Source organism: Glycine soja, chromosome 4 (assembly GCF_004193775.1).
Source record: "Glycine soja cultivar W05 chromosome 4, ASM419377v2, whole genome shotgun sequence".
Lineage (NCBI taxonomy): Eukaryota > Viridiplantae > Streptophyta > Magnoliopsida > Fabales > Fabaceae > Glycine > Glycine soja.
The window spans coordinates 8,420,524-8,487,102 of NC_041005.1; the positions used below are offsets into that span (position 1 = coordinate 8,420,524).

General features: G+C 34.3%; 5 protein-coding genes, 1 long non-coding RNA gene and 1 pseudogene across 7 annotated transcripts; 3 read left to right on the top strand and 4 right to left on the bottom strand.

Moving 5' to 3' along the window:
* The first annotated feature begins 405 nt into the window (after nucleotides 1-405).
* Nucleotides 406-1,334, top strand: LOC114408098. Its single transcript, XR_003665809.1, has 2 exons — nucleotides 406-640; nucleotides 1,095-1,334. It is a non-coding gene; the product is annotated as an uncharacterized LOC114408098 (long non-coding RNA).
* A 4,266-nt stretch (nucleotides 1,335-5,600) lies between these two features.
* On the bottom strand, nucleotides 5,601-16,060 carry LOC114409225 (NADPH--cytochrome P450 reductase-like). The gene is made up of 18 exons (XM_028372600.1): nucleotides 15,767-16,060; nucleotides 14,783-14,842; nucleotides 14,500-14,576; nucleotides 14,363-14,420; nucleotides 14,159-14,245; nucleotides 14,047-14,083; nucleotides 10,405-10,474; nucleotides 10,056-10,250; nucleotides 9,887-9,979; nucleotides 8,950-9,175; nucleotides 8,697-8,780; nucleotides 8,436-8,587; nucleotides 8,250-8,346; nucleotides 7,933-8,082; nucleotides 7,171-7,248; nucleotides 6,967-7,089; nucleotides 6,773-6,886; nucleotides 5,601-6,096 (listed from the first exon to the last, which is right to left on the bottom strand). The coding sequence occupies exons 1-18, from the start codon at nucleotides 16,058-16,060 to the stop codon at nucleotides 6,016-6,018; spliced, it is 2,076 nt and encodes a 691-aa protein (XP_028228401.1). The 3' UTR covers nucleotides 5,601-6,015.
* A 3,374-nt stretch (nucleotides 16,061-19,434) lies between these two features.
* LOC114408353 lies at nucleotides 19,435-28,189 on the bottom strand (annotated as a pseudogene).
* Nucleotides 27,525-32,153, top strand: LOC114409226 (double-stranded RNA-binding protein 1-like). Its single transcript, XM_028372601.1, has 3 exons — nucleotides 27,525-28,642; nucleotides 29,058-29,320; nucleotides 31,044-32,153. The coding sequence occupies exons 1-3, from the start codon at nucleotides 28,618-28,620 to the stop codon at nucleotides 31,833-31,835; spliced, it is 1,080 nt and encodes a 359-aa protein (XP_028228402.1). The 5' UTR covers nucleotides 27,525-28,617; the 3' UTR covers nucleotides 31,836-32,153.
* Nucleotides 32,154-37,685: 5,532 nt separating this feature from the next.
* Nucleotides 37,686-43,231, top strand: LOC114409227 (geranylgeranyl transferase type-2 subunit alpha 1-like). Its single transcript, XM_028372603.1, has 8 exons — nucleotides 37,686-37,847; nucleotides 37,933-38,086; nucleotides 38,217-38,377; nucleotides 38,556-38,660; nucleotides 40,077-40,862; nucleotides 40,982-41,162; nucleotides 41,733-41,916; nucleotides 42,516-43,231. Exons 1-8 carry the CDS (start codon nucleotides 37,732-37,734, stop codon nucleotides 42,902-42,904), a joined length of 2,076 nt encoding a protein of 691 aa, XP_028228404.1. The 5' UTR covers nucleotides 37,686-37,731; the 3' UTR covers nucleotides 42,905-43,231.
* A 785-nt stretch (nucleotides 43,232-44,016) lies between these two features.
* LOC114409228 lies at nucleotides 44,017-45,168 on the bottom strand. The gene has a single exon (XM_028372604.1). It carries the CDS (start codon nucleotides 45,005-45,007, stop codon nucleotides 44,342-44,344), a length of 666 nt encoding a protein of 221 aa, XP_028228405.1. The 5' UTR covers nucleotides 45,008-45,168; the 3' UTR covers nucleotides 44,017-44,341.
* A 1,173-nt stretch (nucleotides 45,169-46,341) lies between these two features.
* LOC114409229 (serine/threonine-protein kinase CTR1-like) lies at nucleotides 46,342-54,149 on the bottom strand. 2 transcript variants are annotated; one of them, XM_028372605.1, is made up of 15 exons: nucleotides 52,818-54,146; nucleotides 52,237-52,535; nucleotides 51,983-52,127; nucleotides 51,615-51,730; nucleotides 51,046-51,248; nucleotides 49,794-50,297; nucleotides 49,641-49,681; nucleotides 49,332-49,400; nucleotides 48,559-48,659; nucleotides 48,379-48,463; nucleotides 48,207-48,305; nucleotides 48,051-48,119; nucleotides 47,508-47,639; nucleotides 47,179-47,273; nucleotides 46,342-46,733 (listed from the first exon to the last, which is right to left on the bottom strand). In XM_028372605.1, the coding sequence occupies exons 1-15, from the start codon at nucleotides 53,544-53,546 to the stop codon at nucleotides 46,637-46,639; spliced, it is 2,784 nt and encodes a 927-aa protein (XP_028228406.1). In that variant the 5' UTR covers nucleotides 53,547-54,146; the 3' UTR covers nucleotides 46,342-46,636. The 2 variants fall into 2 exon arrangements, 1 of the variants encoding a protein (XP_028228406.1); XR_003666011.1 differs by lacking the exon at nucleotides 46,342-46,733 and adding an exon at nucleotides 47,374-47,428 and having other exon boundaries at nucleotides 52,818-54,149.
* Nucleotides 54,150-66,579: the final 12,430 nt, after the last annotated feature.

Below are 66,579 nucleotides of genomic sequence, written 5' to 3' on the forward strand. Positions count from 1 at the left end.
CGGCTTATAGATAATAGTTGGTAGCTTGTAGATAATGTTATAGATAACATGTAGATTAAAGATAATTGCTAACAGATAAATGTATCGTATAGATAATGTGTAACTTTATAGAAAATTGAATACATAATATTCAAATAATAAGATATTAGAGATAATTTGTCACTTAAAGAGCTCGACTGCTAAAGACTGAGTGTACTGCTTGGTTGATATGGAAGGTTGACACATGTCGAAGTGTCATGTAGAATGTCAAATATATTTTGTGGACCTTAAAAGTATATCTCCTTTTGGTATCTACTTTTATTTAGTCGATTTTATTCCTAATTCTTAATATAACCTACTCATCCTTTCTTTCTCGTTCCATTTATTGTAACTTCCATTTTCAAATATATTATCCATTGAAGTTTTATTCACTCCCCATGTTTCTTTTGTCGGTATTGTCCCATCTCTTCCATAGATAATAACTTTTGAGTGGTGGTGAGTGGTAGGTTACTGAATGAATAATGTACTTATTGTAGTGTGGAGTGAGGCTGCAATTGCAACGATGAAAAACCTGCAAAGGACAATGCATGACAAGTGACTAGAGACGAGGACAACAGGTTGGTATCATATCTCCACTCCAAGACTTCCCCTTCGTTTGCAGGTAAGTAAAATGGTCAAGAATTTCTCTTGCTCTCACTTTATCTTCTATTTTTTCTTCTACTTTGACTGATTTTTTCGTCAACACCAAAGCATAGTTACTAAAGTTTTATCATCTTATTGTAAACATTTTTCTATCAATAAAATTTATATTTATTTGCATAAGCATTCTCTTCTACATGTTTTTTTTCTGTGTAGATATATATTCTTTTACATTCTCTTTTGTTTTCTCTACTCGTGTACCATCCATATTTAATGTTCAAAGGCACTGCTCTCTTTGAAATTAAATAATCGTCCTTATCTTTGAAATGCATTTTCATTTAAGAAAACCATCATTTACCAGCCATTGTTATGCGTAGAACTGACCTTAGCTTGAAATTGAAACCTGGTTACATTATGCTTTCTCAATTGTTGTTGGTGAATATGTCCTGAAATTTAAATTGATTGATTTTTTGCAGCAAAGTGGCGTGCATGTAGAGCAAAGATGGAAAGAGTACGGAGCACAACTACAACTGCTTAATTTTGATTTAAATGTAATTTATGCACCTTTTTTCTCTTCCTCTTTTTGTTTTTAACTTCCCCATTACTCTTTAGATATATATCAGAATGTATGCTGTACATAGAACTAGCACCTATATGTAGTGTTTGTAGTCATATTATTAACTACTATATCTCATCTCATCTAGCTTTGACTGACATATTATTTTGTATTTTCATTTAATTTATTAGTTATATTCTTTTTTTATGATTCCAGCTTCTTAGGTTTTATATCAAATCCCCGATTAAAAAAAAGTAAAAGATTTTTTATTAATTTTTTAGACTATTGAAAGTTTCCTACTTTTATTTAATTTTTATCTTATAAAATACAAAATAGAAAGTTAAAGTTTAGCATTAGTCTTACAACTTTTCATTTGAGTAATATTTATTATTAAGAAAAAATGTAACTACATCAAACCGAAAATCTTATTTAAAAATTACAAAATGCAAACACACAGATTATACAGATATAAAATAAATTATTAGATTAAAAATAATATACACATCAATTTTAACACAATAAAACATGATAGCACGATAAAAATACCGACATATAGACTCAGACACCCTTTTGGAAATAACAATAAACCACAATATTTATGTATCAATCGGGTAACCCACTAAAACCTGCCAACTTAATTTTTAGAATTTTACAAATCCGATTCAAACTACCCCACTATTTTAAACTAGCCACTCTTTTTAAAACTTTGAATTTTATAATTTTAAAAATAAAAACTACCCCAATATATGTTCTCTCTTTAGATTCTTTTTAGCTTTTCTAAGTAGTGCTTATCAAGGATCCTTTATCTGGTGTTGTTTCAAAAATAAATTATGACCTATGAGATAAATTAGAAAAAGAGTAGGAAGCATTGCACTGCGCATGTTCAAGACATAAAGGTTATATTCAAAACAGAAACACAAATGGAGGTCCAGTGCACTATCTACAGAATATAAAATGTGGTTAGATTTTAGAAAAGCGTCAACATTTTCGTAGGCTTAAAATAAGGTGCTCTTAAGATTTAATCAACCAAACCACCATGGAGACTTCAGTTGGTTATATATTATCCGGGTGAAAGAACATGTTCGTTCTCAATAAGGTCCCAAACATGCCACTGAACTGTTCGTAGCAGTCATATATATTTTATCTATACTTTATTTTATTGTATTTTTCTTTCAAGGGGCATATTATTATTGAAGTGGATAAGAACATCTATTATGCTAACAATAATGCAATTTAACTTGGTTGCTTACACCTGCGTTTGGTGTTATTTTTTGTTCCTTTGTCTTCATTCTACCTTCTCCAAAATGGTTCTTTATAGTCATTCTTGAAAGTAAGACCATAAAAAGTATATTGTTAAATAATTTTATGTGTTTCTAAAAACAATTAATTTTTTTCACTTATAATTCAACATATTTATTTAGTAAGATCATAAGAAGGAGTTAAACTTATTTTAGTTAAATTTTATTTTAATCATTATTTTTAAACTATAATTACCAGGCACTCCACGAAAAACTAACCCTTTATAAATGTTAAGAGTTTATGGCCTTTCAAATGATCTATAAAGCGATAAACTTAAATTTATATCATTCTGTATCAATATAACTTACTAAATTCTTCAGTAAAAGACATTATAATTTTAACTTATTAAATTGTTAAATGATATAATATGTTTTTAAAAGGTGTTGACCTTTAGTAAAAACAATAAATTAAATTCAGTAATTTTAATTAAAATCAAACGTAAAAATTAAAATTGCTTTAATTAAATTTAATTTTAATAATTATTTTTAAATGTACGCTACTAGAAAAGCGTTTTTTTAAGTTGATTAGTTTCAACTTTTTAAGATAATTATGAACTGTCGAAGTGTTTGTCGTAAATCGTTGAAGACTTTACGACGAGGGCTCTATAACCGTCTTAGAAAGTCAATGATTGTAAGACGATTTTGTATCATAATCATCTTAAAAAGTTATGCATACTAAGTTATACTATGTCACCACTCATCTCTAGCTATCAGCCTAGCCTTTCTATATTAATATTTACAATTATTAAAATTTTGTTGTCAATATGAAGAGGTTAGTTATTAAGACTAAACAACATCTTCATATTTTATGAAATTCTTTATTCTTTTCAAAGAAACATTTTTTTTCTTTTTAAGAAAGAATGTTGAAATTAGATATTGGTTGCATTTATATAGCTAAACCTTCTCCACGAGGTTAAAAAATGTTGCACCTTCTCGTAATAGAGGTGCCTCTATAGAAATAATTTAATTTATATTTTATTATATTATATTATATGACAAAATCAATTAAATAAAAAAAATGTGATAGAATTACAAATATATAGTTGTGACAGCTCATGTGTTTCCGTTAATAACTAATAAAATTTATTTAATACCTTGCATCACATGTTGCAAAAACAATTTAGTAAGATCTAGTTCAGAAATATTGACACACACAAAATTTATAGGAGTATCAACAAATTTACAACAACAAAAAAAATTGTTAGTGAAATCTCCTTAAATCAATTAGATCATAATTTCAAAGTGAAATATTTATTTTACTAACGGGATAAGTATCAACTAATTTTCCTTATTGCATAATTTTAAACTAATATTACATTATTTTTAACAATAAATAAAATTTAAGAAGTTGCCAGCATATTTTCGTGTATATATAAATTTACACTCCTTACAATTCTCATGTGCATCGCACCTCAAACTTTTATTTATTTATTTAGTAACATTTACTATTCACACCAGTCATTTTGCTTATCTTCCATGGTTTATATGTAATCATACAGACTTTAGAACCATTACTCACCTCTATTTGTGTGTGTTATATGACAACCGAATGAGACACGGATTTACATGTAAATCTAAGCAACTAACAAAAACGACCAGTGCAACAATGTTTTCGTACTGATGTGTTGTATGAAAGGAACCTCCTATTTTCTTTCTCAATCATGTAGATTTCTACACCTACCATTTTTTTGAATTTTTCAAAATTATCCCTACTAATAAATATACAGATTGTAAATCTGTATCAACTCAATTTTTTCAAAAAAATTAAAAAATATATATATTTTTAATGTTTTTAAATAAATTTAATTATAATTTTTTTTATAATTATTACATTAAGTAAATTTCTATTTTTGGTCTTATTACAATTAATTTTGATTTAATAATTAATTTTTTTACATATATAATAAAAATTTATATATGTAAAAAAATTAATTATTAGATCAAAATTAATTGTCACAAAAATTTATTATATAAACTTACTTGTACATTAAATACATATTAGAAATTTTAGTATTATATATAGCAATATTAATTATTTTATAACATAATTGGTTCATTAGCTCATTTGATTAGAGTGTCATGTTAATAACGCGGAAGTCATAGGCTCAGGGATTGTCAATCTATATGTTTATTAGCATGGATAATTTTGGAAAATTCAAAAAAAAATGTTGGGCGTAAAAGAAATCTACACGATGCAGGAAGAAAAGCCAAGGAACATGCATTGAGATTTCACCAATTTTTTTGAGTCAAAACTTAAAACATTATCTTCACCAAAAAAAGTCCAAGGAAGGTTTGGCATTTTAACCAAAAATATGTTTTACGAAATAATTTGAAATTAATGATTTGTGCAAGTCTCTAACATGTGACTTTTGTGTTATTAGCACAACGCTTTAACCAACCAAGCTAATATGTCAATTATATTAAAAAATAATTAATGTCACTATATATAATATTAAAATTTCTAATATATATTTAATACATATACAAGTTTACATAATAAATTTTGATACTACATAGATATGGATCCATTCGGATTACCAATTCGCATGAGTATGGGTCCATATGGATTGACCTTATGAATTGTCATTTCGTACGCTATATTACGAAAAGAAAAAAGGAAGGAATGAAAAAAAAATAAAAAATAAATAAAGTTGAATTTTTTTAAAATATGTTGGGTATAGAATAAATTTGAATAGTGTAAGAATAACCCGAAAGGCTTGAAAACTGAAACACGGCAAATGGCACAAGCTATTAGCGGGTTTAAATTCCCATTTGAAACTTCAACGTCATAATTTAGACATAAGTTACCAGATATAAACTTTTTTTGTTATGTTTCGCTTTGGTTAAGTACATGATTTGACTATAACTCTTAAGATTTCCAGTCTTGTTTCCTTGAGTTAGTTTTTGAAGTTCTATTTCTAAGATGTCCACATCATAATTTGAAGCTTTCCAATACAGTAAATCTTGTAACAAGTTTGAACCAAGGACTTTGGCAGAACCCAAGATTCAGCCCCTCAACATCAAAAGCAAAAAAGTTAACATCTTAGAACAATATGCACGTGTAAGATCAAGATTATGAGGTATTACGTTCAGACTATTTTAAATAAATGTGATCAACACAGACGAAGTTACAGTGTAGAACATCCACAGTATTTTTAAAAAAATACATGTTTCATTAATAAAATAATTATTCGTTACCAATTCCTACACTTAATAATACATGACCATCCACTGTAACCTGTATGTGTTGTTGACCGATTTCTGAGACTAACTATCACAGAGCCCCCCTATAAATAATCCTAGTTCAGAGGGATCCAGCCTATCTTTATAAGAGAATATAAAGATAACAGAAAATAAAAGAAAAAAGGGTAAATGTCCAGAAAAGCATTTCTTCTCAAGGAAACCTGTTTAGCCTCCACTGTTGGTGTCCTAAATTTCCGGAAAGGCAGTGACTAATCTAAAAAATATTCTTCAGCCAATCTTGAATTTAGCATATCAAATAGCAATGATACCACAATCTGAGCAGATGAATGATCAGAAAAATCACCATACGTCCCTTAGGTAACGTCCATCCATCTGAAGTTTTTTCACTATAGCCTCAGCCTTTGTCGAGTCCACATTTTCCTGAAATTGAATGCAGAAACAAGGTCTTTAAGTCAGTTTCATTCCATAGGTTATAGGTATGGAGTGTATATTGGAATGGTGAATCAGAAAAACTAAACACAACATAAATGCAGTCAGAGAGAGCATAAGCACCTATGACTATGTCTCACCCACTCAAGTGGTAAAGGCTAAAGTCAAGTCTAAAGAGGAAAGAAGAAAGAACTAATGATACCCATACACGCATCTGTAACATGCATAAGGATTGAAACGAACTTAATAATGTTTTTTTTCCATATTAATTTTTTAAAACACTTTCTGGTTGGAAGAGAGAATTCCTCCAAATGGCACTGAAAAACAAAAATTGATGCATAAAGTAGGGGAGTCATACTAAGCAATTCAAAAGCTCAAATACAGTTAAATAATTTAGTGTTGAGATTTTCAACAAACACAGCAAATTCTGTGTTTGTACTCCAAAAAGAGAAGGCTTAAAAATCAGTCACACACCTCTTTGATCACATAAATATACTATTATACTTGCTGCTTAGCAATATTATTATATGGCATCTGTTCCTGGTGAGGAGACTAATGCAGAAGATAGAAAAGCTTCTCTTATTTTCTCATACTAATTGGGTTCAGATTTTGAAAATCAATAATTAAGTATTATGCAAAAGGGAGGGTGATGAAAAACAATCAGCACCTGCTGCTGGACAATGGTATGAAGAATTCGATGAACATCTCTGGCCATACCCTTGGCATCACCACAGACGTAAAGATAACCTCCTTGAGAAATCAAACTCCACAGATGTGCAGCCTGCACATAAAAAAAAATTAATGCAGGAAATAATTTATCCGGTTACATTTGATCCCTACTAGGCTGCTATTCGCACTTACTTGATCCATCATCTTGTGTTGAACATATTCCTTTTCAGCCCCCTCTCTAGAGAATGCAACTATCAATTCTGAAAGAGAACCTTGTTCCACAAAATTCTTTAGCTCATCCTCATAAATAAAATCCTATACAAACAACATAATGGAAAATCAGAAATTGCTCGGAAAACCCATTTGGATCTAAAGCACAAAGAGTGATTAATTTACCATTCGACGATTCCTACATCCAAAGAAGAGTATTGCAGGGCCAAGTTGAACACCATCCTCTTTGAGCGCAAATCTTTCCTGGGTAAATCAAAGATAAAGCAAGAATTAAGAACAAGCAGTAATTATCACCACCTGAACTATGCCATGCATGATTGGGCTAACCATTTTGAAATTTTTGGTCTATTAGTTATTTAAGTAAAATGTTTTTACAATAAACTAGATACCTGTTTAACAAGGATGTGCTATTTGTGATTAAAAAAAGTACTTCTTAAAAAACACTTCTTATAAAAGCACTATGAAAAAGAAACAATTGGGATTTAGAAAAAAGAATCAGCTTCCATTTTTGCTTCCTTGGACAAGCACCAATTTCCTGCCGCTTGTTAATAGCAGATTTTCACCTTTTGTCACTTGAAAGCAATTTTAGCCAAGCATCTTGAAAAACTAAAATAAATTCTTGTTTTAGCACTTATAAGTAGGCTTTAGTTGACTCCACAACACAGCAAACAGGCTCAAAAGACGGCAAACTGGAGCTCTCTAATAGTAACAGAATCAAAATTAGGTGCTTTGAATTTTGGTTCATAAATGTAATTGATTATTATATTATTATATAATTATCTATTTGATTCCAATATTTCTCTTCTATATCTTTTTATATTCAACGGTTCAACCACCATCCTATCTTTATTCTATATAGTTGTTATCTAACAAACTAACTTTCATGACAATTTTAAACATACAAACATCTATAACATATTCACATACCTGTAAAAATCCCCTGAAAGGTGCAAGACCAGTACCAGGTCCAACCATAATAATAGGAATTGAATGATCAACTGGTAGCTTGAAATTCGATGGCCTAATAAAAATAGGAGCCCAGCAACAGTCGGGACTTTTTTCTAAGGGAATAGCATTCTGGTCATAAGAGAGATTTAAGTTAGAAACAACATAAAATGATTAGGTATTGCACCCCTCGGGGAGAGATGAAAATCACAAGCATGACAAGTTGAAAAAAGAGAGTCAAGGATTTTGAAACAGGAGCATAAGATTGCAAGTGAAGTGTATCAATTGCATATTGCTACCTTCATCCAGGTTGAACATACTCCTTTGTGAATTCTACCAGTGGGAGTTGGACCATACACCAAGGCACAAGTAACATGTACCCTTTGCGGAGCAAACCTTGACAATCAAGTAATGCGATATTATTTCTTCGTCCATTATCTTATAAAAACTTCATTTGGATACTTTAAATAAGATAAGATAACCACCTAGGAGAGGATGAAATAGAATAATAACGAGGCTGTAAACGAGGGGCTACTGCAGCAAAAAAAACACCAAGGGGAGGTTTGGCTGATGGGAACTCAGCCATCACCTCAAGGAGACTTCTCTGGCTTCCAACCACCCATTTGGAGTACTCATCCTTGAAACCAAAAATTGAAAATCGTCACCAAAAGAGGAAGAGAAAAAAGGAAGAAGAAAATTTCATACTTGCAAACAAAAGACAGAAACAGGACTAAGAATTTTGTTACCTTTCCCTGAGGAGATGAAAGGAACTTTAATCTTTCTGCTTCACTAAGTTCAGAAGCATGAGCAGCTAAAGCAACTAAAGCAGCCTGAAAGAGAAGGAAGTGTAACTATATTTATTCCTTCTGATTAATATAAAACAAACACAAATCCCTATTGAAATGCACTCTTATAATCATTAACCAGTACAACCATATAAGAACATAATACAAAAAACAAAAAAATGGTAAGCACATAAAGCGAAGACAATATAAAAACCTTTCGTGGGGGGTTCAAGAGATCAGCATAGCGTGCTAATGCAGTACGCAGAGTGCAAGGGCCAGGGAAAGGAGGCAGGAGAGAACCGCCTAGGGAAGTGCCATCCTCCTTATCAGTGTGAAGAGAAAACAATAGATCTAAATTCTGACCCAACAACTTCCCAGCTTCTTCAACAGTTTCATTGCAGTTATCAGCATAGACACCGACATGGTCTCCAGTTTCGTATCTGGGAAAAATCAGATGAAAGCCATCAACAGATTTATTGAATACTATCACATAATTGGGGAAGGATATTCTAGTTGCCGTCTGATAAAGTATGACAAAACATAAATCTATAAAGACATATGCTAACAACACACTCTTTCTAGAACACCCTACTATTGGCTAAAATTCGTTAGATATCACAAAATTGTGCGAATACATTCCTTATTTAATGAATCTCACTCATGAATTTGTAGTTTTCAATAAATTTTAACCAATAAGAGAGTGTTGAAAGGAATATGATAGAGATTGTGTTGCTGGCATTCCTCATCCATAAATAACAGCTGATAACTTCACAAATGTTTATGAGTCATACTTTAAGATTGCATATTTTTAAATTTATGAGAAGCTTAAAATTGAATATCTAACAAGCTTCATACTTAAAACCTTTTTGTATCTATTAAACCAACATTTAATCATTTCCTTGGAATTACAATTGAAAACCCTAATGGAAAAACTCTGTAAAACATTATATTCCACCAGGACTCAAATATCGAATAATAATTAAATAATATCCTTAAAGTATAAAATCTATAAAAATAATTATTAGCAAAAAGTATTTCAAGTTAATATAAATAAAACAATTATAATTGACCAATGCGTGTTCTTTGTTTTCTTGTTTACCAAGAAAAAATGATAGGGTGGATTATTTTTCAGGAAGCATAGTCAAACTTACGTTATGCCAGTCCCTGATATATCAAATTCCAAATGTATGCAAGAACGGTCAGACTCAGGTTTGTGAAGCTCCCTCTGTATAGCAACATTCGCCCTTCAAAAACAACAGGTTTAATTTTATAGCCTTGTTTAGTAAGAAAAACAGTATCAGTATGTACAATTCCAAGCACCTGCAAGGATGATGAATATCAAACACAGCATTCCCATTTGCCACGTTTATGTGATTATCATAGGATGATGTGACAGTTGGGTCATGAATCACTACTCGATATTCAAGAATAGCAGCTGTATAGGGGGTAGAGACAGTATTTGCATCATCCTCATTTCGGAGCAACTTATCCAACTCAGGCCACAAAGTTTCTTTCCTGCAAAGCCAAAGAAAATTCATGATGTTTGAAATGCCAAAAAAGTAGAAGACACCTTTCACAAAATTTTATGTACAGCCAAGTGCATATTGTGACAACAATATAATTGGTAGATAAATAGCAGTGGTGAGAGGAATCAGAGGATTATATTTACCAGGCAGAAAAATCATCTTCAATGGATTGATCATCATCACCTAATCCAAGTGTAACAAGACGCTTTGCTCCTGCAGCAAACACAACTCCGTGAAGAAGATATCTATGAAAAGTCAATAACTACTTTAATACCATTCTCAAGTCTTAATGTACAAACTTCAGAACTTATATTAGAACATATTTTTATTAAATATACATCTCACTTCAAAGCATTAATAAAAATCTGCAGAAATATAAAACTTAACAAGACAGTATGCTCCTAGATAGTAAACAAACTGCAATCATGTAATATAATTCCAACAGCACAATGTAAGTGCAGGATGGAGTCTGTGCTTCATATATCTGAAATCCAGAAATTATAATAAGATTGCCTTACAAATGACTTATAGTACTTTCTGAAAGTTTGATTCAAGTATTATACACCCATTAGACTTTTTGGAAGGCTTAATAAATATATTGAATCTAACAATGCCAGGCACCATTCCACTAAGCAAACAAAAAATGAAAGTTGCACTTGTAGATTAACTTTGATGGGGTGGGCAAAATGAACTAAAACAAAAATCAAAAGCACCATTCAAGAAGATTGAGGAACAATTAAACAGATTGGAAGAGACCTCAATAGATAGACAATTGTCCCCCCAAGAGGTGCTAATCAGGAAACAGTTCCAGGAAGACCTATGGGTAGCGGCTCAAGCAAATGAGTCCCTACTAAGACAGAAGGCAAGATCTAAATGGATAAGAGAGGGTGATTGCAATTCTCGCTATTTCCACATGCTGATGAATGCAAGCCGCAGGAGAAATTGCCTATCAGGAATGATTATCAACGAATCTTGGATTGAGGAACCATCCAGAGTTAAAGAGGCAACCAGACATTACTTCTTGCAGCATTTCCAAGAATCAGATCATCAAAGGCCTCGACTGGATGGCATTAGTTTCCGTACCTTGGACAACCCCCAAAATGAATTGTTGGTGAAGCGATTTCAAGAGGATGAGGTTAGGAGAGCTGTATGGAGCTGCGGGAGTGAAAAGAGCCCAGGTCCAGATGGCCTTAATTTCAAATTTATTAAGCAATTTTGGCACATCATTAAACCTGACGTTCTTCGGTTCCAGGATGAATTCTATGTTAGTGGAATTTTTCCTCGGGGTAGCAATGTTTCTTTCATAACCCTTATTCCTAAGGTGACGGATCCTCAATTGCTAAAGGAATACAGACCTATCTCATTAATAGGCTATATGTATAAGATAGTGGTTAAGATCTTGGCTAATCGACTGAAGCAGGTCATGCATCTCATCATAGATGAAAGGCAATCCACATTTATTGAGGGAAGACATTTGCTACATAGTGTGCTGATTGCAAACGAGGTGGTTGAAGAAGCTCGAAGGAACCAAAAGCCATGTATTGTATTCAAGGTCGATTACGAGAAGGCATATGATTCAATTTCATGGGACTTTTTTATCTACATGTTGAGGAGGATGGGCTTTTGCTCAAAATGGATTCAGTGGATTGAAGGGTGTCTAAAATCCGCATCTATCTCTGTCTTGGTTAATGGGAGCCCTTCTTCTGAGTTCCTCCCCCAAAAAGGACTCAAACAAGGGAACCCATTAGCACCTCTACTTTTTAATATTGTAGCTGAGGAACTAAATGGGCTGATGTCACAAGCTATGGGGAAAAACCTATTTCGGGGATTCCCAGTGGGCCTAAATAAGGTGGTAATCAACTTGCTACCATATGCGGATGACACAGTATTCTTTGGAGAGGCATCTAGGGAAAATGTCAGAGTTATCAAAGCGATTTTGAGGACCTTTGAACTCGTGTCAGGTCTTAAAATTAATTTTGTAAAAAGTAGCTTTGGAGCTTTTGGCATGTCAGAAGAGTGGAAGTCTGAGGCAGCAAATTATCTCAACTGCAGCTTGTTGTCTGTTCCTTTTCTTTATCTTGGTATTCCTATTGGAGTGAATCCAAGAAAGTGTCAAACATGGGACCCTGTTATTAGATAATGTGAGAGAAGTCTAGCGAAATGGAAGCAAAGACACCTGTCTTTCAGGGGGAGAGTGACTCTCATACAGTTTGTCCTAACATCCATTCCTATTTGTTTCTTTTCATTTTTTAGGGCTCCAAAAATGGTGGTGGACAAGCTGGTACGGTTACAAAGGAGATTCCTGTGGGGGGAGGTGATGATCAAAATAAGATAGCATGGATCAAATGGGAGACAATGTGTCTTCCAAAGGAGAATGGGGGATTAGGAATCAAGGACATACCCACTTTTAATTTGGCATTACTTGCAAAATGGAAATGGAATATGTTTCAGCATCAAGGGGAATTGTGGGCCAAGGTGCTAGAGTCCAAGTATGGCGGTTGGAGGCAATTGAATAAAGCACCTCGTGACAATAATGAATCCATATGGTGGAGGAACCTAAAGCTGGCTCTCCATCATCCACAACACGGTCAGGCATTACAAAGTGCAATCTCATGAAGGGTTGGATGTGGAGACAAGATTAAGTTCTGGGAGGATAACTGGCTGGGTGGTGACAGCTCCTTACTAACTAAATATCATAGGCTGTACAGTATATCCTGTCAGCAAGACCTACTCATCCAGCAGATGGGATCTCAGCAACACACAAGATGGGTATGGGATTTCATGTGGAGGAGAATGTTGTTTGACAGCGAGATTCATATGGCTGTGTCATTCCTAGAAGATATTGAAGGAAAGTCAATTCAGTCTCACATATCAGATCAGTGGCTGTGGACAGCAGACCCAACTGGGCACTACTCCGCAAAGAGTGCCTATAATCTGCTGCTGGGTGAGACATTGGAGGAGAGTCAGGACAGCAGCTTTGTGGAATTATGGAAACTCAACATCCCATCCAAAGTTTCTGTATTCGCATGGCGGCTACTCAACAAAAGACTCCCGACAAAAGCAAATCTGCAACGGAGACATATAGAGGTAATTGACAGCAGCTGCCCTTTTTGCAGAAGTACGGAAGAGAATGAAGGACATTTGTTCTTTCACTGCAGCAAGATCATACCTGTCTGGTGGGAATCGTTGTCTTGGGTGAACATGGTAGGGGTCTCCCCATTGAACCCAAAACAGCATTTCCTCCAGCACACTGCTGGAGTGAATGAAGGGGTAAGGGCTACTAGATGGAAATGGTGGTGGTTAGCCTTGACATGGTCAGCAGAGGAACAAGATCATCTTTTCCAATGGCATATTTAATGCTACTAAACTGCTAGAGGATGCAGTTTTTCTGCTATGGACGTGGCTTTGAAACTTAGAGAAGGGTTTTGTCATTCATTACAACCAATGGTCTAGCAATCTCACAGTTGGCTTTAAAATATAGTTCAGGGTGTAAAGACAGTTTGATAATAGAATTAGTGTACGAGTTGTATCCAGAAATTGGTTCCTTGCAAGACTACATTAAGTCTACATAGGAACCAAAAATCTGTTCCCTCATTATGTATCTCGTAGTACCACTGGTACTTTATTAATATAATTATCTATTTTTGCTGATAAAAAAAAATGACAAAAAATGAAAAGATATATCAGGCTCTTCAGCTTTGATCAATGACAACGATTCTGTGAAAATGCAATGAGGCAGATAACCAATTTAATAATTTGAAAACAAAGGTGATAGAATTACACACCTTGTTCACTAAGTTCTTCATCAACAACTTTACCTATCTGCATCAAAAGAACAGCATCAGAATCAACTGATATTTTCTATCATTAAATAAAAATATGATAATCTAATATTACCTTATTAAAGTGTTCGTATTGTCTGTTACCCAGGCCAAAAACTCCATATGTGAGCTGTTGAAGCGAGGTTCCCCTCTCATCTTTCCCCTAAAATTAATGCCCACAAAAACTTAGAATCATTTTAAGTAAGGCATGTTATGAAAATGCAAGGAGAGAGTGAGGCCTAAGATGTAGGATTTACTTAAAAGTGATGTAACTACAAACCTCAGTAAACCATTTGTAGAATCTTGCAGCATTATCAGTTGGCTCTCCATCTCCATAACTGTTAAGTCAAATCAAAATGCATCATATTCACCACACATTTCAATAAATAAATGCATTTTTATGTACATAAATCTTACGTTGCCAGCATGAAAAATGCAACAGTCTCTTTCTTCAGCTTCTCCTCATATTGATCATCATCTGCTGCATAGTCATCCTAGTTCAAATTAAATATACGTCAGTCAGACACTAAGCTAAACCTAAATTTTATATTGAAGTTCCTGACTTCCTGTACAATGATACCAAAAGTCTTCTAGAGCTCTCTTAGTGAGGAATCTAACATTTCAAAGAAAATGTTTGACCCACATATCTATGATGACCAGAATGTAGGAATGGCCAAAATTTCATTTGGATCCAACTTACCAGGTCAACAACTTTGACAGCTGCTTTATCATATCTTGCCTTGATCTCCTCTGCCAATGCCTGTAATTAAAAATATATTAAAAAAAAACTAAGTAATTATATAAAACTGGCACATAACTGCCTGCAGATTTAAAGTTGTAGCTGTCCCAGGGGTAACCATTTCAAGCATTATGGAAAAGGGAAAGTTAGTATCATCCTCACATAAAGTATATTCGCATAAGCTGGCAATTATTTTCAAGCTAAATTTAGAATATTCACAATAACCCAACTATGAAGACATGTTACATTAGTGGGAACAGCAAGCCTAGAAAGAGGCACAAAGTTCAGGCTATGCTTCACCCAAAAAAGGCATTAGGAGTAGGAAAAGTAGAAAACGAAAACACTAGTGTTGGACTATTTTGAACTAATCTGTCACATTGATTAACAACTCAAGCATCAATCCATGGTAAAAACAAAATACCAAAATTTTCAATTTACAAAACCCTAAAATATCGACTGAGAACAGTCCCAATAACAGACACTTTTAAAGCTTTTGACTACTTTACCATATCCAATATCACAGTGAGTAAATTGCGGAACCTTTTTGGGTTTTTCATAGGTACTACTATCAATAAGAAAGTCACGCGAAGCATCTCAAGCAACTAGAGAGACTCTGTTACTTGATCCCCGTAGGCAGGCCTTTTGACTATCACAATGAACTATTGTTTTCAAATTGACATTAACAACATAATCATTCCTCATTCCTTGACATTTCCAATAGCAACATGAAAACATCAAACAAATAGTATCACTTATCACTATCATAACCTAGGGTTAACCAAGTCATGGCACAAGTCAAAACTACGATATCTTCTTCCTTCACCAAACTCAAATTCGCAATTATTATACTTCACACGAATCATTTTCTTCTTCTAATTGAAAGATCCAGAACATTCGGTTCAACTCAATTCGATCCAGCGGAAGCAGGGAAAAAGGAAATATAACCTTAGCAAAGCCTTCAGCAGTGCCGGTTTGAGTACCGAAGAAAATCGTGACCTTAGTCTTCCCGTCGGCAACATCGATCTCGTCGTCCTCATCCTTCGGCAAGCCCTTCGGCACGATCACCGGCTTCACCTCCTTGCTCCGATCCGAAGATTTCTTCCAGAGAAACACGAGAAGGCCGATTATGACGGCGGCGGAGGTGGTCGCAATGAGGAGCAAAGAATCGGAGACGGAATCGGCGAGCGAGACGCCGAGGAGCGACTCAACGGCGCGGACCAAATCGGAATTGGAAGCCATCGTGGAGTCAACAACTCGGTCAAAATTCGGAGCGGGAGAAGATGAAGGAGGAGACAGTGACGAGTGCGCGAGAAAGAGAAACCTAACAGGAGGAACTGAGGAAGTAGTAGTTTTAGTGAGTGACTCGTGACTCGTGACTCGTGACTCAACGCGAGAGGGATGGGTGGGTGCAGTGGTGAGAAGGAAGGACCCAGCGGGAGCTAGCTAAACCAGAAACCTTGGGCCACTTCTTTCCATTGATGTCAATGCGTTTTCTTTTACCCTTTTCAGGTTGTGACAATTTGCAAGTTGCCATGCGATAATAATTAATTAAATGCGACACATCTCGCCGGGTTCGCGTTGACAGTTGACAATTTACCCCTACAAAGTTTCCTTTTGTGTTTCTTTTTAGATTTGTCTAATTGTAAATTTTATCATTAAGTTTTCATATTATTTTATGAATTTTATCATTTAAATCTTTTTTTTTTATGAATTTTATCACTTAATTTTTATAATTTTATGGATTTTATTACTTAAATTTTTTTCCATAAATTTTATCATCTAATTTTTAATATTTTGTAAATTTTATCTTTCAATTTTTTTATTTTATATATTTTATTATTATGTTGATAATAGAATGACCTTATTTTGATTTGTTTTTTTACGTGTCAATCCATAAAAATTAAAAATTTAAATGATAAAATTTACAGAAATAAAATTTCAATGCTATAATTTCTAAAATAATAAAAATTAGATGATATTATTTATAATTAAGCCTTTTAGCTTTTACCTGTCCTAGCTTCCTTGCTTTATTTTAGTATGCTTTTATTTTTTTTAATAGAAAGTTATCTTGGTTTTTACTTTTTAGTTCATTATATTTTTTTTAACATGTTCATTATACTACCTGTGACCTTGAATATAAATAATGTTAATTTTAAAAATATTAAATTGACATGGTTAATTTTAAAAAATACTGTTATTTTTAAAATTTTCTGCATTGCAATAAAATAATCATTTAAAATAAAATTATAAATAAATGAGAGTATTTTATGAATATATTATTATAGGGTTGAAATTAATTAAATTTAATTATATTTAAGTTCACTGTACAAAATAATTTTTTGTTTATATTTGAGTTCAAAAAGACTATAAGTCTAACAATATCTATGGTTGAGGACTTCGCATAGAAAATTTTATATTAGCAATCAACAAAAATAGGTAAAAAAAAATAATACATGTGAGACTCACTAATTTAATATTATTTCTTTTGTAAATCATATGTACCAAATTGTAATGCATCATTTTGTCTGATGTATATTAATTATTTTTGTTATATTGAACACAACGTTAATAAAATTTTCCCTTTCAATTACATGTTTCCTCTACAATTCAAATTCAAGATTTTGTATGGAATCTAGAGCAGTTCTTGGTGTGTCCAACAAAGTATAAATTTATAGATTTAGTTGAAATTATTTGAAATAAATTGTGTCAGAAACATATTTTTTTAATAATTTTTTTATTAATATATTTAGAAAATAAAAAAAACATTTATTTTTTCTACAATTAAAAAACAGTTAATTTAGACAAATAAATAACTTATGTTTAAGAAATTGGATTTGGTTCTATTAAAAAAATAGATTTGGTCTCAAAATACGTACCATTATGACATAAATATTCCTAACAAAAAATAATAAACATAAAGGTAATTTGATTTTTTTTACTACACAAAATTATCTAGTTTTCTTTTATCTTTCTGAGTAAAATGGACTGATTAATAAAAAAGAGTATGTTTAACATTTACATTTTCTTAATACGTTTAAATAGTTTTTTTTTCATTTCTTGTTCACTTGGAAGTCAAATAGGAGTAATTAATATAGGAACCGCATTTCTTTAGTTTCAGGCAAATAAGGTCAAGAATTTGCTCAAAGTTTCATTCATGCCAATGTCTCCGTTTTTAATTATAAATTCTATTTACAAATTTGTTTGTCTTTTTTATAAGATTTGTTTAATTTTAAATGTATTAATTATTTTTTTTCTTATATATTCTTATTTAATTATTTTTTCTAAACATTAATGAGATATAATTAAATGTATAAAGAGATAAAAAATAATTATAAAATAATAATACAAATAATTGATAAATTTAATATATTAACTAAAATAATTATTTTTTTAAGTAACATGAATTGAAAGCATCTTGTAAACCAAACTTGGACCTTCATCGTTTAATTATAGTTAACGTGCATTCGCAATAAATAAAATATCAGTCAATGGGAGACTTACGCTACAAAACTGTATTTAAACGCGTCTGTCATCTAAAGAAACATTTAATAGAAAAATATTTAACATATATCTATTCATTATTACATTTTATTTTTACATCATTTGTTTCTTTTTTTCTCTCTCTTTTTTTACTATCGCATTTACTGTTAATTTTCGCTCTATTTCCCCCTTCTAATTCCTCTATTTTCTAATTGCATAAAAAAAAATCTCTCCTTTCTACCCAATCCGCCTCAAAACAGTGAATAAAATACGTTAAAATATAAATCTGATGTTTCTTAAATAGTAGGGAGTAAAATTAATTTTTTTTATATAAGACTGCCTGATATCAAAAGTTTAAAATTTTATAAGGAATAAAATCATTAGAAAATAATTATAAAGACTAAAAACATAAAATGAGTATATATTATAGGAACTGAGAATATGTTTAAGCGTTTCTTAAATTTATGGTATTCAATTTTTAAAACCAAAAAACATCATATGTTTTACATAACAAAGAAAGAAAGTTTTCGTTGAATTTTTTATACCCCATTTTGAGACACTTTAGTAATTTACTTCTTAATAATTTTACTTTTTTATTTATTTAATACATTATATATTTATTACGGGACATTTAATAGGTAGTGATTTTTAATGCACAGTTTATAAAATACTTTAATTTTACTTTTATTAATTAATGATTAATTAATCAAAATAGAATAATATTTTTATAATAAAAAAGATGTTGAGGGACAGAAAAAAAAATGTGTTACGTGTTTGATTTTAAAAATAGTCATGAGATATAATCAAACAGATATTGAGGTGTGTGTATATATATATATATATATATATATATATATATATATATATATAATTTTGTAACCCACTAAATCAAGGGAGAACTTGTTGTCTTCCTCTTCTATAATAAAATAAAAAGTCAAAATATTCCAACTCTTTCGATATAATTTTTACAATGCTTGCTTATCCAATCCAATTCCCTGTAAGATAGTGGATAACCCAATTATTATTTCATTTACCGGCAGTCATACTAAAATATAATAGCAACTGACAAATAGATGAAAAGCAATTCACACAACTTAAGCAAGTTTTGCTTCCAAAAATAAAAACCAGACATGAACAATTAGTGTATGCCCCATTCTTCTCCTAGCTTATCTTTCAGCTGATCTAGTTCTTCATGAGGTAAAGAAACTGTAACAATCCTTCCATTACCATCATGTTCCTTAACTTCTGGTGCTTAACCAAAACAACCCCTTGATCACTCACCCCACGAAATGTACAATTTGCCATAATTGGTTTCTGTTCATTTAGCTTCACCCCATCATAAATATTAGCTTCTTCCAAATTCACAAACGTCAAGTTTAGCCCATAAGCTATAAAATCCTCTCTCCCTTCATCTCCCTCCACCAATTCTTCCATTACATGGTTCTCAACCATCTTGTTCTCAGCAATCAGCTTTACCAATTCGGAAATTTCAAATTTCCCAGTTGAAAAATCTGCTTCAACTTTGCTTAACACTAAGAAGCCATTGGTGGGGAATTCATTTTCTGCACGATTAGATTCACTAGTACATATGGTCACAACATTTGGTCCAAAATGTTGGCCCCTTATGTTTGCTATGCACTTCCAAAGTAGCGCTGAAATAATTTCAAAATAGGTGGTCTTGGCCTCATTGGTATTGTCATTGGTTTGATTAAATGTGGTAGTTACCAAATGGTGAAGTTTTTTGGAAGTGATGTGAAAAGAGTAAGTAGCCACATCGTTGTCATTAGTAGCGAGCCAATACTCTCCTACAATATTTGTCTTTTTAATGGAAATTAGAGGGTTCTCAACAATGGAATTAGGTGAGGTTTTGGGTTGAGGGAGATTTGGCGTGTGAAGAGATTTTGGTGGGGCTTGACCTGATAGTATTTGACTCCACTTGGAGATGAAGTTAAATGCAGAAAAGGCATCTCCAAGAACGTGAGCCCAGCTTAATCCCACAGATAATCCTCCACATTTGAACCAAGTGAACTGAAAAGAGGTAAACATAATAGCATCTCAGAAATTCGGTGCCTTTAAACTTAATAAAAAAATGTTGTGAAAAAATTTAAAGAATAGAAATATAGTTAAATTTAAAATTATAAATTTGTATCTCATTAAATTTATATATCTTTTTAGATTCTTACAGGTGCAGACGTGCAGTTAAGTTTGGTTTTAGTTGTTTATATTATTTTTATGAGTTTCATCTTTTTATAAATTGTAAAAAAAAAATATAACAGCTTTTATTTACATTTTACAATTACATAGATTTTTGTCAGCATTACAAGAAATGTGGTATCTATTTAAATATTTTATATTATACATTATCTTAAAATATTTATTCACCTAACATTATTAAATGAATGTCAAGTTATTATCGAGTACCTTTCACAAAAAAATATTATCGAGTAATAACATAATCATTAAAAAAATTGTTTAAAAAATATTTATTTTTAATTTAAAAATACTTATATTTTTAATAACATTTCAATGTCTGGCCTCTCGGCTCAGTCTGCATTGTTCAGTATCAATAGCAGTGCTAGATCTTGTGTTGGATCATAATTCACTGATTTATGTCAGTGCCTAATATTTGCCCATATGAATCCTAAAATGCCCAATTTGGACACCCTTTCCATACGTGTTCACATATCCCGAGCTCCCCAGCAGAATAGAATCAGAATTTTTTTATAAAAACTAAAAAATAGTTTATGTTTAAAATATCTCAAATGCTTTATTTATACGTCAAAATAAATGTAGTAAAACTCAAATTTGAATAAGTTTCTAAAAATGTGTGAATCTTATGCGTAAACTTAACTGTTTAAATGGAAAAAATAAATTTCATACATAAAAGTAAATATAAATATTTAATAATTTCAATTTCAATTTCTGTAATTTAATTATTAAACTCGAATATAAGTTTTGTTTTCATAAATATATGAAATTTAATTCTTTTAAAATTATAATTTTATATTATGAGTCTGTAAAACAATAAATGTTTCACCAACAAAATTGATAAGTCACAATTTAAATTCAAGTCTAATGGATATTTGGTGCACTATGTAACAGGACAAAATCACAGTTTAAATTGACAACACTTTACGATTTACCCAAGTCTCTAAAAAAATAATAAATGCTTCACCAAAAAAATTGACATTGAATTGACAAGTCACAATTTAAATTCAAGTTTGAAAGTAATAATGGACGTCTAGTGCACCGAGTAGCAAGGTAAAATCACAATCAAAATTGACAACACTATACACTATATCAATAAAAGCGAAATTAGAATAATGACATGTCTCAAATCAACATTGCATTCTGGACATGCCTCTGTCAGAAACAAAATTCTAACCTTATGAGATTCTAATACACATCAATTGGGAAAATATTCAAACAACTATGAATAACACTGAATACCCTCAATACAACCACACACTTTCGGACAACATACCTTCACGAACCAAATTCAATCTCAATACTATGACATTCTTGGAAGAAATAAGCACTCAAATCATTTCTAACTCGAGATTAACATTCATTTTTCCAAGTGGATAAATTATTCATAACCAAACGGGTGTTTATATTTAATGTCTTACTCCAATACCAACGTGAGTTCCTAATGAGAGTTCTTTTGAAACACTCAAGAGTAGAATGCACAACACCCTTCGGCTAACCAATGATCAATTTGTGGATGAAATCTACTATTCATAACCATCCATAAATGCAGGTCAACAATATTTTTTTCAATCTTTGCAATTGAAAAATGGTAATGATGTTTGCACAATTTTTGTGCAATGAGCAATACTCGTGTGTTGACCCTATAGAATTATTATGTACCATCAATGGAACACCCGATGATATACTCAACCTACTTCGATTCACCATCACTCTTATTCATGATGCAATGTTGTATTACAACAACAAGTGGAAGATACCATGACAAGGTGGGTTTTTGGGTTACTCCTTCACTGAAACAAATCTAATAAGATTTGACATTCCTTCGGGATCATCGAAACACTCAAGGATGTCATCAGACCATGCAAAATATTCAAAAAAATTAATCGAATATCTAATAATAGAGTTGAAAAACAACGAAGACGTGTTGAAGGTGTTAGCAGAACTATTAGAAGCGTTTTTGAACAATAGAAATTTTAGCTATTTTCAACAAACCAGTAACCTAACTATTGGAAGAAGACATTCTGTTATTGTCAGTACAACTTTCTAACTATAATTAATTTTGTCATTTTCATGTTTCAATTGTTATTGTTAGTACATTCCGTTGTTTTCATTTTATTATGTTCTGTTTATTATGTTTGTTTATCTAAATATTAGTATTTTCTGTTATTAAAGTGTTTTAATTTCTTCATATAATATCATTAAGATGTGATAATTATATATTCATTGTGTTTTTAATCAATCAATTTTTTAATCACTTTATCTTTTTTTAAGACTATTAATTAATTATTTTAAAATTGTTAAATAATTATTAAACAAAAATATACCCATTATTTAAAAAATAAAAAATGATATTAAAAAAATTAATTATTTTTTAAATTAAAAAATGAAAAGTTTGGAAGTCTGGTATAAAATAATTATAATTAAACCAAAAATATTATCTATTTTTTAAAATTAAATAATAGAAGCAAAAAAAATATTTAATAAAATATTTTTTTAAAATAAAATTTATTTTTAAAAAGTATAATATTAAAAAAAATAAAGTTGGGAAGTCGGGTAGTGAATTCCCGACTTATTAACTTCATTTAAAACATTCTTTTAAAAAATAAAATTTTAAGAAAAAATGCAGCTTGTTTAGTCGGGATGGCCAAATTCAACATCTCACCAATATTAAAAACAGGTGCACTTCAGGTATTTCTTTTGAAAGTGGTGTATTTTGAGAAATTATAGGATAGATAAGGTGTAATTGAAAAAAAAAATCTTGATTCTAGGACAAAGATCTTTGAAGGCCAAGAGTGGGAAAGCCTTTCAGGCTTTTCTTGCACCAACCAAATTTATTCTACACCTAACATTTTTTTCATTAATTCCTAGTTTACCCTTTTTTCATTCTTCTTATTCGTTCATTCCTGTTTCATTTTCTTGTTACACCATTCACTGGTTTGTTGGAGGCTGAGGTCGTGGTTCCGTTGTGATTGGTTTTGTCGGCGTGCATTGTCGTGGTGGTTGGTTACCTATTGCATTGAGGTTGTGATTGTTGTTATAGTGGGTGTTGTGGTGGAAACGGCGGAGGAAAAGTAATTTTTATACATCTGCAACGTATCCATAAGAAATATATGGATTGACAACCATATAGGTTAAAAAAATTTAAAAAAAATACATTTTAATGTATTTTTTTTATAAATTTAGTTATATTTATTAATATATTTGTATAAATATTATTACATTAATTATTTATTCAAGTGCATAAAATATGAAAATTTAGATATAAATTGTTATATATATGTTTATCAATTTCAATGTAATATATTTGTATATGTAGAAAAAACAATGAAATTGTATCATAGTATATGTTGAAAAACATATTTATTGATGTATTTACATAAATATTTTTGTCTAGTGTAGAAGATTTTAAAATAAATTTTAACATTGAAATTTTTTAAAATAAATAGATTTATTTTCAAATAATTAGAATTAGTTAAAAGTTATAACAATTCATATATTCTATTAAGAGATAAATTATTATTATATGTATATAGAGGTATGAATTTTAATATGTCAATTCTTATAGGCTACACATATGGAATTTCACTACTTGTCGTTAGTTTGTCATTTATTTTTTTAATGTTTTGTTAAAATGAACAAAAATCAATGGATATATGGGAGCATTATGTCTGAAGAAATTAATATAAATGAAGACAATGGAGAAAAATCTAGTGTGTTTGAAAATATTGATTGTTCTGATGTCTTCAATACTTTTCAAGTGTTGATATGATTTTGTATTTGGTTAAAGTAATTAAATGAATGTCTTAAGAAGACTAAATATGTATTATCTCTTTTTTAGGTGTTTGTTACTCGTGAGGACGTATTACAATGGACTCGTACCTTTGCATATGATATTTGTTTTGTGGTTGTGATAATGAGGTCATGCACATCAACTAGAAAGAGAGGAAGGACCTCATTTGTTTTAATTGGTTGTGAGAGGAGTGAAAAATATAGAGCATATAAAAAAGATTTAGTATGAACGATGAATAGCACTAGAAAATGTGGGTGTCCCTTTAAGTTGTGAGCAAAATTAGTCTTGGGAGGTGAAAGGTGGATGATCAACTGAATATATGGGACTCATATTCATGCATTGGCCAAGTCATTCACTGGACATTCATATGTTGGTCGACTAACTAAGGATTAGAAGTTTATTATTGGTGATATGAAGAACTCAATGGTCAAACTAAAGAATATTCTTCTCACTTTGAAGGAGCACAATGTCAACAACAAAGCAAGTTTACAATGTAAGATATGTATATCGTTCTTCTATAAAAGGCAATTATAGTGAAATGCAACAATTAATGAAGCTGCTTGAACATGATCAGTATATTCATTAACAAATACTGAAGGATGAAGATGTTATACGTGATAGATTTTGAACACATCTAGATGCAGTAAAATTAAGCAATGTCTATCATTTGGTATTCCCCATAGATAGTACATACAAAACAAATAGATATAGGTTGCCTTTGCTTGACATCATTGGTGTGACACCTACCGGGATGACATTTTTAGTTGCATTTGTCTATTTGGAGGGTGAACATATAAGCAATGTTGTCTAGGCAAACATATAAACAATGGATCAAACGGATTGATAATTTGTGTGTTCCATATGGATTTTCATATGGATCATACGGATTTTCAATCCTTAAGGTCATACGAATTGCAATTTTGCATGCTACATAGGGATTGCAAATCCATATGGATTAAATGGAGTCAAAAAAATAAAAACTCACCGTCAATGACACAACACTACTCATGGTGGCGGAGGAGATGAGTCTTGCGGAGGAAGCATGGAGGAGAAGAAGAGGCAAAAATGTTGGGTGCAAGTAGCAGCTGGTGTATATCAACTTTTAAGTGAAGACCAAATTTGGAATTTCATATAAAATGTTGGGTGTAGAAGAAAAATGTATGGTGCAGTAAGAATGTCCCAAGCCTTTCATGTGTCGGGCTAATAATAACGGATAAGCCCAACCTTGCCCAAGTTTGGAATCCAATAGAGAATTACTATTCTCACTTGAAATTTTATATTCATACCCACATGTGCATTAAAAAACATTCCAAAAATACTTTTTTTTTTTAACAAAATCAAGTTTTTGTTTTATAAAATATACAACAAAAATATGCTTTAGTTATGTAAGAGGAGATGCAAAAAAATACAAATAAAAATAGGTTTTCACACAAATGATTTGTAATTGGTTGATTAATACATCATCATTAAACTCCTCAAACATATGCTTATAACATTATTTATAAATCAACTAAGTTTTTCACACAAAGTTTTTGAATATCAGGTGACAATGGGAATATAGTTTGAAATGTTCATGTGGCTCACACAAAGTCAACTAAGAACACATTATTGGCTCTTTTTTCACCTTCATAATAGTTGAGCATCTCTGTAACGTCTTTGTCATTCAACAAAGTGTTATCCTCCTTTAACTCCACATTGCTAGGCCCATATCATTCCACTACTAGTTAGGCTTTCCCCTCCATTGATCCCATACATTTTATTTTGTACAAGGTCATCGAGAAAGTGGGTGCGAAACAATAATTGGGGTCCATTTCCGTTCACTAAAAAGATGCACTCTTGTGACTTTTCAATGCCAACAGATGCAAAATAAGAAGTTGATACTGAATCTTCTTATAATATATTTATAAAAAATGAAAGAAAAATTAAATGTATTTTGTACTCTTAAAATATTAAACGTATTTTTTAAATTACTTTATAGACTATTAAGAGAGTTAGTAAATAATATGCAACATCTGAAAACTTTAATAAAAAAACAGGGTTCCAATTATTCATCCCTATGATTGATACGGCTGTACCAACAAAAATGCACGTACATATTAACTTAATATACATTAAAATAGTTTAAAACAAAATATTCATTTAAAGTAAAGAGTAATTTAAAAAATTGATAAAAATGATTATTTTGATTCTGGCATAGTGACGTTTTTTATAATTGGTGATTTTGTTCTTCGTCCGAGTATTTAAGTTCCATAAAAAGGAATAAAATTCATCAATTACAATAAAATAGAACCAAAATTAAGAGGCTTAGAAAACATTTTACCTAAATATTAAAGACATGTTTAGTAGGAAATTATTTTATTTTTGTAAATAATTATTAAAATTTTAAAAAGATAATCTTCAATTGAAAACGAGAATTGCATTTAACCACTCATTTAATATTCCTGCTGCTAGGACACTCGAAAAGAAAAATACTTGTGTTGTTAGTGTTGGGGAGAGAAATGTGTGCACATGTATGTATTTTGTATTTGTTGGAAGAGAAATGTTTTTTTTTAACCAGGAAAAAAATGTTACTAACATTTTTGAATGAAAAATTATTAGGTAGTTTAGAATTATCAAAATCTCTATTATTTTCTACCTGATACGTAATAGAACATTATTAATTATTTTTTAAATTGAAAAAATATGAACATATTAGCATGTTTGGATATATGTTTAAAATTAATTAATTCATGCTTGTCTGAAGTTACCATACATAGCTTTTGTGTTTTCTTGTGTATTTGATGTCAAAATTATCATGTCTGTGAGTTTTAAATGGGGGTGCAAACAAATTATACATCATGTAGAGATTAATTGAGAATATTATCACATGTTAGTCTCAAACTCTAATAATTTTTCATCATCAACATATTTTTTTAGCATATTCTTAATTATTTTCAGAAAATGATTGGAAAACATAATATTATGTGCATCTTGTTCTTTATTTAATGAAGTTTATCAACGATTTTATAATTTTTAGTATTTCTAACTAATGAAAAAAAGTAAGAACTAGAAACAGTGAGTTAGATTTTATTTTTGACAAAAAAAAAAAAATGTTAGTGAGTAGGTGTGTTAAGTACTGAGTACTGTTGAAGTTTGCTGGTTAGGGTGCACAAGTTAAATAATGCCAAATTGTTTCTTAACCATTAGATACATTGTTTTTTTTTTTTTAATGGAAGGTATTTTTATTTTATTCCTTCTTTTCCCACATTGTCCTTCTGTCCTCATCTCTCTCTCGGTCTCACCCATCAACAGCAAGCACATCACGTCGTCTCCACCAAGAGCCGCCACCGCCGCGGACACCACTGTAACAACCAGAACGGCGAGGCGAAGGAACCCAAGTAGGGCGATAACAACAGTGAAACCACGGCCACGGCGGAACCACCACGAAGTACCAGAAAATCCACCACCAACCGCGAATCCACAACAAGCACCATCGCGGCGATGAACGACAACGATTCTCCCTCTCTCAGATCTGGATAGATTCGAACTAAACCAACAAGAAGTCACAACACAACATCTCAGATCTGTTGATTGACCACCACCGTCGGCGAGCAGGAGCGGCCTGTTAGCGTCGCGGACGAGTTCGCGGTTGCGAATGTTGGCAGTTGTGGTCGGTGCACCTTTAGATCTGCAAAGGTGGTTGCGGATGTTGACGCCGTTGCTATGATTTGGCCAGAAGAGACTAGGTCATATGAGGGAGAAGAAAGCAACGGAGAGAAGGGGTTTTCAAATGGACAAATTGGGAAAAGAAAGAAAAAAAAAAGAATAAAAACATAAAAGAAAAGAAAATAAATTTTTTAACAGTAAATCTAGTTTAATATATCTAACGGTCCATAAAACTTTGACATGGTGCCCAAGTTGTTTAACTTAGGTACCCTAACCATCACCTTGTTGAAGTATAGAGTATTATGGACCCTGGGATGAAGCAGAAAAGAAAATGAAGAAGAGATGAATCCCATCATATGGTCCTGATGAATGGGCCTTTATCGGGTACGATGCACCCACCCGAAAGAAACGCGTCCCATCCACTTAAATAGAACGAGAGCGGCGCAGATTCTGGCATTGCTTCCAGAGTACACACCATTCTCACACCGTATAAAAGTGCATACATTCACACTCTCCGCACACCGCACCGCACCGCACAGCACAGCACAGCACGCATCAATCAAATACACCGTATAAAATCCACTTAATAAGTCTCAGTAACACTCATTCACTCACCCTCAATTCATACCCTCTCCTTCTCGATTCTTCTCGAACCGTCACCGTCGTGGCTATGCCCACTAACGAAGACTTCCAAAGTATGTATTCTCTATCATTGATTTCTCGCTACTCTGTTCTTTGAGGTGAATCTTGAATGCGTTCTCTGAATTATTCTATTGGTTTGCATGAGGGAGTGAGATTTTAAAAATGCAAGTTGAAGCGAAATGTGTTTTGAGAAGGAATATGTGAACAATTAGGTTTCGTCCAAACGTTTCAATTGACGGCTTATTAAAAAAAAATTAAAATTAAAATTTTCATAGGGCTGGGAGCAATTTGATTCCTCTATTGATGATATTGGTTACTAGATAAATCAAAGATAGGGTAAACATGAAATTGAATATAGATTAGGTCAGGCTTATTTGTGACGCTACTTATATAGTTTGAGTCTTTGAGATATCGCTTCATGCTAATTGTTTTCATGTTTTTTTTTTTGGTTTGATATATATCTGTCAGGTGTTTCAAATTGCTATGTGTTCAAGAGCCGATTGCAGGAGTATGCGCAGAAGGCGGGGCTGCCCACGCCTGTCTATGAAACTATTAAGGAAGGGCCTTCCCATGAACCTTCTTTCAGGTCAACAGTGATAGTGAACGACGTTCGCTATGATTCTTTGCCTGGATTTTTCAACCGCAAGGCGGCAGAGCAGTCGGCCGCAGAAGTTGCTTTGGTGGAGTTGGTCAAATCTAATGCAGTTAATCAGTCCATCACTCAACCTGTTGTAAGTAGTCTTAACCGAGTATAAACTTTTTGTTGTTTGCACGGCGTGGGGGTAGTTGATTATTTTTTACATTGCTTCAGCTGATTGGGATGCTTGATGTTTTTGTTTTGCGGGACAATTTGATTGTATATTATTGCCATCTCTGGTAGTTAGCTAATGGTTTCTTTTCATGGTATGCAGCAAAATTGATGATGCCCATTGCCTTGTTGATATGATTGGTTTTTATTCATCAAGAGGATGCCTTATTTTCCTTCTTCTGTTGTAGTTTGCACCCTTTTGCTGCTCCTCTTCTATAGTAGTCAATAGTGCACTATAGTGGTGCAGCAGAATGGACTGGCCCTGGGCTGCTATGGGATTGAAATACAAAACTGGTTTTCAATAGCAGCCATTGAAGCCAATATTGCTGCTTTTCACATGCTACAGAAACATAATAGGATTTGAACCCTTCTTTCTTGAACATTCTACAAAAAGTTACCTGTTTTGAACTTCATTTCTTCACACTTTACAAGACTATTTTTTTTGCATCTGTTCCAAGTTCACAGTCTACTAATTTTATCTAATTTGTTATTTCCTTTTTCTATTAATTTCACAATCATCTTTCATTTTTTACTTCATTACTATGTTTTGTTTGCTCTTAGATTGATAGTTGCTGTGTGTGTAAGCTGTGACTAATTAGTTATTGTTTACATGAATTTCTTTAACTATGGTTTTCTTAGTATTTGTGTAGTATAAATTATTTAGTTTGCATAGTATTTAAAATGGCTGTCATCCCACTTCTCACCATAGGATTATCAAAGTTGGCTGCTACGCACTGCCAATCCGAGATTGATAACCATGTCTTATTAATTGAATTTCTTCCATTATATTGGAGATCTCTGTCTTAAATTTTCATCTAAAGAATATTTCTGTTTGTTTTCTGATTTTTGTTTATAATCCTGTATTTTTTAGTTATTTATACTGTTGGAAGAATTACTTGGAATGCATGGATTTTGTGAAAAGAAAATGCCAGTTTGAGTGCTGAAGCATTGCCTACCCTGGGATTTAAAGTTACTTTTGTACCACTGTAGTTGAAGTCCTAATGTTCTTTCTCACTCATACACGAATCATCCTCATTCTTTAACCCCATAATAATTTTGTGCAAGGGAATAGAAGAGAAGGGCAATTGATTGAAAACCAGAACTTCAACACTTTGTTCTTGTTTTTTCTCAAACCAAGTTGACCATCCATACTATTTGCCACTCATCACCACCTTGTTTTTGTCCATTTTGACTATGAGCAGAAATATAATTGCTGCATATTTCGAACATGGAAAATCGTAGACAGCCACATTTTTTTGCCATAGTATATGACCTGAATAGTTGAATGCTTATTTACTCTTGGATGCATGATTGATCACTGCCACTTCATCGTGTCCAACAACCACCAATGAATTTATGTGTATTATTGTCAAAATCCTGGCTAACTTTTTTGGCCACGTAGAACTACATTTTGCGGATTACATTTTCACCCACCTTAGTCATTATTTAATTCTTGAAATATGCATAGTTTTCTGATTTAATGTTTGAGAGCTTATAGCTTTGGTGAACAATTTATCTTACACATTCGTGATTGTATTGTCTCTCGACATGTGAGACTTTTATTTCAGCATTGTAGTCTCTTTCAGCTGTACAAGTTATTGTATATTTGCTGCCTCTGACCATGTTAGTGGTGTTGTTTTTTCCAGCATGAAACAGGATTATGCAAGAATTTACTTCAGGAATATGCTCAGAAAATGAACTATGCAATGCCAATGTATCAGTGCAAGAAGGATGAAACACCAGGTCGAGCATCAGTATTTTCATGTACGGTTGACATTGGGGGGATTCTATATATTGGGGGAGCAGCAAAAACAAAGAAGGAAGCAGAGATAAAAGCTGCTAGAACTGCTTTATTAGCTATCCAGTCAAGTGCATCTCATGCTTCCGAAAACCAGGTTGGCCATCCACAGTTGACCGTCCTTCCATGCAGAAAAAGGGCAACAAGTTCTGTTGCCATAGCTGATGAGAATTCAAATCCCCCAAAGCCTAAGAAAGCGCGGTTTAAAAGGAAGTCTTCCAAGAGGAAACCCTCTAGAGATAAGATGGGCCAAATTCATACTGAAAACTTGGGCATTGGAGAAATTATCAATCATGAGGTAGAAACACATGCAAGTGTTAATGGTGAATCTGGCCTCCTTGAAAAGAAAACCGAAACATTCACTTCAGAAGCCACCAACAATTTTGAAAATGGAGTATCAGTTAACTATCAAGAGAAAGAAACATTGGCTGGGGAAAGTTCTTTTGCTGTGAATAGCCAGGAAGGGATTTTTGAAAATGGGAAGTCAACAGAATTATATTCCAAGGAGAACAATCTTGGGACTGTTGTTACAGAACTGTCTTCTGCGTCTAATGGAGGCATACCGGAACCAAGTGTGGAGGTGAACAAACAGCAATGCAATGGAGAAATGGTTTCTGACCATTGTGTTGTGGGGGATTAAGGCTTATTGAATTATTAAAATGGAAGATAAGATTCAAGCAATGCAGTCATTTGTTAGTGTTAGGAACCTTGAGGATTCCAACTGTTTTTCTTTGTTGGGTGTCACTCAATTAGGAAAGTAAAATATAGGATGTGATGATTCTCAAAGCATGTTGATAATTTTTATCAGTTAACTGATGAGGGTGTTTATCACCATTTATTTATATTGTATTAGTATATTTGAGTTATCTGCTCCATTTGTCCGCGACATGGGACATGGATTTGGACGGGTTTGAGTTTAAATAAAAAATGGTGTCTCCTTTGAGAGTTTAAATTTAAATTTGAAACGTGTTTAATATGAATCAATGAATGTATTCGAAGTTGAGAAAATTTAGTGGAGTGTTTGGCTGAATGAAGAAAAATAGGATAGATAGAAATGGAGAAGTGAGAAATAGGGTGAAATAGATGAGAAATATAATAGATTTAATATTATAAGAGAAACGGGGTGAATAATAATACTAATGAGAACTAGAATAGATTTAGCATGATATAAGATGAATTTCCACCTTGGTGTTTTTTTTTTTTTAAAAAAAAAAAACTTGACAACATAACTCCGATGATAAGAGATCTTGCAAGAAGATCTTGAAAGATCTATTATTAGAGCTATCAAGATTTGCATTCATTTTAAAATAATGATTTTTTTTCTTTCTCCCTCTCCAAAATTGTCTTTCTCCCTCTCCAAAATTGATTTGTATTAAATTCTTATAGAACTTACAAAAAATAGTTTGAGATTTATTATTGGAGTAAAAAATGGAAGAGATCTCCAGGGTCATGTAACATTGCATGGTCTATTAAAAAGGTGGCTAAAATCTCAAAATAGATATTCTATTGGAAATGCTCTAAGATAATAATTGTTGTGCATGTGTGAAAAATCTATTATACGGGATTAATAATTTAAATGAAAATTCATGGTATTTTTAAAAGTGACATAAATAATTAAGCGATGAATAATACCATACTCCAACTCCATCTCCAAGTGAAACATCTAATCAGACTCAATATCAGAGTTATTTTTATCAAGTTGTGGAATAAGGCCAAGTTCTAAAAATATATAAAATATAATAATATGAATAAAAAAAATTAGACAAAAACAATTAAACAACAGTAAAAGTTTATAATACAACAAAAAAAAATACTTATTTCAATTCTTTCAATGTCGTCCACGAGCTTTTCAATGTTAGTTGGATCGACACCAATGATGTGTACAAATCAATGCTTCAACTGTCCTTGGGGAGAGAGAACTCTTATAACAATTAAGCACTCTACCTCATGTGCTAAAAGCATACTCTGAAACAATAGTAGAGACACGCATGACCAACAAATCCCTAGCAATTTGACTAAGAATAGGATATATGCTAGAATTAACTTTCCACCACATCAAGATGTCTAAAATATTACTTTTCTTCTTCAAACTCTCCATGAGATACAAATCTATTTCATTTTTAAGATTATTGATATTAAAATTCATGTCTTTCTTAAATTCTATAGCAAAAGAAATTTCAGGTGCATCAAATTCATCAATCTTCATATCAAGAGTGGGTTGTGTAGAATTTTCAGCTTCCTATCCATTTCTATTTCTAGTAGAAAGCACATACACATCTAACAAAGCATATAATGTGTCATTCACCTTAGTACACAAAATTCAGCTTCTTCCTTCTCATAAAATTTATTTAAGCCCCACTAAACAAACAAACTGAAATTTAATATGAGGATCAAACATTGTAGCACCAAAGATCAACTCCTTATCCATTTCTGAAATGCTTGTAATATCTTGCAATGTTTAATGAAATATTAAGAAGTTACAAAATTAGTCACTGAGTAATATCAAAAAATACTTTCAAGAATCTAATAAAGCATCTTGCATTTTCCCAATCCTCATTATTTGGAATACCACCATTCAACATCACATATTCAAAACACTTTTCACTCTATCTCTTAAATGCTTTATGAAATTTCAATGCACTTTCAAGCATTATGTAGGTGGAGTTGCACCTAGTGAAAAAAATCCAATTGCACAATAGATTTTTCAATTATCCTAGCTTCCTTGATGCAAATTTTGAACCTATCCATGCGACCAGCTGATGCAAGGACATATCTAACAACATTCCTAATTTTGCTTATTGAAGAATGATACTCCTTCAATCCATCATTGACCACAAGATTTAAAATATGTGCACAACACCTAACATGCAAGTGTTCTCCTTTCATTCTATTTTTCTAGTAAGACATTGCAACATCATTTGAGCTAGCATTTCTCAAATTTTTACCAATGGTTTCCCCTTTGTGATTCGTCAATGGACAAGAATTGAGATGCAACTTCCAATTTCCATCAATGAAATGTGCAGTAAGACAAGGATAACTCAAAATTTGAACAGAAGTCCAACAATCAATTGTGAAACTTACACCTTGATTTGAATTAGTAAACATATTTTTCAACTTCTGTTTTTCATTGATGTAAAGACTCCAACAATCCCTAGCAATTGTAATCCTTCTCAGAATTGGAAATTTAGGTTGCAAGACACTAATAAAAAGTGAAATCCCCTCCCTCAACAAACTTAAAAGAAAATTCATCCATAATTATCATTCTAGCTAAAGATTGTCTACATGCATCAACATCAAAATGAACAACATTAAGAACACTACCACTTCCTTTCCCATCTTTTTTCATTTGTTGAAATGCAAGAGTTTGTTGAGAGGAACCAAGAGACTCTTTGGGAAAATTTTTACATTTATTCAAAAAATGATTTATAAGATTACTTGTGTCATTTTTATCTGAATCAACAACATAATCTTTTGTGCACCAATTACATTTAGCTATACCGATGTCCTTAATTTTTTCAAAATGATCCCAACACCAAGATCTAGGCCTACAAGGCTTTCTGTTACTTGGATCTCCAACATTATCAGGTGTTGGTTCTTCTACAACTTATCTTTTCTTTTGAGTGTTTCCAACATTTGATTTGGAGACTCTTACTTTGATCGAAGCATCTTGCTCATCCTCCAGATTTATTGGTTCATTTGAAGCCTTGCTAGACTGAGTATTTGTAGTTTGCTCTCTATCACTACTTTAAGTGTTTTCAACCTGCAAAACATGTTGACAAAATGTCACCTTCATACATATTTTAAATAATAAAAGAAATATTAATCATGTGATAGGGGAAGGGACTACCTCCATGGTGTGATGGTGGATTAATGGATTTTGATAACTTGATAAATCTATTACACCCACAAGGAAAACTAAAAAAAAAGAATTATTAATTGTTGACAAAAATTGAAACATAAAAGAATTATTAAATCTATTACACCCGCAATTCCACAATGCAAACTAGACGAATTCTTGTTAATCATTGACAAAAAAATGCATTTAAGTATAAGATAACAAAGTATAGTGTACTAGTGTAACCGTGTAGGGTCTTGTTCTTTATTTTTGTTCACAATATGTATGGTTACTTATTCTATATTGCTATTGGTACATGTATATAGCTATGCACTTAATTATGCCTACTCTGTTATCTCACTGCTTCTCTTTCATTCTATTTAGTTGTTAACAAATTCTCAATGCTAATTAAATGTGCTTAAGGACAAACATATCCTACATGATAGTAACAATGAACCTAAGATCGAATATGATACTTTAAAAGGACTATAGTTGGTTCCAAAACAATCAAACTTAACATCTAGTCTAAGCAATTTGGTTTGTAGATGGTGTTTAAGAAAGATGTTTATCAATCACTTCACAATAGATTCAAAGAATAGGCAATAATAATTCAAAAGAATAACAAGCAAAAGGAACCTAGGGTTGTGACTTTGATTATGCTTTAAATTCCCCCAATTTTTATTTCTATTGACTCCCAATTTAACTTCAGCTAACAATTAGCTCTCTTAAAATTATCAACAGAAATTGGTCAAGTTCTAGCTATCATTTTTTCTCCAATTAAACGTCTAGCTTATAATATAGGATTAATTTGAAATTAGGGAAAAACAAGAAGCACTTAGAGGATGATATGATTAACAATTTTTAGTCCAACTGAAGGTTAACACAATACTGCTCAAGAGATAGTATATAATTAATTAAGCATTAGAGTGATCAATTCTATGATATAGATCAATGCAATGAAATAATTCTAGAATGAATAAAATAGGAATCCGATTAAATGGAGAATTGGGGTTCACAAACACAACCTAGCTACATCACAACCCTAACTGAAGAAAATTAGCTAGCCATATGGGTACAAATCATAAAGCATAAAATTATGTTAAGAAGCATAAAGAGCTAGTACAAGGGAAAAGAAAACAATTACAATTAAAAACCCTCGTGATGCTCCTCATACACATATTTGCGAAAGCCAAGACTTGTGAGTTGCGAGAGTGATGTGATCCTTATTAGGGGCAGATCACTTGGTACAGGTCACGAAATCGAATGATACCACTTTCCAAGAGATGGAAGATAAGTCAGGGATAGACGCCATAAGGGTTCAACCTTGATAAGTCTGGAATTTGTTCGACAAGGAACCAGAGAGAAGCTCTCACGAATACACAAGGTACTTTCTGAAAAAATGCTAAAGAGTCCCCTTCCTTCAAATAAGTTGAATACATATAGTGTAGCATTAAATTAATAAATTAACTGAAATTGGTGCAGCAGAAAAGACATAGAATTTAGCTACTAATTTATTTAATTACAATTACAATTACAAATAGAAAATATTGGATATGAGCCTTCAAATTAGTTTCGGGCCTTCAACAATCAAGATTTTTAAGAGTGCCTTTGGACCTTCGTCCTTCTCCACTTGGGCCTTGTCAAGTATGACTGCTATCATTTGTTGGAGGGTATCCTTTAACTGTTTGATTCTATCCTTGGTCATAGGTCCTTGTATTTGGGCAACTTTGAGATTCTCATCAATGAATGGTGGCTTTGGCTTAGAAAACAAATTAGTGAGAAAGGCTGAGACTTGCGAGAGACGAAAATGGTGGTTCAACTCTAGCTCACGGTGACTAAGGTAGCAGATCTGTAAAATGGTCGAGACTTGCAAGAGTGATGCTCATGGTGGTTCGAGCTCATAGTGGCTAAGGTAGCAGATATGTAAAAAGATCGAACCACTCGATTCACTAAATAAAAAAAATCAAAAAATCCAAAGACACTTCGATTTTGATCATTCATTGGTTTTTTGATCGATTTTCGATTATTTTTTTTGGATCATTTTAGTTATGAACACCCCTAGATTTGATGGTGTCCTGAATATAATTTAATAAAATGTAATTATTTTCTTTTATTAATAAATGGCTTTAGGGGATTAACAAAAAGTAAAAGTATTAAATAAAATTATTATTTAAATGTTTAAATTAAAAAAAATGTTATTTTGATTTAACATTTTAATTATTTAACAAAAATGTGTTAATTACCAATGAGTTTGTTTTATTGTACTTAGTGAATGTTTGATTTGATGTTAAATTTTTTAAAATTATATTGAAATATCCTTAAGGTAGTTTAAGGTAAATTTTGTTTTGTTCGATTCCATGTTAAGGAGTTAATTTTATGTTTAAAATTGATTTTGATTAAAGAAACTTTAAATAACTTTTATGTTGGATAATTTTTTTTAAGTTTAACTACTAATTTTACTTTTATAATAAAAACATTTAAAAATAAATTACATTAACCGAGTTAAATACTTGGATGGAATGCGTTGGATAAATTTTTTCTTATAGAGTTTAATTAATAATTTTACTTTAATAATAAAAATATTTAAAAATAAATCGTGGATGATATTCTTGTTTGGAAAGGAAAAGAGAAATAAAGTGATTTTGGAAAATCTCACCACACTATTTACTCTTCAGCGTGGTAGTGTGAATTACGTTTGAAAATGCACGGTCGGCCTCGCAAAGCGTTGAAGCAAGAAGATGAAGCCGCTTCAGCAGCCAAAGCTGAAAAGCTTCGTTCACTCCAAGCTCAGTTCCTCGCCAATCACCACAATCACATGTTGCTTTTTCTTCCTTCAAATTTCTCTCTCTCTCTTGTCTCTTCTTTCGATTTATTCCAATTGCGCAAATCTGGTTGGTTGCAGTTATAGCAAGGAAGCGTTAGATGTGAGCGCGAAGCTTCTAGAAGTGAATCCTGAGTGCTACACAGCTTGGAATTACAGAAAGCTCGCCGTTCAACATCTTCTCTCTAACTCCGATTCCGATCCTCACTCTATCTTCGATGACGAGCTCAAACTCGTGTGTTCTGACTCTCGTCGGCTAATTTAATTCAATATAATACTTTCGATAAATAATTACTTTGTTTTGTTTTTTCTATGAATTGAATGAATTACTATGCTTGATTATTTATTTATTTTGAATTGTTTAGGTGGAGATTGCGCTGAGGAAGAATTTCAAGTCTTACGGCGCGTGGCATCATAGAAAATGGGTACTCAGCAAGGGGCATTCGTCCATAGACAACGAAATGCGCCTTCTGAATGGTTTTCAGAAGATGGATCCTCGGAATTTTCACGCCTGGAATTACCGAAGGTTAAACACTGCAGAGATTTTTTTTTTGCCACTGTGTTTTTTACAGTTAAAAAATCAATTCTCGCATTTGAAAAAAATAAAATAAACACATGTTTCCAATGTAGTATTTAAATCTAGTTCAATCTTTAAACCGAATTGGCTAAGTTGGTGTCCTTTTTTGTGTTGATTTTACTTCCAGGTTTGTTGCTGAACTGATGAAACGATCGGATGAGGATGAGTTGAAATACACAGAGGAAGTGATAGGGACTAATTTCAGTAATTACTCTGCTTGGCACAATCGTAGGTTGGTATAGCTAGCTTGAAGCTTACTTATTCAAAGGGACATTCTGGTGCTTGCTGGCTGTGCGCCTTTTCTGTATGGTTTCGCTCATTTTATTGCCTAGTATCTTTTTCAGAACTTGTGAATTGACAATAGACTGCTTCGCTTGTGTGTGCACGCGTCTCTGAGAAGGCATGAAATTGCAATGTTAGGAATGATGTTGTATATTGTATCACACGTTTTGCTGACATATTGGTAGTCAAGATTGATTTGTCTACTTATGTTTGTATTATTATTATTATTATGTTATGTTCTTGAAACAAGCATTGCCATCTATCAACCTTACATATTTAAATGTTTTCAATGTGAACCTTGGAGGTGTACCTTTGGTGTCTATTGTTGATCAATTGTGGTCGAGAACAGTGGTTGAATTTCATGTTTACTCCCCATCTGGTTATTTGGCAAATAGTTGTTTCAGTATTGTCAATAATAATCAATTAGCTACTACTTTGAAGCATTCTACAAGATTCTCATGTAGATAAACAAACTGAAAGTATATTATTGCATGTACTTTATAAATGAACCGGGTAGTAGGTCCCCTTTCCATTAACCCTGTAAACCATTTCTCCCAATTCTGTGATGGTTTTGGGGCAAATGTGAACCATAGTACAAGATGTGGGTGGTGGATTGCCTTAACTAGCTCTATATGGCAGCATAGGAATCATTTGATTTTCCAAGGAAAACCTTTTGATCCCTATAAAGTCATGGACCATGCTATTTTTTTAGCTTGGTCATGGTTAAAGGCTAATGATAAAGATTTTAGTACTAGTTTCAACCACTGGTCTTCTAATATAACGAATTTCGTTGCCTAGTTAGGGTTGGGCTTGTATGTTTTTGCTGCTTAGGTTGGATGGTTTTTTTGGAGGGTAGCACCTTGGTGCCTTGTAATCTTTACCTCTGGTACCACTGGTACTGGCTTACATATTAATAATAATATATATATTTTTTGCCTTCCAAAAAAAAAAAGAAACTTTATAAATGAACCCTTTTGGTGCTTGATATGGTGACATGCCATGTTCTATGGATATATAAACCTGCCCATTTCCCACATCTTAAATGATCATCATGCATGATGCATTGACTTTTATCATTTGAGCATGAGAGATTATTTTGATGTTGTAGGAAAAAGTTTCATGTATTTGTATGCACTAGGTAGTAGTACTACTCTTCATTAGAATAGTGGGAAAACCTTATTTTCTATTTGGTTTTCCTTCAGTGTTTCTTTTTGGGTGGGTTCAAACCAACACCATTCTTTAGGACTTTTTCATTGGGTAAAATGCGATGCTTCTTGATTAACCAATTTTATTAATCTAAACCAAAAGGCCAAGAAAGGTGTATTAACTAATTTTATTAATACATATTGCATTGAGAATTTTTCAGTGTGCTTTTGTCTAATTTGCTGAAAAGAAAGGCTGAAGGATATTTCCCTAAAGAAAAAGTTTTGGAAGGGGAGTTTGAGCATGTCCACAATGCTATTTTTACCGATCCAGATGATCAGAGTGGCTGGTTTTATCATCTTTGGCTTATTGATCAAACAGTGAAAACTGATGCTCCTCTACTTGTTTCGTCTTGGCCTTCACATGGATCTAATATAACTCTAATTGGGGACAACGACCTTCGTGGTTGTGGTTTGTCTCTGCTGAATGGTACACTATCAGACACTGAAACACTTCCAATCATTCTTTATTTCAATCAAGCTGTCGAAGGAATAAACTCATCCACAGTGGCTATTAAATCTGAACTTTTAAAGGAGGAACTTGTTTGGAAACCACTTTCAATGAAAATTTTAAATACTGCACAGGTTTGGGTTGTATATCTAAACCTTGGAAATATGGAGCTTCAACCATCAAAAACTTACTCTGTAGAGATCAACATTGGACATTCTAAGGGTGTTGTATCTTCAAATGGAAATCACTATGGTGATCCTTCCCAAATTTCCTTTGAAGTGTTTGTACAGACTGCCTCTACTGAACCTACTGAAGGACAGGGTGGGAAAAGGACTACATGGAAGGATACAAATTTCCAAAAAATTGATCATTTTCAGGAATCAGATTCCATTCTTCCTGCTGATCAAAATCCCCATATTCCGACAACTTCCAATTGGTGCACTGAGGAAATTGGTGAAGAAATAACTAAATTTCAGGACTTATTGTCCGAGTATGATTGGTAAGGTTGATTTGTTAAATGGATAACTTTATGATTTGAAATTTCACCTTGGAAGTTTTATTCCCATGTTTTTATCCCCGTTTTATTAGATGATAATGTGTGCCCTTTTCTTTTTGTAGTAAAATTGGAAAACTTACACTTGCTAGACTTTTGACTGCTCTTGACTTGTTATCATCTCAACATGATGGAAGAAAATCTAACACCGAAGAAGTTCTTCAACTTTACACGGATCTGATGAAGTTGGATCCAACACATTCTCTTTACTACAAAGACGAGCATAGTCTAATATCACTAAAGCGGGTAGTTTACTTTTATTCAGTATTAAATATCTATCGTAACATGATCCTGTTTGCCATTCACTTTTATTGATAAAGATATCAAATACTTGTGTGTGAATATCTATCAGCATATGTTAAAAAATGTGATGCCAGCTAGAATAAAAGGACCTTTCATTCTTGTATCTGTTCTCAAATGAGCATGTTTACTTTTCTGTTTTCAAATTGAAAACAGAAAATGTGACTAGGAATGTATTTATTTGTGTTTGACTGAAAAAGATTTCCTTGGATTCCCATTTGAGGTGTGGGAAAAAAGTGGAAGCTGAACATATTTTCGGAACCAAACTTGCACTTTGTAGAAAAATCAGTTGACTGGAGAAAAGGCATTTAGAAAATACAAGAATCTTCTAATTTCTATTTTTTTTTTCTTTCATTCTGCTGGTTTTCCTATAAAATTGTGCTAGTCTTTGGAAGCTTTTATATGGCCATGCTGGTGTATTTTTATACTTACTATTAGGATTACACTAGTGCAAATTTTCTGTTTCTTCCACAGTAAATCATTTTTCTCTTTTTTATATTTTTGATGATTCTGCAGATAACTTCAACTAGGGACTCTTTACTACCATACTGCCACTACTATAAAGATGCAACAGAAACAATCACTGGTTATTTTTGTCTAAAATTACAAAATCTATCATTATCACGGATGGGATCCATTGAGAATTTATTGTGGGTGCAAATGCTAGACCTTAGCCACAACGAACTTCAATCCATCGAAGGTAGAACTTGCATATCTGATAATTTTACTGTAACTTAGCTTTTCCCTCCCTTAAAATACAACAAGAATCTATCCTTATTCCTTCTTAGTGGGGTCAGCAACATGTATTCTAGTATGCCATCGTGCTTAATCCTGTATCATAGATTCATGCACCCCATTGTTTTTTTATACTTATAAACTGAATGATATTATGCTCTCCTATTTTCTTTTAACTTTCTAAACAGGATGTTTTGCTTGTATTAGCAAACCACTAGTCTTCTCTGCTCCTGTTTCTATCCATGTTTAGCTAACCCCAATTCTTTCCTATGCTAATGAAGCATAAGCTGTCCTCCTTTTGAATCTATATAGCTTCAGCTGGACTACTGATGTTAATAGTTTAATAAAATTTAATAAAATAATATTAATGATTTAAATATTTTTTTGTTTCTTGCAATATCTATTACCCAACTATAACAAACATGATTTTCAAGTTGTTATGCAGAGAAACTGAATCCTGAAAGGTTGTAGCTTAGGTTGAAATCTTGAATCACTTTTGGAAAGTTTAGCTTTTGACGTATCCAAATATGGAAATTAAATCCCTCATACTGAATCTTTTGACAGGGTTGGAGGCCATGCAACTTCTATCTTGCTTAAATCTGAGTCATAATAAATTTGGTAGTTTTACTGCTTTGGGGCCTGTGAGATTGCTTAAGTCACTTAAAGTGTTGAATATTTCATACAATGAGTTAGGCTCTCACTCGATTGACACCACGAGATACTTATGCTCTTCTCCTGTATCACATACTGAAGAATTTGCCTGGGACCGTTTTGAAATCCTCACTGGCAGCATTAATGCCACAAAATTTTGGGAAGCTTTCTTGATATTTGGAAGCTTGACATTGACAGAGTTAAACATAACAGGGAATGAAGTAGCTGATGAGAACTTCAGGTCATTTCTCGTTAAAGTTTTGCCAACACTCAGGTGGCTAGATGATGAAGAATTATCTTGACAAAGGACATGTTTTAACCCAGTTCTCATTTGGTCCTCATTGGCATCAGATGCTAGATTGCTACTATGGATTGTGCTAATAATAGTGGGTAACATATTTTACTGTCCATACAAAATATCAAATGACGTCCTTGATGAGTAATACAAGCTCCTTTTTCAAATCTCAGTGCTTCGCCTTAGTCATGGAGAAGGTGCAGTGTATTTATACAGTCCTTAAACATGTACACGATCTATGATATTAGCCTTGTTAGGCTTGAATTACTCCCAGTTTATATAATTTTTGGTGCACTGACACATGGTGTAATCAATCTCTCTCATTTTTCCTTGATCTTATACTCGTAGTTTTGAACATTGCATGCTTGAAACGGTGATTGTGATTTGTTGCCTTGTTAGGAGTAAATAGATTTAAAATAGAAAAGACAACTAGACAAGTTTAGGAATCATATTTACACCCAATCATCTCTAATTTATTAACACTCCCAAATAATCTCGGTCATTTTTTAAACAAATCCTATCCCTTAGTTTTAGAGTTAATCTTCTTAAAACCTGCAAAAAAATCCTAACAGCTGAAAAATGCTGTGGTTTGATAGAATCCTTGGTGAATTATGATGAGGGCAGAACTGGCTTGACATCTGAAGAAGGTTGTTGGGTTGTCACAGTTGAGGAAGTTCTAGAAAATGGCACTCTCCAAAGTAGAGAAAACATGTTGTAGTGCTTTTGACAAAGTGCAAAAGTGAGCCATGTAAATACAGGGAACCAACCAATCCTTAGAAACGATGTCATTGAGAGAGGTCTCCTTCAGTCAAAAGCACACACCCTTTTGCAGTTACTAAGAGAGTCTCCTTATCCAGAATATAGACTCTTTTGAAATCCTCTCTTTCTCTATCCACATACGTCGAGTTGTCAGATAAAAATTTCCATATAAAAAAGAAAACAAACTTAAAACGAAAAAGGAATAATAATACATTTTTTTAGTATGGAAACCTGGCCATTGTGGAGGTATCGAGTGACTGGTATTTGTGCCAATAAACTAAAAGTTGTCAAAAAAAAAAGCTTGATTTTTGTAGTTGGTTTGTAAAATTCTACTTTTTGTTGTATAAAAGGCAATACAAGTAAGTAGCAAAGGATCTCTCTTCAATTCTTCCTTTTTTACAGTGGCTTGAAAGTGAGCTTCAATGAAAGTAGGACTGTATCTGCATGGTCCAGTGGCAGAAGGAGGTCCCCCAAGAAATACAAGTAAGAAATTTTTGTTTCCCTTTCTATTGCTAAGATCTCGCATTTTAACGTAGTGTAGAATTATAATCCTTTGGTGAAAATCATTTATTGCTTGCTCAAACTCAACATCCAATTACTCTATCCATAATCGTAGATTAGAAACAACAACACTTATAAATTAAAAGCGATCTCATCTTAAACCTCACATCATTCGATAGCTCGGTTACGATGATCCCAACCTGCTGAGCGCTTCTTGAGCCACATTCGACTGTGGCTCCAACTCCAAAGCCTCTTTATAAGCCTTCTTCGCTTCTTCTCCCATTTTGTTTCCTTCGTAGCACTCCCCCAGCATGCACCACGCCTTCGCGTTTCGCGGACTCAGCTTCACCGACTCGGTCAAATCGGCCAGCACCGAGTCAACGCGCCGCTCGCTCATCGCGATCTTGAGCTCCGCCCTCTTCAGCAGCGCGTCGCCCCTCTCTTCCTCGGCGAGGGACCCCGCGGCGAGAGGGGACAACGCGGCGTCGAGCGCGTCGAGCGCGTTGGTGCGGAAGCCCTGGAGGTCGAGCGCCATGGACTTGAGGAGGTGCGAGGCGGCGTCCTTGGGGTCGAGCGCGAGGGCCTTCTCGGCCTCGGCTAGGGCCTGTTTGGCGAGGGAGGTTGCGGCGGAAGCGCTTTTGGATCTTCTGGCTTGGGCGAGGAGCTGTGCGCCTTGGACGAAGTGGCGCTTGGCTTGGACGGCGCGAGAGTTTGGAGGACGGTGGCGGAGCTTGGCGTAGAGGTTTTGAGGGAGGCCGTGCATCCAGAGGAAGCTGAAAATAGTGAGGGAAATGAAAACGACTTGTAGCGCTACGTCGCGGATCATTGCTTTCTTCTCGTCGGCCTCCATTTTTTGGCTTCTCGTCTTGCTCACGGATCTGCGGATAGATTGATAGAGATATAAATAGATGATTTCAGAACCTCTGCTTCTGGTTTTGCTCTTCTTCTTGTTTTGTCAGAGACTTTATGCGTACCGTAGCCGCCGTGCTTCCTTTGACTTGTCTCCTTTTTTCTTCTTGTTATAATAATAATAATTGAGGTTAAAGAATGTATTTGTAGGTTTAATATATAAGTATTCCACATTTCACTCCCTTTTAAAAAAAATATATGCGGTTATTTAAGTTTTTAGTTGTCTATGGGTTTTGAATTTTTTATTCTTAAATTATTTTTAAAAATAATTTGATTTCTAAATAATTTTTCGTTATTATAAATAGTTATGAGTATTGTTTAGAGCGTTATTCAGTAATGACTTCTCTCTTTTTCTTTCGTAATTTAATAACATATTATTCTAATTATGTCCATGTATGTGTTATACATATATCATTTAATTTTTATTGTTTCAAGATACTTTATCATTTTGACATTAATGTTAAGAATTATTTATAATAACGAAAAATTCTTTAAACACCAATTTTTTTTTTATAAATAATATAGGGACCCAAAATTTAAAATCTCATAATTTAACATTTTATATATATATATATATATATATATATATATATATATATATATATATATATATATCCACTTGGATGGTGTGATCAGAGTAAATGAAGAGATTCATAATTTATATATTGAAAAACATTTATTTATTATAAACTTTAGCTATATGAAATAAACTTTTATCCTGTATTTGTTTCTTCTATTTTATCTTTTTATAGGAGAGAAAGTATCGAAAACAATTATACTATTTTTTTCTAAACGAGTGCTTTGATGGAGCATGCTTTCATATGGTCTAAGACTCTACGATGGACCATAATTACTAATTGTTGGATTAGTTTCATCTTCAGATCACAACGATGCACCCTCCACACCCTCCATTGCCGTGTCGGATTGGAAATTTGTTGCTTCAACAATGGTATTACGAAGCTCCACCTCACTACATCAAGTACCAATGTACCCTCTAAATTAACAAAAGTTGAAAAAAGATATATTTTTTTTAAAAAAATATGTTAATGTAAAAAAACTTAAATAAATAAATCAAATAAAGATTAGAAGAAAACATTATCAAAATTTAAATAAAATTTTAATAATCAGAAATGAAAATTATGATTTTACCTTTTTTACAAGAGAGAAAACCCGATGTCGAGGATTAAAGATAACTTTAAGGCTTTCTAAGCCCATATTTGATTAAATAAATTTTGAAAGGAAAAAAAAGATTATTTTACTAAAAGATAAATTGAATGCACTAAATAAAGTGGGTTAAAGTGCTTTTTTTGACAGCCTATTTAACAATTGTTATGTCTCGACCCCTTTTGGGAGACCACAGCTCAAATAATAATTATAATTTTTTCCCACTCTAATTTGTGCACTAAAGGTATATATATCCTAAGAAATTTGGAAAGAAATATTTTTTGCTCAAATAATACACAAGTACGACAAAAAAAAATTACACTTGTTAATTGTTAATTATCGTTTCCATAAAATGCCCGACAAGTTTCGGGCGCAAGAAAACCCAATAATGGGCTGCGGCGTATCTCTATGAATCCGCCATCTTTATCACCTCTGCTGGAGATTTTACCAGCTTCTTTAGTGAGTCCACTATGCTACCAAAAGATGGGCGTTCACTAGGGTCACTGCCAAGTTAAATATAGCAAGCATCAGCAACTTTAGGAACATAGAAAAGGTACTAGTTAACTTAGCAAAATAACACGTGAATTATGCAGATTTTTCTGAAATTGGTAAGGAAGATTCCCACCTTCTAAGGCAATAAAAAAATCAATGATGTTGACAGCTTAGCATGAATATGGAGATCCAAAATTCATGTTGGCCATGAAAACTCCGTCTCTCTACATTAAAGCCAGGACTGACGAATAGGTTTTCCAAAATTATGAATTCCATTTTTAAGAAATCGTATCCAGATTATATAATCACAGAACCATATCACAGTTTCCTGGTCAAATCCTGATTAATAATACTTATGCTACCCAAAAACAAATGCATGCAACTTTCTAATAAAATTGGACTAAGTGGCACAAAGATGTCAACAATTTACAAATAAATGGCATGAATAAGACTTACTCTGCCCAACAAGATTCCATGAGGGAGGCCAAAGCCGGGGAGATGTTTGGAGGGATAGCAAGCCTCCTATTCTGGAAAGCAACAGCTCCAACCACCTGAGAGTTCACATGATGATGATGATATTATTTTACAATCTATTATGGAGGTTTCATTATGCCAAGCAGTCGTTTGAAATATGCAAGTTGGCATGTATACCTTTACATTATATGTCCTTTTTAAATTAACAAATTCTTGCAAATGGTCCCTACTACTGTATAAATAAACACATGAGTAAAAATAATTGGCTTCAAATATTTAACATTTAGAGCATATATATTCATCGAGTTTACCTGGGCAGGGCTAAGTCCATTCCATGGTTGTTGCATGGTCACAAGTTCCCACAGGATAACTCCAAAACTGAATACGTCAGATTTCTCATTGGAGGGTTCACCGCGAAGAAATTCTGGAGCCATCCACTCAGGCTAAAAATAAACTCAAGAGAGTTACAGTTATTGAGAGGTAGCATGAAGTAAAATTTCAACCTGTTAGATATTAAAAGAATGACCCAAAACCCAAGTGCAAACACAGGAAACCAAGTCCCTTGTTCACATGCGCATACTTCCCATCCAAAAGATTGGACCAACATAACATGACTGTATCATTGATCGCGGTACCATGTATCTGAAAGGCTAATCAGAACTGACGGGGAATCAACATGCATTCATATGTAGCTACAACAGTTCAAGTTTTGAAGTTTTTTTTTCAAACTTGAAAGTGCTACTCCAAAAGATGAGGAAAGAAGTGGACTTTTATTCACAAGATAAATCGGAAGAGTTATAACAAGAAATTAATATGATTAAGTTTACAGTGAGAGACTGGAGGGAGAAACTTACTGTTCCAGCAACAGATTTGGACGGTATGAAAGTGTTTGCCTTAAACCTGGACAATCCAAAATCACAAACCTGAACATGAAAAGAAAAGAAAAAATTATCTCCTTGCATAAAATGTTTAAAATCCCATAATAAACTGCTAAATCAGTTTCATTCTACCTTCGCAGTCCAATTTTTATCCACTAGCAAGTTTGGGGATTTGAGATCCCAGTGCACAATTGGAGGTTTCAGACAGTGGAGATAATTGATTCCTTTAGCCTGCAATCAAACAAATGATATGTTATATACAAGATAATTATTCAGTGTAAAAATAATAATATCTGGCACATACCACATCCAAAGCCATCCGTAATCTCCTCCTCTTATCCAGAATTTCACCAGATGCTGGTCTGTGTATCAGGCGGTATAAACTACCCCTGTCACCAAATTGTACAGCATAGTAAGACAATCAATTCTTTATGCAAGAATGTGAAATGTTTTGATTAAGGATATAAGCAGTTGCTTGTCTTACCTAGGCAAATACTCTGTCACTATTGATAGATGGGGGCGTTTTGTAACAGACCCCATAAAGAGCACCACATTTGGATGACGAACTCGTTTCATTATTGCAACCTAAAGCAATGCAAATAACAACTTTTCAACATAACTAGCTTCTGCTTTACCCCATTGATAGAGAAAGTAAATAGAAGAGGCTTTCATAGACCAAGTTCTAAATCTTATTGTGCACAACTAGAATTGTGCATAAAAATACGAAAGTTTTAAGCATGTTTGTGCAACAGAGAATTCACCATTGTACCCCACAAGTCATGCAACTAACTTGAATAATTAGAGTTTATGACACGCAGTGGTATTATTCTAGTGGGAGAAATGAGGTGTCTGTAAATACCAGAGGGGTGATTTTTACACACCAAGAATCTGACTGACTGAAAAGAGGTGTGCATATTTGAACTGAAAACAGAAATACAAGAGGCTTACTAGAGAAATACAAGAGGTGCGCCCAATTGAAATGAAATGCTGCCATACATGAACAAGTGGAAGACATGTGTGTATTTAGTTGTGCAAGAAGCATAAATCTTGCATTCAATAACAAAGGCAGGGCTTAATAAATGTACATAATTTCCACCCATCAAGATAAGGAAAAAACTTGGAACAAGCATTCAAAACTGAAAAAACAAGGTATGCCTGGTCTTCAGTACCATATTTATACTATTTAGCTAATATAATCCAAATCATAAGCAATGCAATGAAGAGGCACCCTGATATATTTGTCTCATGAATACATACCTCTCTCAGAAACTCCTTCAACTGATCATCATGGAAATCCTGAACTGTTAAAACCTTGACTGCAACATCCTGCAATTTATCAAATAAATAGAATCTCCAAAACATAAATAAATAAATAAATATATTCATAGAGCCAACATAAGACACGTCAATAGTTAAATATAATATGATAAAATCAACTCATTTATGTGGCTAAGTGTCATTCATCCAATTGCAATCAGACGAACTAAGAAAGTAAACAGTATGTACGAATCAGAAAGCTGCATATATATACTCAAATGATAAAAAGAAGTGTGTATTAGCACTTACTGATCCATGCCATTCAGCACGGTACACTGTCCCAAATGAGCCTGCAAAGTGAAAAAGGCAGCAGCATTTAGAGTCACGTAAAGGGGAAACAAGTTCACGGTACCAAAGTTACGTGGATTAAAGAAGAAAAATCAGGGGAAGCAGAAAAAGTACCAGCACCAACACGCTCTTTAATTCTTAAATCATCCCATGATATCTCAAGCCAATCCATTGCAAGTGACGGTTCAAGATTTACATATCTTGGAATATTCCCAGCAGCAGGTAAACAACCCTGGTTTTCAATTCTAATGCCTACCTGTTTCAGTTCTGACTGGCAGGATGAACCAAGCATAGATTGCTGGAAAGTACTTTTCACCACAGAACTTCCATTTACAATTATCTCGTTGTGGGAAGTTTCTTGCACTACATCTTCACTAAGCCTTGGATATTCATGTAATGATGCTTCAATGGCTGGATGAAGAGATTTTGAAACATCTTCATGGATGGTAGGCAAAACTGAACTAAGAACTGCACATTCCTCATCATTCCCTTCTAAACCAAAAGGAATTAGAGATGGTTCTGTTCCTTCACAGATTTGATCAACTGAAGCATAAATGGAGCCCTTGTGACTTTTCAGCAAATCAGTTTCATTAAGTTGTTGATCATTCTGTTCAGAGCCTGCAGATCATTGAATAATGGCTAAGACCAACTTTAAACTAGATTACTAGAAATCCTCATTGCATGTTATAAGATTTACTATCAACAGAACTGCAAAAGCATAAGTTACCCTGTGCCCAAAGGATTAAAGTTTCAAAAACATACATGCTTCACAAGCTTGAGAAGGTGGCAAAAAGCTTAAAGAAACTTTAACATGTAGTATTTATTATGGAGTATGAAAAGAGAGGACTTGAATACAGGTAAGTATAAAAGATAGACCAGTTTTGTGGTGAAAGAAAAAATGAAATATCTGGCTCAAACTTGATTCAATGACCTGAATAGCTCAAGGAAATATAAGCACCTATGATGGTTATGGCACGTACTTCAACAATTAATTCATTTTAGAAACTATAATAATTGATACGAAAGAAAATGTGTGGAAATATTGAGACCATACTGCAAATGAGCAAGTAATATTCATCTTGAGGTTCCAAGTATATATTGATGGCTACACAGATTAATCCCTTGAAGTTAAAATACTAACAAGCAATTTGAAGATCAATTTTCCAGGTGTGTAAAACACAGGATTAGGATTGCCTACAGTTTTATAAAGAACTGCATCAATCTAGTCCATTGATTTAATTTATTAACTGGTAATTTTATCTTTAAAAATTTAATTTAGTAAATTTTAAGGGTGAGATTTAGAACCGCACATTCTGCAGTTCATTTTGAAACTGCAGAGGATCCTAATCTGCAAAACGCAACATACCTGAATATGGAAGACTTTCAGGATTAACAGGTCTGTGATTGGAACTTATAGAACTTGCTGTGTCATCCATATAGGGTGATTGTGATTCTTTTAAATGAGAAATTTGAAACGGGGAAGGCATTGAAGAAACATATGCTCCATTAATTGAGGAGTCTGGCCCATGGACATTTCCTGGTTCCCCAACTAGGTCAACCACATATTCCCTGTTAAATGATAAAACATAACATGATACATTGGAAAGTATGAAGTAAATGTCAGATGCCTCTGATAAAGAAACTTATCTACAAGTTAGCAGTTCCATGCCAAAGTCCTGGTATGCAAGTAATAAAGGTAGATGCAATTATGCAAAATATGGATCAACATAGCTTGTTGATGATGCCTAAGGACCTTGAAATCAAGATGAACACAAACAATAACAAGAAAATTCAAGGGGGAAACAGGAAAAATGATCAAAACTACTGACAGAAAACCTGCATCTTGTTTTTGATTTACAAATGTTCACATTGCCATTACTGTGAAAACATAAAAGACAGAGCAAAAATGAGGACCAATGCCAGTGTCGTGCTAACCTTGAGAGCTGCTTGTCATCTTTAATTTTGACTAGGCAAGAAGATCTATGATCTGCAACACAGTACTTGCAACCTCGAGCTATGCGACAGGGCAACCCAATATAATCTGCCAATCTCTGCGTTCATAAAACCCAAGTAAAGAGTAAATAATAACTAATCTGTAACAAGGTTATCAAGACACATTAATGCATCCAACTCGGTCCAAAACAACCCCAAGCAACACTAATAATGCAGCCTCTTCATACAGCCAAGCACACTCGGCAATATAATTACTCAGCTCAGCAATATTCTTACTCAAGTAACTCAACTAAAACGTTCTTTGATAATAGATACCACAAATAAATTCAGGAAACACATGAACACTTCACCTTAAAAAGAACAGCCCGATGCCTACAAAGCCCACTAGACAGGCTGCCAATGGGAAGCACAACACACTTGTGAAAATTTCTCAACTTCTTACTAACCAACTTCCAGCGCTTGTGAAGATCCCCTTGCTCAACCGGGAACATACCCCTTCACACATTCAAAAACCACAATAAATAAAACGGAAAAACAATATCAGCATTAAAGCACTTCACGCTCCCTCTCGAAGAAGAGATACAGTACTACACCTCATTCTTACCCCATATAAATAGCAACAAGTTTCCCTAGTTGTTCCACCAACAGCAACGTGTTCTCAGAAGCACAATACAACTCTTGCGCTTTATCCTGAAGCAGCTTCAAGCGAGAATCCTCGCGTCTATCAACAAGCACCACCTCCATACAAGTGTCGCTGGGCTCAACCGCTTTTAGCGCCATCAAAGTAGGTATTCTTCTACCTTCCTCCACATCATTGCACATCACCCACAGATACGGATTCATCCCCAATATGTTATAAAACCCATCAGATATCTTGTCCGTATACGATAAACACCCACTCACCTAAACCCAACAAAAAATAAAATCATAATAACAATTAGACTTCAGCTTTGAATATAATCCAACATTGGACAAAACTTAAGATGAAGCATTCTTATATGCTTTTAAAGTTATTCTCCAATTAGAATTAGAATTTGATTTGGATAATTCATGTAATAAATATTTATATATTAAATGTGAACATGGTTTTGAAAGTGAAACTCTAATTCTGATTGAAAAACTGCAACATAAACATATAGAAAGTTGCATCAAAGTTTTGTGTTAACAATGAGGTGAGTTTTGTACCCATAGGCGATAAGAAACGGATTCGGCATCCCAGGTTTCGGTTCCAGGAGTGAGAACAGGTTCGGTGACGAGGGTAGCCAAGCAAGTGAGCCTCTTCGCTAACGTGAGTTGCAAGATGTAGCTTTCTTTCGACTTCTTCGCCAACTTCTTGGTGCTCTGTTCCTCCTCCTCCTCCTCATTCTTGTGCCTCGGCGCGGGAATAGTAGTGAGCGTGCGAGACGACGACGTTTCCTCCTTAATGTCGCTGGAGAAATTGCAATCCAACGTCGTCCCCGAAAACAAGCTCCCCGCATAGCTGCTCCCGCTCGATAGCCGCGGAAGCGAAACCTGACGGTCAAAGCTCTGGTCAACGGCGGCATCCTTGACGGTGGTTTCCGGCGGAAGAAGTAGGTCGCGGTCGTGGTGGCGGGGGCTGCACTGGCTGCTTGCTTTCTTGTCGGTCAGCCAATCGGAGAACGCGGCGATTTGCTTGTGCTTTGTTCGGAACTTGTCGCCGGCAGCGAAGAGGTAGGAGACGGCGGAGTGCTTGGCGGAGGAGAGAACGACAACGTCGTTGTCTTTGGTTGGAGGTGACTTTTTGGGAGGGTCGCTTTCGGCGGTAAACGTGTCATGTTTGATTGAGTTGACGATCTTTTTTTTCTCGTGATCTAATAGCTGTTTGGAAGATTCATCCAACCCTCCTCGCTCCGGAAACTGACGCGGGAAAATGTATGTGGTTCTGTGAGGCATTTTCGCTCTCACGAGTCACGAGCTTCTCGCACCTAACCGTATTTGCACGCACTTACGTGCAAATCACAAACTAACCCTACTTTCCGTCTTCGCCGTTTACCTACGTTCTCCGTCTAGCTAATTAACCTTCCGATCCACCTCAACGCAAAAACTCTATATGCTCTTCAACCGATTCCACGGTTAACCATGGATGATATAGTAGTGTGGAGAGTTATTAAATTGCACTGAACTCTTTCCGAATCTGAAAACCACGTTGGAAATGATGAAACTGCGATCGAGCACTTGAAAGTCGTGGATTCAATGCACGATTTCCCCAACAGCGTGCGCAGTGGTTTGTATGAATTTGTTGTTGTGAAATTGAAGAGGAAGCGTAGTAATATGATGAGAGCAAGGTTTTAAATATGGATTGCACGCACAAATATTATTAATGCATGCAGTCGCAAACAATTAAACAATCTTGCAGTTTTTTAAAACCTTGCCTGAGAGAAAGACGTGGGAGTGGGAGATTGAAGAAGAGACAAATGTGAGCTATGGTTGTGACGTTAGTTGTGGTTTTAAGCAGCAACAAAGATAAGTTGTAGTTGTAGGGAATGGGGAGTGGGAAATGGAAATAATATATAGTAGGTATGCTAACCTGCGCTTGGGAATGAGTGCGCACCATTATTACTTAGTTGACACGTCAAATTTATGATCAGTAGGGGGATTTTCCGCCGCGGGTTCTAAAATTGGGACTCATGCATGCACTTTTCTTTAGTTCAGCCAAGAGATGAGAGATAAGAAAAGAAAAACCACCTCGCCTAAAGTAATTGATTTCTCGTTCATGAATTTGTTTTTATTTAATTTTTTAATATATTTTTTCTATTATGCATTGCAAATACGACTCTATTTAATCGTGTTATATTAGTAATTATTTTGAGCAAGCATATTTAGATGTATAGCATCACATTAGTTCTTAAAATTTTAAAAAATCTTGAAGAAGCAATTTAAGTATATATGTGTATATATATATATATATATATATATATATATATATATATATATATATATATTGAAAAATCAAACTAATAGTAAACTTAGATGAAAACAGCTAAAAATTTGAAAACTTGTTTAAAATTTCTTTAAAATTAAAAGCTAATATAACATCGTAATAAAATTTCATGAACCATAATAATAGTTCACTCGTCTTATTTTTAATTTTTTTTATCCCATTCCGTACTTCCTCTAAACAAAGTGCCAAGATAAAAATGATCCACAGAAGCGAGCGACCAAGAGCTAGCAAAGAACCTACGCAGCTCATCTTCTGGCGTCATATTTTCCTTAAAAAATTAGCGCAACTGTGATGACGTAAATTTCTTGGCTAAACAAATGCATTTGGAACTAATACAAGATTCTAGATCTCTTACATTTTTTACTATTTTTTAAATAACAGCATGTGATGACTGTTGGGAGTTTGGAGTTTGGACTGTGATATTGATTGAAGTCATATATGAACATGCTGTAAAGGCAGATTGCTTGGTATTTTTTGTGTAAAGAACTCAATTTTTTTTTCCTTTGGTCCATTTTCACTTGGCATGCGTGATCCTGTCTAAATCTTTATTTGATCAAAGCTTTCCTTTTTTTCCTCCTCGCTAGTCAGTAGTCACTAGTCATGTGCTCGTTTATACGTAGATTTTGTGTCCCTTTTTGTATAGTTTGCATTAATGTCCTATCTTGTTTTAAGTTTGACTGCCAAAGATTGGAAAAACTGATCCAACTTTGATTTTTTTGTTCATTTAAAAATTATCAAATAATTTCGATGATATGATTTTGATGTGCACCTCCGAAACTAATTGTATTTTGTCACACTTTGTATGTGGTTTTCACTTTTTATTATGGTTAATTTCTAGGAATCTCCTTAATTGTTACATTCCCCCCTCTTCTTTTTTTATAAATGTTATTTTTCAATCAAAATGTATTGAAAATGTTCCATTTTAAAAATGTTCTTTCTATATTGTAAAATTTGTTGGGAAATTCAGTGCGTTTGATGGCAACTCGATATTGTTGTCATGAATATGTAAAGAGGATATTCATGCTCAATGGTCAAGTTCTTCTACTGTTACAGATACTTAAAGGAATACGAAGACAAAAGAGAGGCTACAAATAACCAAATACCAACAGTTGGTTTTATTTGTACTGGTGTTTGGGATAGGGTAATACACTGCTCTGATTGGGAGGATATTTACTATACTTGGTGGGTTAACTAGTATGTATTTCCATGTATATTCCATTCTCGGTTGTATTTACTTTGTAAAAATTAAATGATATATTCGACCGAGTTTCATTATAAATGACATTATGGTATTTGTTTATGATTGTGGTTCTCTATGTAATACGAAAGTTTGTTTTATTTTCTCCTATCATTCTCAAGTTTTGTATCATAAATTAGAACTTTATTCATATTTTTGTATGCGTATGCCTGAATGAAGGGCACCGGTTAATGAACATTAAATGCTTATTGAAAATAACCAAACTAATAAATTATTTACAGCATTTGATTAATTTTACAAGTATTAATACTTACTGTTACCTAAATGACCAGATTACTCATTGACTTTCTTTTCCTTATCATTAATGTGGCCCATTTAACTTTTCTAAATTATAATAAATCATTTTTAATATTTTTAATAATTTAAAACTAGCAAATATTTGCACTTAAACAGAAGGGTTTCATGATTATTAATTTTACGCAACTTACGCTGTCGAATTTTAGCGGATAATTACCAATATAGTAAAACTTCAAATATGGATAACCAGCCACACGGGAAAGTTTTAAAATCCTGTATGTGAACAGCCAAAACATGAAAAGAAAAACAATTCACATCTAAATTTTTAACACTGGATTCAAATTAATCTTTCAAAAAGAAAAAAACACTATAATAAAAAAAAACTTTCAACATTTTTCTTCATGCACGTGTCTTTAATTAATTAGCTTCATTCATCTTATAGTGAGAACATTCCTGTGAGAAAAAAGGAGGAAACAAAATAAATATTTCTAATTAACAAACAAACATAATCCAAAAGTATATAAAACAAAAATTTTAAAAGATTTAATACAGAAAATGAAGAATAAATTACCTAGAATTTTAGATGAAATATAGGATTTAAACTTGCTTCGTCACAAGTTTTTTTCTTCTAGTTTTTTTTTGTGAGCAGGAAGTTGAATATTTTCTTTTAGAGAACATGCATGTAGTAATATTATGTCCCACACCTTTGCATAATCCACAAGCATTCTTGTCCTGAGATAGTTCTTTCCCACCTTCTATACGCCTTCGCTTGGGAGGACCTATTGGAGGACAATGGACTACATCATTATCATTGAAATTTATTTTTTCTTGTTCTTCATTGACTTGGAGTTGTACTTCACCATTACCATTTGATGCTTGAAGCCGTCATCGTGATGACAAATAGTTAGAAGGGATTTCATGACAATCTTATGCAGAAAAATTCTCAGAATTGAATATGACGACATAATATCCCCCAAAACTCAAAGTTCTTACAACTACAGGTTGTTGTTTTACCATCCCAAAACACTTCATGTTTTTTACTATTTGCATCCTAGCTTATACCATTGTAACACAAATACATTACCATTTTCATGATGAACTGAATATTGGACTGACCTTTCAAACTCCTCTTGAAACTTTTGAAAAACAAATTGTGTAAGAACAGTATGAGCTTGTTTTTGTAAGGGTGACATCAACTTCATATTAAGCTTTTTGCATTTTACTAACATTATTCATGCATTTCTTTTTGCTTAATATCTTCAATTGCATTATTAACCTGAAATTGATTTGAATTGATTAAAAAATAATGAGTAGTAATATACTTGAAAAAAATACATAATACTTCATTACCTATCTGCTTTGTAACGTCTCTTAAACTAGCTAGTGTGAGAATTGATGAATCTCTTGATAAATGCATTAATACTCTCTGATCTTCCAGTGGTTGTCATCCCCCCAAAGAAATAATCACTGAGATAAGAAAGTGCTCAATAATTCTTGATTTCATACAATCCTTTCACATGTTTATTTGACTCCAACTTATACTCGATCGGCAATAACCTCTGGCCATTGGCACTCAAATTCTTCACGTGACTCCAACTTATACTGCTCATAAAAATCAGCATATATACCATTTTGGATATTTCTCACGAAGTGTAGCATTAAACCAACCACTAAACTTGAAAATAATTAATTTGCCATATGCAGAAACTATGTTTTGTAGATGACAAGTCTTTGGGGATTGCTTCTGCCATCCATGGATCTTGATCTGTCAATATAGTCTTGGGTGGATTCTTCATCAATGAAATAAAAGTCTATAAAAAATAAAGAAGCATTATAATTTAATTTTAACTAATAATGAGAATATATATACATAAAAAGAACAAATCATGATCACATGATATAAATTACCTTCATCATCAACCAACGAAAAGCAGATGTTGTTTCATTTCGTAAGAGTGCACATCCAAAAAGTATAGTCTTTCCATGGTTATTCATACCCACAAAAATTCCCAATGGCATTTCATAAGAATTGACCTTGTAGGTAGTATCAAACACAACAACATCATCATATTTTTGGTACCAATCAAAACAAGAAACAGGTGACCAAAAAATATGCTCTAACCTTCTTTCTTCATCAAGTGTGTATGCATACTGAAATTTAAAGCAACTCTTTTTTGCATCCTCACAATACTTAAGAAGATTCACAACATATCACTTCTTTCGAATTTTTTGTTGGCTTTCAAAAATAAATTGCAGATATATTTTTCAAGAAATGGCAGATAACCATGCTTCACATTTTTCTCAAGTTCTATGACACGTGTTAATTTTCTAAATGAAAGCCCAACTTCTTTTAATAAGAAAATATGCTCATAATCATCTTCTGAAATGGTTCGATTAGCCAGTAAAAAATGCATCTCTGATTGAGTCGATAAAACATGGTTATGATCAGCTACAAACTTTGTAACCCGCCACTCGCTTGGGAATATGTCATGGAACTTCTGCAATGTAATTCGTAAATGAGCTTTACATTCACATTTTGAAGACTTTTTGTTTCTTTGATCTTTGGATGACTATGATTTTCAATGTGACCCTACCTTGATGATAACAAAAAAAGTTACGCCCGCTCATAATTCCATTTTGTTTAATAAAATGCCTTTCCAAATTGAGAATCCATGTTGATATGCATATCTCTTGTAAAAGGCAAATGCTTCTTCCTACTAAGAAAAGTTTGACCAACAAAAGAAACAAAATTTGTCTCCTGAGAATTTCCATCTTTATCAACTTCTTCTAATAATTCTTTCATCCCAAGATTTTGATTAGAAAGCATAAAGTTTGCTTCCTCAAAACTTCTAACATGATCACCTATTTCTAGACAAGCATTCTCAGGATTTCCAATTCTATCAACCTCTAAAAATTCTTTGGTCCCACTATTTTGACCAAATGGTATAATATTTGCAACTTCAAACTTTCCCAAACTCTTATCAACTATATCTAGACACACATTCTCTGAAAAATATCTTCTGCAGAACATATATTCAAATCAAAAGTTCTTTGTTTTTTGCTCATATCTCTACAATTGAGGTCATCCATTGTGCTGTCAATCATCTATGATGGAAACAAAGAAAAAATTTATTATAATGCTATAGTAAATGTTAAAAATTAGAAGGAACAACTATGTTGAATACACAACAAAATAATACTTAAACAATTAATAATAGAATAGCATACAAATGGTATATAGTGGATTAATTTTACAGAATAAGAGCATGAAACATACCTCATGCTTTGTATCATGTGTTGACTCTGACTTTCTCTTAATATCTTATCAATGTCCTGTTCAGCAAATATTATTCTCGTAAAAAACCACTTGAGGAAATGAGTGAAAGACCACACTTGGCTTTTAAACAAAAAAAAGGTAGAGTGGTCAACACAGGTTTAAGTACCTAAATATTACCTAAATGCAGGAAAAAGTTCTTTAGAATTAATCTTATAATCAATGAAAGAAAAAAGATAAAATGGTACTCTACATATTGCCTTTTTGCATTTGCAGAGAAGAACAACTTTTTATTATGGGATTTAAGTTTATTATCGTGAACGTTAACAAAGATTTTGGGGAGGCAAAAAGACAATATTAATCGTAAGAAAGAGATTTAACTGAAAGAGGATATATAATCTTATGAAAGTTTAATGTACTTACCGAAATCTGGAGCAGACTGACGTCAGGGTTGACATAGTCAAGGTGGAATCCTCGACCTCCCACGTCAGATTTACAGGTGTCCTCCACTAGGGGAACGAAAAGAGGGGCCTGCAAAAAATGACTCTAACGCTCAAGTAAGTATGTGAATGAGTTGAGAATGAGATGAAAAGTAAAATTAGAATGTGGTATTTATAACGTTGGACGGGAGCCATGGGTCCTTGATTGTCGGGGTTGTTATAGTAGCGTAACAACCCTGTAGATAAGTCAATACTACTAGATAAGTAAGTACCTGCAATTTGATAATAGGATAATAACATTATCATTAGAATTCAAATATATTAACAGCTTATCGGCCCAATAGCTTAGCTGCTAAGTAAGTAGTGTTCGCGCTCTTATACTAGGACTGAGAATGAGGGCTGGCGTGTATATTTTGACACCACATTACTTGCCACGTCAATTTGTGGACCCCGAACAGTACATAAGCCCTCCAAGCTCTGAATCTAATATGTAGGTGAAAGAGATTGTTAGGTGTCAAGGGTGGTAACCCTAACAATTTTTGGGGTTGCGGGCTTGTCAAAATTGACAGATTGTATAGGGTGAGCATGTTTTTGTTCCTTCAGGTAGAGTTAGGTGTTATTTTATGAGAAGCCCCTATATTTGACAATATTGACTGTTAGAAAACGCATTGAAGACAGTTGTTTCGTTTTACTTCGAGGTGGGCACGTGTGATGCAAGCTCATTGCTTTTGTATACATGTCACTCTATGATAGGGCATGTCTTAAAGATGTGTTAGGTGATTTAGTGGGGGTCTCATCGTGGTGCAGGTTTTTAATACATCATTTTAACTCCCGCCAGTTATCGAAAAGTCACGTCCACATTTAAATGGGGGTGTACGCTAGGTTTTGGTCACCGTCACATTTGAGTACTCCTTCATCTCCCTCTTTATCATTTCTTTGCAACTCGTTGTTGTGTTCATCACGCTCGAAATTGTCGATTTTGCCTCTGTATTTCTTCTTTTCTCCAATCATAATCAAGGTACATTCACATTTTCCACCATGTCTTCTGTTTTGGATTTTGCTTTGGGCATGGGTGCAAGCGATTCTGGGGGCTCCATCCATCAAACCTTGGTGGAATGGGAGGTCATTCCAATAGGCAACTCCTCGTCGGAGGAGGTACGCCATGAAGCTTCCAACAGTGGGTCCTCCTCCTTCGAGAGGTTGATGGACCTGTGCCATGCCGACGAGGGTAGCTCTCGACCTTGTGAGAGGGTAAGGCCTTCTACTTCTCCTCTAGACAAAAAACCTATCCTTGTCACTATAATTCTTCCTTCTTCCCTTTTGGTGGCAACGGGAAAGAGTGACGATGGTGACGTTAGGGTTTCGCCCCATAACAAGCGTAGCCATAATGCCGGAACGCCCTCATCTCATTCCTTCATTGTTGGTTACGAATGGGTGAAGGACGATGTCCTGAAGTACTGCTCTTCGATAACGTCCTCTATAGGCGTCGGGGCTCTATGGTGCCAATTGGGGATTGCTAAAGTGGGCGACTCCCACAAGATGACTATCCAAGCTTGTGGGAAGGATGAATTTTCATTCCTACACGCTGCTTCTGACTGTCCACCCTTCTTCTATGTCTATCGTTGCCTGTTCAAGGTTTTGAATCTGACCTTTTCGTTGAACACCTTCCAATGTGCCCTATTGAGGTGCCTTATCCACTTCATCCCAACAACTGGGCAATGGTGAGGGCCTTTGAGGTCCTGTGTCCATTCTTCAAAATCAGATCCAGCATGTTTGTGTTCCTTTACTTCTTTCAGATGAAGCTGGCAAGGAAGATTGGTTGGTTGGATGTCGCTTAATAGTGTGTACAAGAAGATGTTCGAGTTTGACTCGAGCGTGTTTTGTAGATTTAAGGACCATTTCTTCAAGGTCAAGGCAACCAATGTCGTTGATGACGGGTTGTTGTTGATGCATGATGGGAATGGGGAACCTCGCTTCCTCTTTTACTAGCAGTTGAACCCCACAAGGTTCAAATCCTTTGATGAGCATTTGATGTCCATAGAGGAGAGGGCGAACAAGGATATTTTGGAGCGATTTCCAGTCTTGTTGGACGCACAAGCCATCCTATCCCTACCTTCGTCAAGTGACCCTCTTATTGTTTTGGATGGTAAAGCGTTTTGTCTTTCCCTTTTTCATGTTCATTTTGGTATGATGTCATCTAAGTTGACCTTTGTTATGTTTTCATTTGTCTTTACAGGTATAATGGGTATTTTGAATGGTGACCCTTGGTGAAGCAGGTTAGTACTGCTGGTGATGACATGCCTCCTGCCCCTGTTATCATTCCTGAGTCCTCAGGTGGGGAAAGAGGTCAAGTTAGAGTTGATCTTCCTCAAGCTTCTGAAGCCGGTGAGGATGAATTTTTTGACGTTACACTTGACATGCTTCCACCTTCCGTGACCTAGAGAAAGCACAGTGAAGGGATTGAGGGTCAGGTCAATGCAAGAAGTACAGGGCCCCTTTCAGTCTTCGGGCTCTAAAGGTAGGCTATCGGGTTGATGTCCGGCTCTAGTCATCCTTCCCCTGCTAGCTCCTAAGGTCCACCTTTATCCCCCTTGATTGCTCAAGTTGTTGTTGCTTCCGCGAATGTTTCTGATTCTTCTGTGCCTCCTTCTCCATATATTGAGGAAATTCCTACCCCTTCTTCCACTTCTCTAGTTGCATCAACTTCCTTGTCAGTTCTTGTTTTTGTTTCTCGTTCTTCTACTATGATGTCATTGCTAAGTGTTGGTGTGATGACGACAGTGCCTTGACGAGCTTGCCTCCTCCTTCCCCGATCTTGTTGCCTTCAGCTCCAATTGTCTTACCTTCAACAATGCCTTCCTCCTCTTCACGTCCAAGTGAACAGTGATAAGCCCAAAATATGTTGGGGAGTTCCTCCTTCCATAGACCCTTATACTTGTCGAGTCTTGTGCATAGGGCTTTAAGGATAACCCTATTTGCGGTCTCCACCTGGCCGTTTGTCTGGGGATGTTCAATAAAAGTCACGAGGTACTTAACACCTAGCCTTGATAGAAATTCTTCATAGGCTTGGGCTTTGAATTGGGTACCATTTTCAGTAAAAATGACGTAAAGAAGACCATATATGCATATGAGGTGTTTCTAGGTAAACTTCTCTACCTTGCTGGCTGAAATTTCTTGCAATGGCATTGTCTCGATCCACTTAGTGAAATAGTCAATGGCGACCAATAAGAACTTGACTTGTCCTGAAGCTTTTGGCAATGGTCCTAGTATGTCCATCCTCCACATGGAAAAAGGCCAAATGGAGCTCAAGCTATGGAGGTTATCGGGGTGTATGCGTGGAACACCTACAAATTCTAGGCATCATTTGCACCTCCTCGTGAAGTCGAGGGCATCTACCTTGAGTGTCGGCCAATAGTAGTCGGTGTGCACTATCTTAGTTGCCAAGGAGCATCCTCCGGTATGAAGGTCACAGATTCCCTCATGCAACTTTTGCATGACATAGTGTGCTTGTTGGTTGTTTAGGCATTTAAGCAAATGTGTTGTCAACCCTCTTTTGAATAGTTAACCGTCAAGGATGACATAATAAATAACATTCCTTTTCAGGTGTCGGGCTTCATTTTCGTTTGATGGTAACACCCCCTGGGTCCTCCAATTTGTTCTTCCTTTTCTTTTGCCATGCCCTCTTTGGTATCTATGGTTGGTGCTTGGAGTGCCTCCTGGATGATGGTCTTGAGGCGTCTAGTCTTCTTAGTGCTTGCCAACTTAGAGAGCAAGTCGACCTTAGTATTGCTTTCCCTTGGTATGTGGTACATCTCGAAACAATCAAAATCCTCAACAAAGATCTTTACGGCATGATAGTATCTGAGCAGCACTGCCTCCCTGGCTTGATATATGTTTGAAACATGTCCCTAGACAAGCTGCGAGTCATTGTAGCACCTGAGTTTTCTTGCTCCCACTTCTTTTGCTAGCTTTAGTGCTACTATGAGTGCTTCATATTCGGCATGGTTGTTTAATGCCCTAAAATTATATTTGAGGGCCTACTTAAAGGCAACGTTGTTGGGCGCCTCTAGAATGATACCTACCTCATTTCTCTTCTTATTGGATGCACTGTCCATGTAAAGATTCCATCAGTCTGGGGTGGCCTGATCGTTTCCAGCAAACTTTGCTAGAAAGTCTGTCATGTACTAGGTTTTCATAGGGCTACGAGGCTCATATTGGAGATCAAACTCTGACAACTCTACAAACCATGCTACCATTCTTCTTGCCAGCTCAGACTTTCTCAACACTTGTCTGATGGTGTGGTCCGTCTTGACAATGATCAAATGACTCTAAAAGTATGGCCTAAGGTATTGAGCAGAGGTCATAAGTGTTAGTGCTACCTTCTCAATCATCTAGTATCGCTTCTTAGCATCATGAAGGACATGAATAATGAAATAGATAGGTATTTGATGCTTTCCATCTTCCTGGACGAGGGCTGAGCTTATAGCCTCTTCAACTACTAAAAGATAAAGGAGCAGGGGTGCTCCTGGCATTGGTCGAGTTAGGACTGACGATGTGGCAATAGTTTTCTTAAAGGCTAAGAAGGCTTGCTCACATGCCTCCTCCCATAGGAATAGCTCAGTTTTCCAAAATAGCTTGTAGAATGGCCTAGCCTTCTATGCTAGCTTTGGGAGGAACCTGGACAAAGACGCTAGTCTACCATTCAGTTTTTGGACTTCTATAACATTGGTAGGACTATGCATCTCTAGTATCACCTTACACTTGTCAGGGTTGGCTTCGATTCCACTATGGGTGATCATGAAGCCCAAGAACTTTCCTTCGCCAACCCCAAAGGTGCATTTCTCAGGATTAAGGCACATGTCATACTTGCATATCTCTCCAAACATTTCTTCCAAATCAATTACATGTTTGGCCACGCTGTGAGACTTTACAACCATGTCATCCACATAGACTTTAACGTTTCAGCCTATTTGCCATTTAAAGACTAGATGCATGAGTCTTTGGTATGTAGCTCTTGTGTTCTTCAGTTTGAAGGGCATGCCTCTATAATAGAAATTGGTGTCTTTTGTTATAAAGGCGATCTTTTCTTCGTCTAGAGTGCATCCATATTTGGTTGTACCATGAATAAGCATCTAGGAAGCTCAATAATTGGAAGTCGGACGCATTATCCACAAGCCTGTCAATGTTGGACAATGGATATGTGTCCTTAAGGCATGCCTTGTTGACGTCGATGTAGTCAATGCACATTTGCCATTTTCCATTGGCCTTCTTTATCATGACAACATTGGCTAGCCAAGTTGAGTATCTAATATCTCTAATAAACTGAAACTTGAGTAACTTGTCAATCTCTTCTCTAATCGTTTTTCGTCACTTTTCTCCCACTTTTCTCTTCTTCTGTGAGACTGGTTTGGCTTGAGGACATATGACCAATTTGTGGCATATGATACTAGGATGGATACCTGACATATTAGATGGTTGCCATACAAATAAATCCGCATTCCTTCGTAGGATTTTAGCTATATGTCTGTATTCATGACTAGCGAGGTCCATGATGAGCTAAAGGCACTGTCCAAGTTTCAGTCCAAGCTGCAGCTTGACAAGCTCTTCGATTGGTTTTGGACTTCTGCCGATAGTGTCATCGCGGAAGTCTACATCGACTACATCATCTTAATTCCCCCTCGTTGTTTCGTAAACGACCAGGGTCTTTATTGGGGGCTCTTCGTCCATACTCATGACTTGACTGTCGCAGCCACCAGAGGTGGGATGAGGCCTGTTTGGCTCTCTAATAGGAGGATAAGGAGTCACATTTAAGCTTTCAGTGTAGCATTGTCAGGCCTGCTTTTGGTCTGCCTTGACAATTATGATTTCTCCTGTTAAGGTCGGGAATTTCATCTTTAGGTGTGGTGTAGAGACAATGGCTTCCAACTCATTTAACTTTTTCCTGCTAATCAAAGCAAAATAAGAAGTATCTACATCAACAATTAAGTACCTTACAGTGAAACTCTGTGAGGGCTTGCCCTTACCAAAGGTGGTCATTAGGTCTACATAACCTCTGGTTTCCATTCTCTCTCCATAGTGTGGTTGAATTGTGTCAAGTGAGACTTCGAGCCTTTGAAATGTCTTCCAATAAAGTATATACGTGAAACTCCCTTGGTTGATAAGGACCTTGGACACCATGAAATTAGTGATGACTATGGAGATGACCATGGGGTCATCCTGGTTGATGAGGTTGATGCCTTTGAAATCTCTGTCGGTGAATGTTACGGGAGGAAGGCTTTTCGATAACTGTGTGTCAACACAGTTGACGTCAATATCTCTGATGGCGTGGAAATGACGCTTTTGGGACTGGCTGGAAAACCCTCCATAAGAAAATCCGCTCGCAATGTGTTGATTACACCTCTAATTTGTTGGGCGAGTTTGTCTTTTTGCTCTTGCTGAGGTTGACGTTCATGCCTTTGTAGGTGACGCCTATGTCTTCCTCTATTCTCTGTTCAGTCCCTTCTTCTATCAGTATCTCGGCTCCTAGAATGGTTGTCCTGGTGCCCCTCTAACCTACCTCTAGTTCAGTTGTCATCAGGCTTTTTTTACGAAGTGGGCTAGGTATTCAGCCTATATGAGTTCTTCTATCTTGTCTTTGAGGGCCCAACAGTCTTCAGTATTTTGGCCATGGTTGCGATGGATCTACAGTGCTTGGTTCTGTCCAATTCGGGTCTGGGGGAGGTGTGGGGGGTAACTGTATGCGTATTTTCACATTGAATGCTTCTTCAAGAATGGTG

Excerpts from the sequence above, each read along its gene's own strand:
- LOC114409226 (XM_028372601.1), top strand. The coding sequence starts at position 28,618 with ATGCCCACTAACGAAGACTTCCAAA. Across the intron at positions 28,643-29,057 it reads CACTAACGAAGACTTCCAAA|GTGTTTCAAATTGCTATGTG; the intron begins GTATGTATTCTC and ends TATATCTGTCAG. Across the intron at positions 29,321-31,043 it reads AGTCCATCACTCAACCTGTT|CATGAAACAGGATTATGCAA; the intron begins GTAAGTAGTCTT and ends TGTTTTTTCCAG.
- LOC114409228 (XM_028372604.1), bottom strand. The coding sequence starts at position 45,007 with ATGGAGGCCGACGAGAAGAAAGCAATGATCCGCGACGTAGCGCTACAA.
- LOC114409229 (XM_028372605.1), bottom strand. The coding sequence starts at position 53,546 with ATGCCTCACAGAACCACATACATTTTCCCGCGTCAGTTTCCGGAGCGA. Across the intron at positions 49,682-49,793 it reads TAAAGAGCGTGTTGGTGCTG|GCTCATTTGGGACAGTGTAC; the intron begins GTACTTTTTCTG and ends TTCACTTTGCAG. Across the intron at positions 48,306-48,378 it reads TACGGATGGCTTTGGATGTG|GCTAAAGGAATCAATTATCT; the intron begins GTATGTGCCAGA and ends GTTTGATTGCAG.
- LOC114409227 (XM_028372603.1), top strand. The coding sequence starts at position 37,732 with ATGCACGGTCGGCCTCGCAAAGCGTTGAAGCAAGAAGATGAAGCCGCT. Across the intron at positions 38,087-38,216 it reads TCGATGACGAGCTCAAACTC|GTGGAGATTGCGCTGAGGAA; the intron begins GTGTGTTCTGAC and ends TGAATTGTTTAG. Across the intron at positions 38,378-38,555 it reads CACGCCTGGAATTACCGAAG|GTTTGTTGCTGAACTGATGA; the intron begins GTTAAACACTGC and ends TTTTACTTCCAG.
- LOC114409225 (XM_028372600.1), bottom strand. The coding sequence starts at position 16,060 with ATGGCTTCCAATTCCGATTTGGTCCGCGCCGTTGAGTCGCTCCTCGGC. Across the intron at positions 14,246-14,362 it reads TCTACAAATGGTTTACTGAG|GGGAAAGATGAGAGGGGAAC; the intron begins GTTTGTAGTTAC and ends CATTAATTTTAG. Across the intron at positions 7,090-7,170 it reads GATGTAGGAATCGTCGAATG|GATTTTATTTATGAGGATGA; the intron begins GTAAATTAATCA and ends TTGTTTGTATAG.